Source organism: Loxodonta africana, chromosome 5 (genome assembly GCF_030014295.1).
Source record: "Loxodonta africana isolate mLoxAfr1 chromosome 5, mLoxAfr1.hap2, whole genome shotgun sequence".
Taxonomy (NCBI): Eukaryota; Metazoa; Chordata; class Mammalia; order Proboscidea; family Elephantidae; genus Loxodonta; species Loxodonta africana.
Window position 1 is genome coordinate 147,775,261 of NC_087346.1, and position 72,089 is coordinate 147,847,349.

The following is a 72,089-nucleotide window of genomic DNA, read 5'->3' on the forward strand; positions in this document are numbered from 1 at the left end:
TCTTGTACACAGGATTGCTCTGAGTCAGAACCAACTGATGTCACCTAACAAGAACAAATATCTTTCTGGTATTCTCTGCTTTCAGCCAGGATTCATCTGATATCAATGATATCCCTCTTTCCACTTCCTTTTCTGAATCTGGCTTGAATTTCTGGCAGTTCCATGTTGGTGTACTGCTGCAACCATTTTTGAAATATGGTTTTATTTCCATGTGACGTTAATGAAATTGTTCAGTAATTTTCACATTCCATTGGATCACCTTTCTTTGAAATGTGCACAAATACAGATCTAATCTAGACAGATGGCCAGGTAGCTTTCTTCCAAATTTCTTGGCATAGACAGGTGTGTGCTTCCAGCATTGCATCCCTTTGATAAAACATATCAATTGTCATTTCATCAATTCCTGGAACCTTGTTTATTTCCAATGCTTTCAGTGCAGCTTGAACTTCTTCCTTCATTATCATCGTTCCTTGATCAGATGCTACTTCCAGAAAGCATTGATCATCTTCCAATTATTTTTGGTACAGTGACTGTATATTCCTTCCATCTTCTTTTTATGCTTCCTGCTTTGTTCAATATTTTGCCCCTAGAATCATTCAATATTGCAACTCAAGGAATGAATTTCTTTTGGTGGTTCTTTCAGATTGAGAAATGCCGAGCTTGTTCTTCTCTTTTGGTTTTCTAACTCCAGGTGTTTGCATATTTCATTATAATACTTTATTCTGTCTTCTTGAGCTACCTTTGAAATCTGTTCAGTTCTTTCACTTCATTGTTTCTTTCACTGACTTTAGCTACTTGACTTTCAAGAGCAAGTTTCAGAGTTTCTTCTGACATCCATTTTGATCTTTTTTTCCTTTCTTGTCTTTTTAATGGTCTTTTCCTTTCTTCATGTGTGATGTCCTTGCACAACTTTTCTGGTTTTTGTTCATTAGTGTTTAATGTTTCAAATTGTTCTTGAGATGGTCACTAAATTCAGGTGGGATATACTCAAGGTTGTACTTTGGCTCTCTTGGACTTAATTTAATTTTCTTCATCTCCAACTTGAACTGGCATATGAGCAATTGATTGTCAGTTCCACAGTCTGCTCCTGGCCTTGTTCTGACTGTTGATATTGAGCTTCTCCTTCATCTCTTTGACAGATTTAGTCGATTTCATTCCTGTGTATTTCATCTGGAGAGGTCCGTGTGTGGTCACCATTTTTTTTGTTGAAAGACAGTATTTGCAGTGAAGAAGTCGTTTCTTGCAAAATTCTATCATGTGATCTCTGGCATCATTTCTGTCTCTAAGCCTTATTTTCCAACTACAGATCCTTCTTCTATGTTTCCAAATTTTGCATTCCAATTATCAGTAATTATTAATGCATTTCGATTGCATGTTTGATCAATTTCAGGCTGCAGAGATTAGTAAAAATCTTCAATTTCTTTATCTTTGGCATTGGTGGTTGGTGCATAAATTTGAATAATAGCTATATTACCTCATCTTCCTTGTAGGCCTATGGGTATTATCCTATTATTGACTGTATTGTACTTCAGTACAGATTTTGAAATGTTCTTTTTGATGATGAGCGTGATGCCATTCTTCTTCAATCTGTCATTCCCAATATAGTAGGCCATATGATTATCCGATTCAATTGGCCAGTACCAGTCCATTTCAGCTCATTAATGCCTAGAATATCCATCTTCATGTTTTTCCATTTCATTTTTAACTTCTAATTTTCCTAGATTCATACTTAGTACATTCTCCTTTCTGATTATTAATGGATGTTTGCAGCTGTCTCATGTTGCGTCATGCCACAACAGCAAATGAAATTCCTGAAAGCTTAACTACAACCAAGTCATTAAGGTTGACCCTACTTTGAGGAGGAATTGTGTTTTGAGTGCCTTCTGACATGAGGGACTCATCTTCCAGTAGTATATCAAACAATGTTCCGCTGTTATTCATAAGGTTTTCTCTGCCCTTTTTTTTTTTGGAAGTAGGTTACCAGGCCCTTCTTCCTAGTTGGTCTTAGTCTGGAAACTCTGCTGAAGCCTGTGAATCATGGGTAACACTGTTGCTATTTGAAATATTGGTAACATAGCTTCCAGCATCAGAGCATGACAAGGAGCCATAGTGTGATAAACTGGCAATTTAATTTGTGGAACCCAGTGTGGACAACATTTAAACCATTAATAATTTGAAGACAACAACAGCAGAGCCTTAAACCACACTCAAACCTCTTCTTAGTTTGGGCCATGTGTGAGACTGTACAGGTCACACATCCATGAAGTTGATCCCAGTGCCATACAGATTTCCCTTGAAGGAAGGACTTGTTCCCCGCTATGCAGAGTGATGTCAGTGTACAGCCTGCAGCTTTCAGTCCCTACAAATATCACCTCATCTCTACAGAGTCTCTGTTCTCAAGGTCACACCCCTTCCCAGGGTGGTCTATCTTCCTCTTATTGGTTGGAGTAAAAAGACTGACTATTTTAGCTGTGGAAACCCTGGTGGTGGAGTGGCTAAGAGCTATGGCTACTAACCAAAATGTCTTCAGTTTGAATCCCCCAAGTGCTACTTGGAAACCCTATGGGGCAGTTATACTATGTATTATAGGGTTGTTATGTGTTGGAATCAACTTGACAACAATGTTTTTTTTTTTTTTTTTTGGATTTTAACTGCTTGTGGGACAACTTTGATGGGCCATTTCAGCTCCAAACATTCTTGTAGGGTTTTCTCAGGTTCACAGTTCTGCATCATACTTCCTGCTCACTCCACCTTGTTCTAAGTTCCTGACCCCCTCTAGAGATGTCAGTTACAAATAAATACCCTGCACACGAAAATCCCACCACCCATCTGTCATTTCGTAGTGCTGTGGTGGCTTGTGTGTTGTTGCTGTGCTGAAAGCTATGCCACTGGTATTTCAAATACCAGCAGGGTCACCCATGGGAGACAGGTTTCAGAGGAACTTTAGACTAAGACAGATTGGAAGAAGGATATGGTAGTCTTCTTATGAAAAAATTAGCCACAGAATACCTTACGAATAGCAGCGGAACATTGTCTTACCTAGTGTGGGAAGATGAGCCCCTCAAGTGGGGAAGGCACTCAAAATGTGGCTGGGGAAGAACTACCTTCTCAAAGTACCAAACCAAAAAAACATCCATTGCTGTCGAGTTGATTCCAAATCATAGTGACCCTATAGGATGGAGTAGAACTGCACCATAGGGTTTCCAAGGAGTGCCTGGTGGATTCCAACTGCTGACCTTTTGGTTAGCAGTTGAACTCTCAACTGCTATGCCCCCAGGATTTTCCCTCAAAGTACAGTCAATCTTAATGACATGGATGGAGTCAAGCTTTTGGGATCTTTGTTGGCTGCTATGGCATGACTCAAAATGACAAGAAACATCTGTAAACAACCATTAATAATCAGAATGTGGAATATATGAAATATGAATCTATAAAAATTAGAAGTCATCAAAAATGAAATAGAATAAATAAAGATGGCTGTCTTAGGCATTAGTGAGCTGAAATGACAGGTATTGGCCATTTTGAATCAAACAATCATATGGTCTACTATGCTGGCAGTGACAAACTGAAGAGGAATGGCGTCACACTCAGCATCAAAAAGAACATTCCAAGATCTTTCCTGCAGTGCAATGCTGCCAGTAACAGGATAATATCCATATACCTATAAAAAAGAAGACCAGTTAATACAACTATTATTCAAATTTAAACACCAACCACTAAGGCCAAAGATGAAGAAATTGAAGATTTTTACCAACTTTTGCAGTTTTAAATTGATCAGACATGCAATCAAGATACCTTGATAATTACTAGTGATTGGAATGTGAACTTAGAAGCAAAGAAGAAGGATTGTGTCATGGATTGAATTATGTCCCTCAAAAAATGTGTGTATCAACTTCGTTAGGTCATGATTCCCAGTATTCTGTGGTGGTCCTCCGTTTTGTTATTGTAATTTTATTTTGAAAGGATTAGGGTAGGATCGTAACACCGCTCTTACTCAGGTGACCTCCCTGATCCAAGGTAAAGAAAGTTTCCCTGGGGTGTAGCCTGCACCACCTTATATCTCTCTAGAAATAAAAGGAAAGGGAAGCAAGCAGAGAGTTGGGGACCTCATACCATGAAGAAAGCAGTGCCAGGAGCAGAGCATGTCCTTGGGACATGGGGTCCCTGAGCCTGAAAAGCTCCTCCACCACGGAAAATGGAGAACAAGGACCTTCTTTCAGAGCCAACAGAGAGAGAAAGACTTCCCTGGAGCCGATCCCCTGAATTTGGAGTTGTAACCTACTAAAAAAAAAAAAAAAATTCTCTTTGTTAAAGCCATCCACTTGTGGTATTTCTGCTATAGCAACACTGGATGACTAAGACAGATTGGTAGCTGGAAAATATGGCTTTGGCGATAGAAATGATGCTGGTGATTGATAGAACTTTGCAAGACCAACAACTTACTCATTGAAACAACAAAAATTGTGACTATACACAAGGACCTCGTTGGATCGAAACCACAGGAACAGATCTGTGCAAAGAGACAATGGAGAATGTCAATATCATCAGCCAGAACAAGGCCAGGAGCCAACTACACAACAGACTATCAATTATTCATATTCAAGTTCATATTGAAGTTGAATAAAATTAAAACAATTCCAAGAGAACCAAAATACTACCTTGAGTACATCCCACCTGAATTTGGAGACTGTCTCAAAAATAGATTAAGATTTTATACATTGAATACTGTTGACTGAAGACCAGATGAATTATGGATGACATCAAGGACATCATATATGAAGGAAGAAAAGGTCGTTAAAAAGATAGAAAGAAAGACCAAAATGGATGACAGAAGAGACTCTGAAACTTTCTGTTGAATGTCAAGTAGCTAAAGCGAACCAAAGAAATGATGAAGTGAAAGCTGAACAGAAGATTTCAGAAGGCAGTTTGAGAAGAAAAAGTTTATAAGGAAATGTGCAAAGACTTGAAGTTGGAAAATCAAAAGGGAAGAACAAGCTCAGCATTTCTTAAGCTGACAGAACAGAAGAAAAATTTAAGCCTCGAAAAAGGCTTGAACGATTCTCTGGGCAAAAAACTGAATGACTCAGGAAGCATCAAAATAAGATGGAATAAGTACAGAGTCACTGTAACAAAAATAATTGGTCAATGTTCAACCATTTCAGGAGGTAGCATATGATCAAGAACCAAAGGTACTGAAGGAAGGAGTCCAAGCTGCAGTGAAGGCATTGGTGAAAACCAAGGCTCCAGGAATTGAGGATTACCAATTGAGATGTTTCAACAAAAGGATTCAGTGCTGGAGATGCACACTTGTTTATGCCAAGAAATTTGGAAGACAGCTGACTGGAAGAGATCCACATCTGTGCCCATTCCAAAGAAAGGTGATCCAACAGATTGGGGACATAATCGAACAATATCATTAAGATCATACACAAGTAAAGTTTTGCTTAAGATTATTAAAAAACAGTTGCAGCTGTGCATCGACAAGAAAATGCCAGAAATTCAAGCCAGATTCAGAAGGGATGTGGAATGAGGTATATCACTGCTAACGTCAGGTAGACCTTGACTGAAAGCAGAGAACATCAGAAAGATGTTTACCTGTGTTTCACAGGCTATACAAAGACATTTAACAGTTTAGATCATAGCAAATTATGTATAATATTGAGAAGAATGGGAATTTCTCACCACTTAATTGTGCTCTCGTGAAACTTGTACATAAACCAAGAGGCTGTGGTTCAAACAGAAGAACAAGGGGATAATGTGTGGTTTAAAGTCAGGAAAGGTTGTGTCAGGGTTGTATCCTTTCCCCATTCTTATTCAATCTGTATGCTATGCAAGTAATGTGAGAAGCTGGGCTACCTGAAGAAGAATGAGACGTCAGAATTGGAGAAAGACTCATTAATGACCTGCAATATGCAGATGACACAATCTTGCTTAAGGACAGTGAAAAGCCTTGAAGCACTTACTGATGAAGGTCATAACTACAACCTTCAGTTTGTACTACACCTCAACATAAAGGAAACATAAATCCTCAAAACTGGACCAATAAGCATCATAATGGTAAATGGAGCAAAGTTTGAAGTTGTCAAGGATTTATTTTTACTTGGATCCACAATCAATGAATGCCTATGGGAACAGCAGTCAAGAAATCAAATGATGTAGTGCTGCAAAAAACCTCTTTAAAGTGTTGGAAATCAGAGATATCATGCTGAGGACTAAGGCGCACCTGACCCTAGCCACAATATTTTCAATCACTTCGTATGCATGGGAAAGCTGGAAAATGTATAAGGAAGATCGAAGAAGAATTGATGCCTTTGAATTATGGTGTTGGCAAAGAATATTGAGTATGTCACGGACTACCAGAAGTACAAACAAACCTGCCTTGGAAGAAGTACAGCCAGAGTGCTCCTTGGAAGCAAGGATGGCAAGGCTTTGTCTTGTGCACTTTGGACAGGTTATCAGGAGAAACCAGTTTCTGGAGAAGGACATTGTCTTAGCGATCTAGTGCTGCTATCACAGAAATACCACAAGTGGTTGGCTTTAACAAAGAGAAGTTTATTTTCTCACCGTCCAGTAGGATAGAAGTCCAAATTGGGCACCACCTCCAGGGGATGGCTTTCTCTTTCTCAGCTCTTGAGGAAGGTCCTTGTCATCAGTCTTCCCTTGGTCTGGGAGCACCTCAGTGCAGGAACCTCAGGTCCAGAGGGCACTCTCTGTTCCCGGCACTACTTTCTTGGTGGTATGATTTTCCTACTCTCTGCCAGCTTCCCTTTCGCTTTATCTCTTAAGAGATAAAAGATGGTGCAGGCTATACCCCAGGGAAACTCTCTTTACATTGCATCAAGGATGCAACCTGGTAAGGGTATTACAATCCCACCTGAATCCCCTTTAACATAAAATTACAATCACAAAATGGAGGAAAATCACAGAATACTAGGAATCATAGCTTAAGTTGATACACACATTTTTGGAAGGACAGAATTCAATGCATGACAGATATCATGCTTGATGAGGTAGAGGGTCAGAGAAAAATGGGAAGACCCTGAATGAGATGGATTGACACATTGGGTGCAACAATGGCCTTAAACATAGCAATGATTATGAGGATGGGGCAAGTGTGGGAAGTGTTTCCTTCTGTTGTTCATTGGGTCACTATGAGTCATAATTGGCTCAGCGGCATCTAACAACAACTACACACTAAAGATTGTCTCAGAGTCTCCTCCTGTAGAGCCAACGTTGTGACAGAAATCTTCAGATTAAGAAATTTTTTAAAGAATAAGAATTTTAAAAGCAATGCATTTTTAATGGAAAAAATTCATGCAACAAGAAAATGTACAAAGTGAAAAGAATAAAATCACCCAGCTGTTCACACCCAGTGATGGTCAACATTTGTACTAATTGAACCTTATCTCAGACTTCTCTCTGGCCTTGGGTATGAATAGAATGAGTGCCTGACGGCTTGATAGGGAGTTAGACACTGTTAGAGATACACAGAAATCAGGTTAAAAGATGTTACATATAAAAAATAGGTTAATACAATGCCAGGTACACAGTAAGTGATAACTTCTTAATGTCCCTTCTTGTCCCACTTTTCATATACTTACATTTCAATTTCAATTCTACCGTGCCCCTCTTCCCCCATTTTGAATGTTATTTGATAGTCACACATAAATGGAATACCTGAGAGGTAGCCACAACAGTGAAACAGTCAAAGAGCAAGGGGAATAATAGGTGCTAAATTCTCAGGGTGGATACAGTTTTAATGGTAACTCCATTATTATAAGATACAACATTAACTGCTCATATGTGTAATTTGTAAATTAAAAAAAAAAATGTTGAGGAAGAATTCCAAAATGTCTATCAGTGAAATCAAAATGAGAGTCACTGCAAATGGCCACAATACTCCCTTTTAGTAAACTGAAAAACCTGAATCACCAGCAAAACCATAACAGAAATATATAATTCAGAATTGTTTTCCTCCTAGAAGTTCATTTCATTGAGCTGAATCATAAGAGCATGGTGAAAATTTTTATCAGGTCATATATTTTGTTTAAGCAATTGAGGCCATTCCAACAACCAGGTTTCTCTGAGAACCTAAAAACTATAAGAAATATTGGGAATCTTGGTCCCTATTGAAGTGAATCATCCTCTAAATTTGAGAGCTTCACTGGAATGAGCATTGCAGATCAAGATTCATATAGTTTTGGAAGTCTTTGCTGACATTTTGTGATCATCACAAAACCCCAGGCATGCCAAACAATACCAAACGTCAAGTGTGAATTAGAAAACAGATTAAACTAGTCAAAGGGAATGTGTGTTCATCTGGAATAAGGACACCACTTTTAAACAAGGCAAACATCTCCTTCTGCCCAGATGATGTCTTGGGAGAATGACTTGCCAGATTTATGTCTAAAGTTGGGAGTGGTACTCCTGGAGTCCCAAACTAAGAATGTTCTTTGTAAAAGGACAAAGGTAGGGTAGCAACCATCTGCAAACAAATGTGACAGCTCCTAAGAAAGCACTTGCAAAGTCCAAGATCACCAGGATTTCCAGTCATAGTGAGTCATAAGCAGTCAGTCTATTTTGCTGATTGGAGCCATGGGAAACTGGGTATGAATCCTGGCTCTGCCACACGTTCCATTTGTGAAAAAATGGTGAAGTCACTTAACCTCTCTACACCTGAATTCCTTATCTCTACTTGCTGATGAAAACAACCACACTCAGTATTATAGTGAAGATTGTTTGAGATATAGTAGAGATTGTTGAGGTTGTTTGAGATAATATATAAAAGGCAGTGGTGCAGACCTAGCATACAACATGTGGCTGCTATTAGCCTTCATGATTTCATATTCCAGATTTCTGTCATGCATGGGAAATAGGGAGAAAAAAAAGGAAATAGGGAGCTTAAGAAACTTGTCATAAATGTTATAAGGATCCAAAGATCAATAGGAAATACAAAGTGACTCAGGGAAAAAGGAGACACATAGATCTGGATGCTTGAAGGCAGAAGATGCCCTGCAACGTAGCATGTCAGCAAAGTCAGTAATGTCAACAATGTCAACAGCAACAACAACAGCTTAGACATTAATGAGACCTTACGACGCATCAGATGTTGTGCTAAGTACTTGCCATGGAGATCTCACTTTATAAGAACATTTTGATCAAGATCTTATTATTAATATGGTTATTATTATTCTTATTTTACGGGTTTAGAAACCAAGGGACAGAAAGGTTCAGCAACATGTGCAAAGTCTCACACCTCGAAAATTGTGGAGCCAAGATTCCAATTCAAGCAGCATTACTCAGAGCCCCAACTGTCCAACTCTTAGATATCACAGCCTGCCACAGATTGCAGAAATGCCTGAACTTTGCAGTTATCAGACATCTGCCTTCAGAACCTGGCACTGATACGTGTTAGCTCTGTTCCTGTTGGCAAATTACTCAATCTCTCTGAGCTGTTGTTTATTTACTAAATAGGGAAAATAATGGTTTGATACATTATGGTTTGACACAGTGGCTGTAACAATGGGCTCAAGCATAACAACAATTGTGAGGATGGCCAAAGACCGGGAAGTGTTTCGTTCTGTTACACGTAGGGTGGCTATGAGTTGGAAGTGACTCAACGGCACCTAACACCTAATAACACAGTGCTGTAAACCATAGCTATTATTACTAGTGTTTTTATTAATGTAGGAAAAAAAGGTTGATTTTCTCATTAAAAAAAAAATTATAACTTTTTTTTTCAGGCTAAAAGAGTCCTTCTGGTCAAGTGTTTCTCATCTTCTTCCAAGAACTTAAGATTTCTATATTATCATTTACTTTTTATTTTCCTTTAACTTGACTAACTTCAATGATTTAAATACCTGCTCTGGTACCATCACAAGCAATATCTGTAAAATCTCAAAGCAGGTAAAATGCTTTATTTTTAATCTGGCCCATATTAAATTAAATAAATATCTGTCAATATTTAAAACTTTCGTCTCTATACCACATAAGATCAGCCTTTGTGCCATCAGTGGTATGGGCTTCAGCCTTTGGAAAATACTGTTCAATCCAACCTTCAGATAAAAAAAGCACTGAAACCCAGAGGTGTGATATACTCCTGATCACATGGGTAACTCGTGGCAGAGCTTGGGACTCACACCTCCTGATGATTCCCCAGATAACTGAGATGGAAACCACAGTCTCTAAATACCACATGGCAAACCTACTGGGGGAGACTTCAGTTCATACGAGATGAGAGGTGAGTCCTCTGTGTTGTGAAATGTGTCCTGAAACCTCTACGCACAAGTCCTACATTTTCCTCCCTGTTAAAAACCATGGCAGAGTTTCCTTAAACCAGGCTTTGAATAGTTGGCAGTTTCTGATTTGGCCAAGTTCAGTTTGTGTAATCTTTGGCACTGTCCAGAAGAAAGTGTCCTGGATAATGTTTTTTCCTAATAGAGGGAGATTTTCAATACTATCACTGGAATGGTACTGAATTGGAATTATTTTCTGTTCATTGTTTACAGCAAGAAAGATGGCGCTTTTTGATGTAGAAATAGTAGAAGAAATAGTAATGGTAAAAAAAAAAAATATGTGTTAAGAATTATGCTCATTCTTGTAAAATGCTTGAGTGTGATGCTAGTTTTCAGATTTGGTTAACATTCACAGAACTGTCTCTTTTCTCCACACAGACCAGTATCAAGTGTTGAGAAAAGAGCTTTGAGCTTGGAACAGGAAAACCAACTCTGACATTTACTAACCCCATGACCATGAGCAGTGTATTTAGGTCATCTGATCTTCGCTTGCTTCTTTTGGAAAACAAAGATAATACTAATCCCTGTTCAGTGTAAGTCACCCAGATGTGATGAAGAAGAAATAAATAAACACGTAGAAAAATCATTCCTAAAAGGCACAACACCACACAAGTATTAGTAAGGACTTTGAGTTTTATTATGCAGTTAGTATGCTTTTAAATATGCATTTGAAGTGTGGTAAATGTTAATTAAAAAAAGGTATGTGTATTTATGATCTAAGTCATTTTTCTTCTAGAAACCATGGTGTTGGCTCCCCTAACAATTTTCTTTTCTTTTTTTCTTTTTTTAAAGGATTTACTGAGCTTGTCATGAGTCAGAGATAAAGAGGGAGTCCTGGAGAATTCTTTTATTTCAAATTTCAGAAAAATAGCAAAGTATCAAAATTATTAAACTGCATTTTAGGGTAGTGAGTAAAATTAGCACCAGAGTTTAACTGTTGTAGTTGCTGTTATTAGGTGTCATCAAGCTAATGCATAGTGAACTATGTACAAGAAAATGAAACACTGTCCAGTCCTGCACTATTCTCATAATTATTGCCATGTTTGAGCCCATTGTTGCACGCACTGTGTCAATCCATCTTGTTGAATGTCTTCCTCATTGTAGCTCATTCTCTACTTTACTAAGCATAATGTCCTTCTCCAGGAATTAGCCCCACCAGGAACATGTGCAAAGTCCTTGACAGTAAGTCTCACCATCCTCACGCCCTAGGAGCATTGTGGCTGTACTCCTTCCAAAACAGATCTGTTCATTCTTCTGGCAGTCCACAGTACATTCAATATTGATCATCAACATCAGAATTCAAATGCATCAGTTCTTCAGTCTTCTTTATTAATTGTCCAGCTTTCACATGCATAGGAGGCAATTGTAATACCATAGCTTGGGTCAAAGGCATCATAGTCCTCAAAGCGACATCTTTGCTTTTTAACACTTCAAAACAGATTTGCCCAATGCAATGCATTTTTTTTTTTTTTTTATTTCTTGACTGCTGCTTCCATGGCTGTTGATTGTGGATCCAAGTAAAATGAAATCCTTGAAATCTTCAATCTTTTCTCCGTTTATCATGATGTTACTTATTGGTCCAGTTGTAAAGATTTTGGTTTTCTTTATGTTGAGGTGTAATCCATACTGAAGGCTGTGATCTTTGATCTTCATTAGTAAGTGCTTCAGGTCCTCTTCACTTTCAGCAGGCAAGGTTATTTCATCTGCCTATTGCCGGTTGTTTATGAGTCTTCCTCCAATCATGATACACCATTCTTCTTCATATAGTCCAGCTTCTCTGATTATTTGCTCAGCATATAGATTGAATAAATATGCCTCTTGATCTATGTACAGGTTCCACTTCAGGACAATTAAGAGTTCTGGAATTCCCATTCTTCTCAATGTTATCCATAATTTGTTATGATCCACACAGCTGAATGCCTTTGCGTAGTCAATAAAACACAGGTGAACATCTTTCTGGTATTCTCTGCTCTCAGCCAAGATACATCTGACACCAACAATGATATCCCTGGTTCCATGTCCTTTCCTGAATCTGGTTTGAATTTCTGGTGATTCCTTGTCAGGTACTGCTGCAATCATTTTTGAATTATATTTAACAAAATTCTACTTACCTGTGATATTAATATTAGTCAATAATTTCTGCATTTTTTTGGATCTCATTTCTTTGGGATGCACACAAATATGGATCTCTTCCAGTTGGTTGGGCAGGTAACTGTCTTCCAAATTTCTTGGCATTGAAGATTGAGCGCCTCCAGCACTGTATCTGTTTACTGAAATATCTCAATTGGTATTTCGTCAATTCCTGAAGCCTTATTGTTTGCCAATGCCTTCAGTGCAGCTTGGACTTCTTTCTTCAATACCATAGGTTGTTGATCATACGCTGCCTCCTGAAATGTTTGCAAGTCCTCCAATTCTTTTTGGTACAGTGACTCTGTGCATTCCTTCCATCTTCTTTGGGTGTTCCCTGCATTGTTCAATATTTTGCCAATAGAATCCTTCGGTATTGCAACTTAGGGCTTGAATTTTTTTTCTTCAGTTCTTTCAGCGTGAGAAATGCCAAGCGTATTCTTCCTTTTGGTTTTCTAACTCCAGGTGTTTGCACATTTCATTATAATACTTTGTCTTTTCAAGCTTCCCATTGAAATCTCATGTTTAGCTCTTTTACCTCATTTCTTCTATTTGCTTTAGGTAGTCTATGTTCGAGAGCAAGTTTCAGAGTCTCTTCTGACATCCATTTTGGTCTTTTCTTTCTTATCTGTCTTTTTGATGACTTTTTGCTTTCTTCATGTATGATGTCTTTAATGTCATCCATGTTTGATGTCTTTGATGTCATCCATAGTTTCGTCTAGTCTTTGGTCATTGGTGTTCAGTTTGTCAAATCTGTTCTTGATATGGTCTGTAAATTCAGATGGGATACACTCAAGATTGTACTTTGGCTCTCAGGGACTTGTTTTAATTTTCTTCAGCTTCACCTTGAACTTGCATATGAGCAGTTGATGGTCTGTTCTGCAGTCAGCCCCTGGCCTTGTTCTGACTGATGATAATGAGTTTCTCCACAGACTCTTTTCACAGATGTAGTCAATTTGATTCCAATGTATTCAGTCTGGCGAGACCCACATGTATAGTCACTGTTTATGTCGTTGAAAAGAGGTATTTGCAATGAATTAGTGATTGATCTTGCAAAATTCTATCATGTGATGTCCGGTGTCATTTCAATCACTGATGCCATATTTTCTCTTTGTTTCCAACTTTTGCATTCCAATCTTCAGTTATTATTTATGCACCTTGATTGCATGTTTAGTTAACTTTAGACTGCAGAAGTTGGTAAAAATCTTCAATTTCTTCATCTTTGACATTGGTGGTTGGTGCATAAATTTGAATAATAGTCATATTAACTGGTCTTCCTTGTAGACAAATGAATATTATCCTGTCACTGACAGCTTCAGGATAGATCTTGAAATGTTCTTTTGGACCATGAATAGGACACCATTCTTGTTCAATTTGTCATTCTCGGCATAGTAGACCATATGATTGTACAATTTTAAATCTCTAATACCAGTCTATTTCAGCTCACTAATGCCTAGAATTATTCTTATATTGACTAGCAAAGGCATTTGACTGTGTGGATCATAACAAATCACAGATAACATTACAAAGAGTGGAATTCCAGAATACTTAATTGTGGTCATGAGGAACCTGTACATAGATCAAGAGGGAGTTGTTTGAAGAGAACAAAGGGACCCTGCCTTGTTTAAAGTCAGGTAAGGTGTGTGTCAGGGTAGTATCCTTTCACTATACTTATTCAGTCTGTATACTGAGCAAATAATCTGAGAAGCTGTACTTATATGAAGAAGAACATGGCATCCAGATTGGAGGAAGACTCATTAACAAACTGCTATATGCTAATGATACAACCTTGCTTGCTAAAAGAGGACTTGAAGCACTTACTGGTGAAGATCAAAGACTACAGCCTTCAGTATGAATTACACCTCAACATAAAGAAACAAAAATACTCTCAACTGGAAAAATAAACAACATCTTGATAAACAGAGAGAAGATTGAAGTTGTCAAGGACTTCATTTTACTTGCATCCACAATCAACACCCATGGAAGCAGCAGTCAAGAAATCAAAAGACACATTGCATTGGGCAAATCTGCTGCAGAAGACCTCTTTAAAGGGTTGAAAAGCAAAGATGTCACCTTTGCTAAGGCTAAGGTGCACCTGACTCAAGCCATGATGTTTTCAATCACATCATATGCATGTGAAAGCTGGACAGTGAATAAGGAAGACCAAAAAAGAATTGATGTCTTGAACTATGGTGTTGGTGAAGAATATTGAATATAGCATAGACTACCAGAAAAATGGACAAATCTATATTGGAAGAAGTATGGGCCAGAATGCTCCTTAGAAGCAAGTATGGTGAGACTTTGTCTCATATACTTTGCACATGTTATCAGGAAGGATCAGTTCCTGGAGAAGGACGTGGTCAGTGAAAAAGAGGAAGATCCTCAACTTGATGAATTGACAAAGTGGCTGCAACAATGGGCTCAAGCACAACAATTATGAGTATAATGCAGAGCCCAGCAGTGTTTTGTTCTGAATTGGAACCAACTCGAGGGCACTGACAACAATAATGCCTAGGATATCAATCCGTGTTCCATTTCTTTTTTTTACTACTTTTGATTTTCCTAGATTCATACATTCAGTGGTCTGATTATTAATGGGTATGCGCAGCTGTGTCTTCTCATCTTTAGTCATGCCACATCAGCAAATGGAGGTCCCAAAAGCTTGATTCTATCCATGTCATTAAAGTTGACTCTGCTTTGACGAGGCAGCTCTTCCCTGGTCATATTTTGAGTGCCTTCCAACCAGAGGAGCTCCTTTTCCAGCGCTATATCACACAATGTTCTGCTGTTATTTGTAAGATTTTCAGTGATCAATTTTTTCAGAAGTAGACTGCCAGGTTCTTCTTCTATTCTGTCTTATTCTGCAAGCTCCACTGAAACCAGTGTACTATGGGTGACCCTGCTGGTATTTGAAATTCCTGTGGTATAGCTTCCAGCATGACAGCAACATGCAAGTCACTGCAGTATGACAAACTGACAGACGAGTGGTGAAATTTTGAAATAAATGGAAGTAAATTACTCTTTTAAAATTTATTTTTATTAATTCACACACATAGTGAAAAATTAAATACTGTTAAAAAAGCATTAGTTAAATACAGAAGGAGCTTTGTTCATCTCTCCCTGCCCATGAGCTCTTACCCCAGAAGTAACCACTTTCGTCTCTTAAAACCATAATTTCTGGTATTTATCTTCAAAACTCTAAATGTAAAGTTTGCACTTCTCTTTATTTATCAACTGTAAATATTATTTATTGACTGTATTATGATAGTTGGGTATTTTACTCTCTTACTTCCAGACCCTTATTCTCTCCCCATATTCTTTTAAATAATTGTGGGGAGTTAAAAGGCAGCCACAAACTCGATGACACACCTTCCATTGCGAGGTGGAATCTGTGTCTCCTCCCTGAGTCTGGGCTGGCCTGAGACTGCGTTTGTCATTGGAATGTGGCAAAAATGATGCTATTTCAGTTCTGGACCTAGCCTTTAAGAGGACTGTTAGTGTCTGTTTTAGTCCTGACCCACCATTTAAGAAGTCCAGCTCCTCTTTAGTGAGTCTTTATTGCAATAACTCAAGATTACATGGAGAGAGAGGAAAAGAGGGCCTCAGCTATTTTCAGCCTTCCAGTTACATGAGTGACGCCATCTAGAACCCTCTAGATCTGCCCTGCCACTAGCTGAATACCACCAAGCAACACTGCAGCAGAAGAATCTCCCAGCCTGTTCCTTCTAGAATCCCTAACCCACAAAATCATGAGATATTACAAAACATTTGTTTTAAGGTACTAAACTTTGGAGAAGTATATTACATAGCAGTAGATAACTGAATCATTAATTGTATCAAAAACCTAAATTATTGAGACCTTTCTAGCCAGCCCAAGGTATTCCTAGTAAGAAATAGCCTCAGAGTAAAGATCAAATCCATGGCAGTAATACATAGATACAAGATGAAGATGTAGGATGTGGGTGTAAGATCCTTTGTTCATATATCTGAAAGATTTGAGTGCATGCCTTGGAGACTCCTTCTGCTTGGCAAGAGGAATTGGAAGAATTTTAAAGGTGTTACCCCACAGCCACCTCATAACCAAACCAAAATAGAGGACTTTTATCAAAAATATATATTGGTGTGAATTTTGTATTATATAGCAAACACCAATAAAGATTCAACGGGAACTCTTGAAGTTTTGAAAAAATAATTGCATTGGAGTATATGCCACCAACATTGACTGAAAGGGACAGAGAGGGATCAGAATAAGAAGAGCTCTCAGGGTCTCCAAGAAATTGAGCCAGAGATATATGCTTGATAGGCTATTTCTTAAGGGAAAAGAAAGATGACTCATGGCAGAACCAAAATCAATCCCAGAGGGCAGAGTCAACAGCTATGGAGAATTATTACTATAAAATAGGACTGAGCCCAAATAAAGGAACTGGCAACATGTGTCTGGTTGAATTTCAAAATTACACTAGACTAGAGTGATGGCACATTGGTTAAGAGCTCTGGCTGTTAACCAAAAGTCGGCAGTTCAAATTCACCAGCTGTTCCTTGGAAACCCTATGGGGCAGTTCTATCCTGTCCTATAGGATCACTATGAGTCAAAATTGACTCTAAGGCAACGGGTAGCAACTTCAATGTGCCGCTTCTTTCCCCCTTTTTGAACAAGAGGGTCTAAGACAGTTACCCTGAAGAGATAGATTGGGTGTGCAGGAGACATATAACTTGTGTCTTTAGTTCTCAGGCCTTTATACAAAGATGAACTCTACTATTTTTCTAGAGAGAGTAACTTTGATAAAGGAACCATACCTGAAGTGCCACACCCACTCCTGATTAGGATTTATATGACAAGATCTTGGACTTTGAGGCAATGCTGTAATGGGATGCTAGTCAGCTGAGTCCTGGGAGGGAAGTGAGTGTATTTTGGATGTGGGAAGAATATAAGTAACTTGTGGCCAGATTGGAGACTATGGATGATTAAATATGGTAATAGAGTCTGTGACACTCCTCCCTTTGAGAGGTGGAGTCTATTTCCCTCCCCTTGCAGCAGGGCTGGCGTGTGGCTGCTTTACCAATGGAACAAGGAGGAAGTGATGCCGTGCCAGTTCTGGGACTAGCCTTAAAGAGAACTGTAAGGTTTTGTCTTAGTCTCCTGCAGTACTGAATCTACCTTGTTAGCTAGACCACATGGAAAGGCTTTAAGACTTCATGGAGAGAGAGATAAGGCTCTAGCTAAGTTCAGCCTTCAAGCTAATCTTGGGAAGATACCAGGCATGTGGGTGAAGCCATCTCAGACCCACTGCTGTCATCAGGACATAAAGCAGTGTACTTGGGGTTGCCTTATTTACTATGAAGACTTTCGTTTAATCTGTATTTTAAGTGTCTCTTGCAAGTTCCAATAGGAATAGTGACACTGCTTCTACAACCTCTCTGGTTTTTATTTGTTCTAAGAATAAATTCTGATCTCCTTCAGGAACAAGGGAAAAGTAGCTGCCTTTTTATGGGGTTGGGGAAGAAATATAGGAGTTAAATCCACTAAGATTTCAGGCCCAAATCTTATCCAAGTTTTCCGAAGTACATAGTACTACCAATTTTGAAGTTTTCTGGAGTTCTTTGAGTTTAACTGACTTGCTTCCCAAAATAACCCCTCTTCCAGGTATTCAAATTTCATCTCCCTCTGCCATGATCCCATCTTCCAAAAATTTGTCAAAATCTCTCATTTACTGCCATTTGTTTTCCTCTTCTCTTTTATGCTTTTGTGTTTCTATGCTTTGATTTTAGTAGTGATTGAGGAAAGGCATATTTAAATGCACTTATTGGCTTCCATGTTTAATTGGTGGGTACTACCATTTTTTTTTTAAAGTAATTGCTCCTGTATGTCAGGGCCTTTGCATACATCACTTTATTTGGTTTTCCCTGTGATGTTGCATTGAAATTTTTTCTATTCAATTTTATAGTTGAGAAAACTGAATGATGAAAAGGTTAAGTAACTTGCATAAGATCAGAGAACAAGTGGTGGTACTAAATTCGAACCCAGGTATCTTGTATTGCTCACGCCCATCTATCAGATTGTTTTACTATTATGGGTCGTGTGTTGCTATGTTACTGGAAGCTATTCCACTGGTATTTTAAATACTGTCAGGGTCACCATGATAGGCAAGTTTGAATCTTGGATCTGCCTCTTACTATCTGTATAGTCTTGGACTAGTAATTAATTTTTCTAAACCTCCCTTTCTTTGCCAGTAAAATTGGGACTATAAGTTTAGATTATGCTGTTATTATGAGTATTAAACAACATACTGAATGTATGGTATTTGTTGAGACAAAGACTCATATTAAGAATTCAGTAAATTGGCTCTGCTTGCACTTTTCTACTCATCTCTGTGATAAATGGCTTAGCTACAGTGTAGAGCACAGATTTTGAAACTGCACTGTCTAGGTTCAAATCCTTGTTTTCCTATTTTATAGTCATGAGACCTTGAGCAAGTTGTCTCTCCTCTCTTTGCCTCAGTGTCCTCATCTATAAAAATGAGACCAATTAAACTACCTCATAGGGTTTTTGAGAGGACTGTACATAGTAACTTAAGTAAGTTAAGTTGCCAAGCCTCTTAGAGTTTCCAAGGAGCAGCTGGTGGATTTGAACTGCTGACCTCTTGGTTAGCAGCCATAGCATGTGACCACTATGCCACCAGGGTTTCCAAATAAATATTAGCTACTCTTATGAATAACATCTCTAAGGTCCTCTCCAATGATTCTCAAATAAAGTATCTCAATTAATGCCATTTATTTGATCAAAATGAAGCATTGAACATAATGGTAGAGCTACTGTTTATTCATCTCCTTGACAACACATTTATTATCTCTGTGGGTTGTCTGGATGGCTGGTTTGTGAGGCTTTAGCTTCTAGAAGTACACTTCTCTCTCTCTGAGAGTCTACTGTGTATAGAAGAACTATGGGCTAGATGCATTCTCAGTATTATTTTTATTTCACCTGGATATATAGTTTCCTCCCAGAGATTTGATAAGACATTTTCACATTGTTCGGGTACCATGGGATTTATAAATCACGTGCTATTTGTAATGGAATTAAACCTGATCGTGGCCTCCTTTAGGTGGAACAAAGTACACTACAAAACACAGAAAGAATGTTGACTTTTAAAAGTCCTTGCATCTCGACTACCTTAAAAACAAAAAATCACTTATCCAAACTTAAAAAGAGGACTATGGATTGGCCTCACTTGGTGAAATGGATGTCCTACTGAAAAATTTAAAAAGACAGTAATATTGTCAAATTGACTGTGTTATTACTTTGGTAATCTTCAGTGGGCAATGGGTACTCACTGAAGATTGAGGAAACACAAATTCAGTATTTATCAACTCCAATGTCAAGCATGTTTCTGGTTACTGTGTAAATGAGATCAGTAATATGTGGCCTCTGCCACCAAGGGGCCCACAGTCAAGGAAAAGGGAAGAAAAATAAATAATATTCAACATACTTAAAGAATTAAAACAAGTCTAGGAGAGACAAAGTACAAACTTGAGTATATCCCACCTGAATTTAGAGACCATCTCAAGAATAGATTTGAGCACTGAACATAGATGACCATAGACCAGACAAGTTATGGATGACATCAAGGACGTCATGCATGAAGAAAGCAAAACGTCATTAAAAAGACAGGAAAGAAAAAAAAAAAAAAGACAAAATGGAAATCAGAAGAGGTGAAACAAGCACTTGAACACAGAGTATCTAAAGCTAATAGAAGAAATGATGAACCAAAAGAGTTGGACAGAAGGTTGGATAGAGAAGACAAAGTAAATTATTATAATGAAACATGCAAAGACCTGGAGTTAGAAAACCAAAAAGAAAGAACAAACTCAGCATTGCTCATGCCGAAAGAGCTGGAAAAAAAAAATTGAAGCCTTCACTTGCAGTATTGAAGGATTCTGTGGGCAAACTCAGAGATTCAAGCTGGATTCAGAAGAAGATGTGGAGCCAGGGATATCATAGCTGACGTCAGATGGGTCTTGGCTGAAAGCAGAGATACCAGGAAGATGTTTATTTGTGTTTTATTGACAATGCAAAGGCATTCAACTGTGTGGGTCATAACAAATTATGGATAACATTCTGAAGAATGGGAATTCCAGAACACTTAATAAGAACAATGAATAAGGAAGACCTTGAAAGGTGTCATGTTCAAGTCTATGCTTTGACCAAACTATACAGACAACATTGTAAAGAGTGGATTGGTGAGGGTGAGTCTGGACACAGTCAGACCAGTAAGAAACTATGAGTACAGCAGGAGGGAGATGGTGAATGATGTTTTTTCCTGTTAAATTTAAATCACAGGTACAGCAGAAAGAAGGCTTCTATTGTCGGGCAGATGGCTTTTTCATAGCCCTAAAGAAAAACAAATTAAGAAATTTATATGTTATATTTTAGGCTGGGGTCTCTAGAGGAGCAAAACCAGCAAAACCTTGCTCCTTAGATGCAAGGAAGGCAAGGCTATGTCTTACATACTTTGGACAGGTTACTAGGAGGGATCGGTCCATGGAGAAGGACATCATTCTTGGTAAAGTACAGGGTCAGCAAAAAAGAGAAAGGCTGTCAATGAGATGGATTGACACAGTAGCTGCAACAAGGGGCTTAAGCATAACAATTGTGAGCATGGTGCAGAACCGGGCAGTGTCTTGTTCTGTAGCACACAGGTTTGCTGTGAGTCAGAACTGAATCAATGGCACCTAACAACAACAACAACAACAACAACAACAACAACAACAAAACAACAACAACAACAACAACAACAAACATCCCAGAGGAAATTCCCCATACAACTGATTGGCTGATTACATCAGATGACATCATGGAGGTGATTGCATTATGTTACTTATGGAAGATCACAAAATGGAGGACAATTACATCAGATCACAAAATAGAGAATAATTACATTATTACATAACTTCCAAACTATATCACAGCTGTCAAACCACTGAGAATCATGGTCCAGCTAAGTTGACACTTATATATTGAATTATATATTGAAAAGCACTTTATTTAAGCAAGCGCATTTACAGAATTATGTAACTGAATAATTTCTTTGGGCGTCTGGTGATGCAGTGGTTAAAGGCTATGGACAATTTCTTTATTTGTTCTGTGCCTCAGTTTTCTCGTCGGCAAAATGAAGATAATAACGGTCAACATTTTATTCTGTTATATATAAGGGTGCCATGAGCTGGAGCTGACTTGAAGGCAGCTAACAACAACAATATTCCTTCGTTACAGAGTTGTTATGAAGAGTAAATGAGGCAATGTTTACAAAACACTTAGAACAACCCTTTGCACATAGCAGTAGCTCAATATCTATTATTTATCATTGCCATTGTCATCAACATCGTTATCATGAAAATTTCTCCTTTGATATTCATAAAAACAAGTGGAAGAAAACTGATGCTCAGAAGGTAGCAACTTTCTCAACATCTGAGAGTGAGTGCAAGAGTCAGGGTACATGATCCCTTGAAGCTTTTTTAGCCGGTGTTTAGAGAGGTGGGTGGTGATGATGATCATAATCAGAGGTTCACCTGGAAGAGACTTATCCACCTTCATTACGAAAAATGGATTGGTGAGGATGGTGTGACTTGAGAAAGAAAGTCAGGAAGGAAGATGATAACACATAGATGAGCTACAACAGCACACACCACAGGAAACTGAACTAAGGCAGTGGCAGTGGGTGATGGTGGGGTTGAGTAGAATTAGAAATACATCAAAGGTTAGGGGAGATAGAAAAAACTGAAGAAATGGGTGTTCAATGAGAGGGGAGGGTTGAAGGTGGCTGAGGTTTCCGGCTTAGGGAAAACTAATGATGTGATGGCGTCCACAGCCAGTAAGAGCAGGCATTTACTGAGTGCTGACCTGAGCTTGGCACTGTGCCTAGTGCATTATAATGCACTAGGATGAGAGAATTCATTACTGATTGCTATGATGCCTGGCAGCAAACTTTTTCATAGGGTGATGTCTTAGTTACCGAGTGGTGCCATAACGAAATATACCTTAAGTGGATGGCTTTAAAGAATAGAAATGTATTTCTTCACAATTCTGGAGGCTAGAAGCCAGGATTCAGGGAATTCACTTCACTGGAAGGTTTGTCTAAGTCTCTTCCAGCATATAACAGCTGCTGGTAGTCACTGGGGTTTCTGGGCTTGTAGATTCATCTGCCTCTGTCTTTACAGGGCATCTCTTTCTGTGTGTGGGTCTATCTCTGAGTCTGCTTTCTCTTTTTATAAGGTATCACTCAGAACAGTTTAGGTTTAGGACCCACTTTACTCCCATATAAGCTCAGTAACACAACAAAAGAAAAAAACCTTTGTTTCCAAACAAGGGCACATTCACAGGTACAGAGGTTAGGATTTCAACATATATTTCAAGATACATCAACATGTAATTGAACACACACACAGCTTGTCTGATAGTAGTTGTCTTAGTTTCCTAGTGCTGCTGTAACAGAAATACCACGAGTGTTGTTCAAGGTGTGCCTCTAAAGGAAGATCCAGCTTTGTCTATTTCAGCTTCTTGCGGTGGTTGTGTGTCATTAATTCCAACTTGTAGAGACACTATTTGGCAGAACAGAACTATTCCGTAGGGTTTCCCAGGCCCCTTAACCTCTTTAAGTGTAGAAGAATTTCCTGATATGCCACTCAGGTGCAGAAAGAGAGCCCCTAAGGGATATGTTGGAGAAGACACTTACAACTTAGAAAACAACCCCATCTAAGAAATGAGCAGGGGGTTCAGGGAAGAGAGTAGAGTGAAACTGAATCCAAAAATACCCTGTTTCCAACACTGAACATGATAAACAGAAAACAGTTAAATACACTCATACACACACACACAAAGCTTGTCTTAAAAAAAAGAAAAAAAAAAAAAACCCATTACCATCAAGTTGACTCCGACTCATGGCAACCTTATAGGACAGAGTAGAGCTGCCCCATAGCATTTCCAAGGAGCGCCTGGCAGATTTGAACTGCCAACCCTGTGGTTAGCAGCCGTAGCACTTAGCCACTACGCCACCAGAGTTTCCAAAGCTTGTTTAATAGTAATCAATGAAAGAGGGTACAACTTATATAATAAATTCTAAAAAGTTGTGGCCAAAGAAGATGACAATACAGTTCAGCCCTAAGATTTCCTTATACCCTAATATATTTCCTGAAAAAATACAAATGATTTCGCCATGTAACAAATCACTCCACAACTTAATAATTTATTATATCTCACAATTCCGTGTGTTAGCTGGGTGGATCTCCTGCAAGTTTTGCTTGGGCTGAGCTCATCAGAAAAGGCTTACTCTTGCTCTATGTGGTGCTGTCTGTCCTCATTCCTATGTCTGTGGTCTCAGCTAGAATGCATGGGACAGTTAGGAAATCTCTGAGTGTTCTCCCATTTTACAGCAGCCAGGCACAGCCTGTTCCACACGGCAGCAGTGATTCAAAAGCATGACAGCAGAAGCTGCAAGGTTTTTGAGCTCTAAGCTCAGAAGTTTCAAATACCACTTTGATTATACTCTAGTGGCCAAAACAAGTCATAGGGCCAATCTAGACTTAAAAAAAAAAAAAAAAAAGACTTAAGGGGTGGGAATATAGGCTGCCCTTCTTGATGGAAGAAGTTGCAAGGAATTTTTGACTGTTGGCAATCCACCACAATCATTTATTGAAATTAATTAAGTTTTGGGTTTGTTTCAGTAGGAGAGGGGAATATAGATGTCTCTACAGACCCAGGAAATCCAAGGATTGCTGACTACTAGAAATAAACAAAGAATGACCTCTCTCTAGAGGCACACCCTGAATTTAAATTTCTAGTCTCCAGGGCAGTAAGAAAATAAATTTCTGTTCTTTTTTTTTTTTTTTAAAGCCAGCCACTTGTGTTATTTCTGTTACAGCAGCACTTGGAAACTAAGACAATTACTATCAGACCAGCTGTATCTTTCTAAAAATAACCTTTCTAACAATATCCCATTTTCCCACCCTCTCCTGCTCAGGTGCATTCCATGGAATCTTGAGCAGTGGATAGAGAAGGCAAAAAGTGTTGGAGTTTCACCTTGTCTGGGTGATGGTGGCTTTCTAGAATTAATTTTGGACTTCAGCAGCAGAAGGCATGATTAGCATTGGGACTTAACCATTTTCAGGGTACCATGCTGAGTTTGGAAACCCTGGTATCATAATAGCTATGGCTGCTAACCAAAAGGTCAGCAGTTCCAATCCACCAGGCACTCCTTGGACACCCTGTGAGGCAGTTCTACTCTGTTCTACAGGGTCGCTATGAGTCAGAATTGAATTGACAGCTACAGGTTTGGTTTTTGGTTTTTTGGTGCTGAGTTTGGAGAGTGAGACTAAGTCCATGAAAGTGGGATATAGCTCTGGCTGAGTGAGCAAGCCTGTCACGAGGACATTTAATAGAATCTCAGAAAAGAGAACTGATCTTGGCCCAACAGCATTTTCAGCCAAACTCTGCCTTTATACATGTCCTCCAAGGCTGCAGAAACCTAGATGGAAAACAATTCTAGCCTTTAATGTGTAGGTCAGAGAGGAAGAGAAACATGCCCTAGATGAGATGAAAGGCTGTTCAAGAGTGTTTTTCAACTCACAGCAGAGCAAATTGAAGGTCCAGACAAAATAGATCTCATTAAGCCTCAGCAAAATAAAAATAAACAGCATGTATAACTATGTACACATATTACAGGAAAAAAAAAATTTTAAAAGAGGAAGGAAGGAAGCCAGGCAACCTAGTCAAAAGATGGCATGTAGCAGACAGTTGAATAGCCTGTATGGGAATAAAATAAAGACTAAAAAGAGCAGAAAACTCTAACAAGTATTTTGCACTGTAAGAAAACTTGATACAAATATAAATTCATTAAAACAGAAGCTCACAACAACAGATTTAGATTAAAAGGGACATTGCATATCTAGAGAAACAAATTGAGGATCCAAACACATCATTATAGAGCTAATAAGTAAATTATAAATAACAAAGGATAAAATAGAATGATTAAAAATTGAGTTTCTGCCATACAGGAAAGTCTTGAGATAATCACAGTGAACACAGAGGAAAATAAAAGATGAAGATATCAAAGCAAATAGATGTGGAGGCAGAAAGCATAAAGATAAATGGTATCCCTGACTTAGTAAATTCAACAAATGGAACAAAATCTATTTAAAGATATAATTAATGTAAGCAAATTGTCCTGAGAACAAGAAGGAAGTGAACTTGTAGATAGAAAATAAATCCTGATTGATCAACACTGGAGCCCAACCTATTGAAGTTACTGGTTGCTTGTCAGAAATAAAGAAAGGATAGTTTAAGTATCTTGGCTGACAAAATAAGCCACCCATGAGGGAATAAGTGATCTGTGCTTTTTCTTCTTGACAGTAATGTTAGTGCTAAAATATAGTGGAGATATTCCTAACATTTCCATGTCATGAATATAGATTATAATGTTGTCCAATACAGAATGCTCAAGAATTATAATGAGCATGAGTGTTTCTTAAAACAAAACAAACAATATAGCCAATTAAGAGAGAACGCAAAAAAATAAAGACTGGAAAAACAGTGTTAAAAGGCCTGAATGACCATTGAGTTACTTAATATTTAACTATGACTTAGGTGTTACATATGCAAAACAGGATGGAGCTATCATAAACTTTGATCATACAAAAATAATAACATAGCTTACACAAGTTAGAAGTGGGGAAAGGAGAGGGTGGGGGGTAATAGGAGGACTGGTTTTACCATCTGATCTCACATATTTCACAGTCATTAAACTGGACTGTGAAGCATGTGGTTTAGAGAGTTAATGAGTCTAACCTCATAATGCTTTTTCACCTTCTTTTCTTTATTATAGTTTTTTTTTTTTAAGTAGCTAACATTTCTTTTTGTAAAGGTATTCTATTCTAACCTTATCAATTTCTTCAGTTTCTTAAAGGTAAATAAATATTTAACAAATTAATAAGTAGCATTTATTGGAATGATTTTTTCCTTAAGAAATTATTTTTTGTTCTTTTGTCTTTTTCCTCATCGGTGTGTATATGCATAAACTGGGTTACGCCTCAACAAAAAGAAAATAAAAATCCTCACGACTGGACCAATAAGCAACATCGTGATAAATGGAGAAAAGATTGAAGTTGTTAAAGATTTCATTTTATTTGAATCCAAAAATCAACGTCCATGGAAACAGCAGTCAAGAAGTCAAACGATGTATTGCATTGAGCATACCTGCTGCAAAAGACCTCTTTAAAGTGTTGAAAAACAAAGGTGTCACTTTGAGGATTAAGGTGTGCCTGACCCAAACCATGATATTTTCAATTGCCTCATATGCTTGTGGAAGCTGGACAATGAATAAGGAAGACCAAAGAAGAATCCATGCCTTTGACTTGTGGTGTTGACAAAGAATATTGAATATACCATGGCCTGACAGAAAAACGAACAAGTCTGTCTTAGAAGAAGTATAGCCAGAGTGATACTTGGAAGCGAGAATGACAAGACTTTGTCTCACTTCGGACATGTTATTAGGAGGGACCAGTCCCTGGAGAAAGACATCATGCTTGGAAAAGTAGATGGTCAGCAAAAAAAGAGGAAGACCTTTAACGAGATAGATTGACACATTGCCTGCAACAATGGGCTCAAACATAGCAATGATTTTGAGGATGGTGCAGAGATGGGCAGTGTTTCACTTTGTTGTACATAGGGTCACTATGAGTTGGAACCAACTCCATGGTACCCAACAACAACGACAGTAAAAATAACACCTGTCTTGGGTATCTAGTTCTGCTATAACAGAAATATCAAAAGCGCACAGCTTTAACAAAGAGAAATTTATTTTCTCACAGTCCAGTAGGCTAGAAGTTGGAGTTCAGGGCACTGGCTCCAGGGAAAGGCTTTCTTTCTCTGTCAGCTCTGGAGGAAGGTCCTTGTGATGCATCAGTCTTCCTTTGGTCTGGGAGCATCTCAGGGTAGGAACCTCAGCTCTAAAGGATCCACTCTGCTCCCAGCCCTGCTTTCTTGGTGGTAAGAGGTTCCCCGCCACCACCCCCATCTGCTCACTTCCTTTTCCTTTTTATCTCTTGAGAGACAAAATGTGGTGCAGGCCACACCCCAGGGAAACTCTTTACATTGGATCAGGGATGTAACCTGGGTAAGGGTGCTACAATCTCACCCGAATCCTCTTTAACATAAAATTACAATCACAAAATGGAGGACAACCACACAATACTGGGAATCATGGCCCAGCCAAATTAATACACACATTTCTGGGGGGACATAATTCAATCCATGACAACAGTCAACACTTCTTACTGAGTGCTTACTCTACATGGGAATTTTCCTAAGCCCTGTACATGTACTACTTCATTTAACCTCATGACACCTCTAAGAAATAAGTGCAGTCATTATCACTGTGGAGATAGGAGAATTTAGGCATAGTGAGTTTAAGATAATTACCCAAACTAATACCGCTATCAAGTGGTAAAGCCAGGATTCTAACCCAGATAATTCTGGTACTTTGGCGTGGAATCTGGATTACTAACCTTAAAGTCTCTGGGTAATGAGATTTTAGAATGACTTATTATTTTTTTTCTTTTTTGTAGTGTTTTTTTTTTTCTCAATTTCTTAAATTGTACGTGTGTGTGCATAGCCAAAGGGTGGAAATGTCTATATGCCCGTCAACAGATGAATGGGTAAATGAAATGTGGTATATACATACAATGGAATGTTACTCTGCCATTAAAAAAGCAGGAGTTCCTGGGTGGCGCAAATGGTTAAGCGCTCACATACTAGTTGAAAGTTTGGTGGTTCAAACCCACTCAGAGGTGCCTCAAACCTGAGATCTGCTCCTGAAAGGTCATAGCCTTGAACAGGCTATGGAACAGTTCTACTCTGCACACATGAGTTCTCTGTGAGTCAGAATTGACTCAATGGCTACTAATGGCAACAACAGAAAGAGAAATGAAGTCCTGATTTATGCTACAACATGGATGAATCTAGAAAATATTATGCTGAGTTAAATAAGCCTGTAACAAAAGGACAAATATTACATGACCCCACTTATATGAAATATCTAGAATAGGGAAGTGTACAGATATCGAAGTTTACTAGTGGTTACCTGGGGCAGGCAGGAGGGTGGGCTAAAGGGGAACTCAATGCTTAGGGGACACTGAGCTCCTGTTAAGGATGATGGTAGAATCTGGAAAGGAATAAGAGTGATGGTCAAACATCATAATAAAAGTAACTAATGCTATTGAATTATATGCATGAAGAATATTAAAATGGCAAATGTTTTGTTATGTATATATTTACCAAAATTTTAAAAAAGTTAAAAAAAAGTACAGCAAATGTGTTAGGTGAGAGCTCAGAGGAAGAAGGAGGAGGAGAAAAGGGACAGAGGTGAGAAACATGGACTTGCGATTCAATCTGAGTTGCTAAAAGTGTCTTTTAAAATATCAGGAAAATTTCATATCAATATAAATGAATTTCCTATATCTTACTGGAATGAGAAGCCCCCAAAGCACTATTAGAGGGAGCTGAGGAATCAAAGAGAATGGTCCGTGTCCTAAATTTGGATTTACACTGGATCAGAAATAAGTAACAGGTCATAAGACACAGAGGAAAGGTTGAGAATTTAATAAAAGATAGAAATTAAAGAAGGTGAGTGGGAGAGATGTAAAATCTCGGTAATTCAAGAACTGTTGTTAAGGGTTTCCCACAGGATGTGGGCTGAGAGGTTTAATTATACAAAGGACTCCATAGACACTGGCATCTGAGTCACACACCCATCCTCACAGGAGTGTCACGTGGTACTTTTATTATTTCCATTCTGACATAGATGAAAGTCATAATTGATAATAGTCCTAGAGAAGGGAAGAAGCTTGCTCAAGTGTACCCAGCCAGTTTAATGGCACAGAATGACCTTACACCCACAGTTTCCTGTCTGCAAAGGCTAGAGTCTTTTACTGACACTTCCTATCTTCTGGGTTGTTGTTGTTGTGTGCCATAGAGTCAATTCCAACTTATAGCAACCCTTTATAACAGATTAGAACTGCCCCAGAGGATTTCCTAGGCAGTGAATATGGAAGACCGAAAAATAATTGATGCCTTTGAATTATGGTGTTGGTGAAGAATATTAAATATACCACAGACTGCCAGAAGAAGGAGCAAATCCATCTTGGAAGAAGTACAGCCAGAACGTTTCTTAAAGAAAGGATGGTGAGACTTTGTCTCATGTACTTTGGACATCTTATCAGGAGAGACTAGTCCCTGGGAAGGGACATCATGCTTGGTAGAGGGTTAGTGCAAAAGAGGAAGACTCTTAATGAGATGGATGGACACAGTGCCTGCAACAATGGGCTCAAGCATAACAATTGTTATGAGGATGGCACAGGATTGGGCAGTGTTTCATTCTGTTATACATAGGGTTGCTATGAGCCAGAACTGATTGACAACTCCTAATAACATGACAACCATCTTTATGCTAGCAAATCAGCAGGTCTTTTCTCCTACGGAGCTGCTGGTGGGTTCCAAAAGCTGACTTTTCAGTTAGCAACCAAGCTCTTAACCATTGCACCACCAATGAGATATTGTGTTATCTTAGTTTAGTAGACTTGGATAACATTAAAAGAGATATAAACTGTGGTTGCTGTTCTGTTGACAGCCAATCTAACCTCACCCATTCTGGTGTTTCTGTCAGACTAATCCAGTTATTTTTCAAGTCAATTTAAACTTATAATTCAACTACTTTCCCCTTTAAAACTTAGTTTCTACACAAATTCCCCAGGAGGTACCATAATACAGTGCCTACTGTGTGATTAATAGACTTTGAGTTACAGCAGCAGAGGTTATCAACCGTAAGTGTCCATCTAAGAGAATAAAACTTCTCCTTGACATCTTGATGTTACATGATGTCCCTTGATGCCTCCTAGGAAATGTGGCTACTTCCTTTGGTGACTCAGTCCCCACCTATTATACACTTGGGGCTGCTGCTACTCTGAGATTTAGCTGCCTGTAGCATTTTAAGCTTGGCTCGCGCAGTCTGTGCCTCTGTTTCCTTCCTAATTCTTTATGGTACCTCTCTAGCTCGAATGCATAGCCACCTTCATCCATGGAATATGGCCCATGGAAACTATTCAGGTCTCCTCCATGCTCCATGAGAGCCTCAGGAAAAGATGGCAAGGAATGCCTCAAGAAATTCTTGTGATCAGTCAGGTTATGATCCCATGTCCACCATCAAGCTCCTGATATATGAGTGGAACCCTTAGTGGTACTGCCACTCTCTGTGGCCCCAAGGAGGAAAAGTGGATGCTTATCTCTTTTGCTTTTGAATTTCCAACCTTCAAAGCAGGTTTTCCTTGTATCCTTGTGCATTCAAACCAGTTTACTCCATTCTCCTTCTCTGCCTGTTACATGATTATTTGTCTGAAGATCAAAGGGTACAAAATATTACTTGCCAGGTGCTGTTGTTACTTATTAAGCTCTTAAGGTAAGGTTGGAAAAAATTCTCTAGAAATCACACCTTGGAACTGTATGAGAGGTCGCTAAGCCTTTGTGATTTATGAGTTTGCTCATTTAAAAAAGCCCACTGGTCCACACCAAATATCAAAATGGTGGGAAAAGCCTACAAAAAATGTTAAGTGTTAAAGAAATTTAGTAGCTATGAGACCAAATTAAGAAAAATTATTACTGTGTGAATTCAGCAACTTAATTGTGCCTGGATTATTTAATTAGGCAATGAACATAAGAATATGTTTTTCAGAGTAATTCTTGTATTCAGTATTTGTAATAGAACTGCTCACAAGATGAGCAGACCAGAAATCAGCATGTGTTAATTTTAAAAATGGAAATTTTCAATTGTTAAAGTACTTTCTCATTGCCTCCTTCAGACAGGTTGCATAGCATGCCATTCACTAGGTGATTCTTCTCCCGGAAAATTGCATTTTTTTCACTTTTCTCATTCTTTTAAAAGCAACGTAGTCAAATTAATTTTCACGCACTTGTCTTGAAGTAATTTACACAACTGCTCCATTGACTTTCCACCAGGAATTCTGTGAATTTTTAAATGCCTGTTAAGTTATAATTCTCACTGAAAAATTGTTGTGTCAAGCTGAAGCATCTGACATACAAAGGTCCAAAAGTCCAGTGGTTTACATAAGTAGAAAACTATTTTTAATATGTAACAGCTCATGTGGCTTATCTTCTACTTTCTTCCTCTCTGGGTGCATGGTCAGGAGCCTGGTGAACTAGCCTCCTCCAACCTGGAGGCCTTACAGGTATAATTGTCTTAAGACAGAACGCTACCTACAGTTCTTCCTTTGTTCATTTTATGGTTTAAGCAGGCATTGAGTATTCAAAAAGACTCAATAAGTAACATCTTTTTTTCTGTATGCATGTTTTGAACCTATTAAAAATGAAAACAAAAAAAATTAAGGGAGAAGTATAATAAAATAGTACTTTTATTACTGATAAAGCTGATATTGGAGGTCATGACATACCTATGCGATAATGGGAATCGTTATAAGAAACTTAAGAAATATACAGACTTACCTATTCAATTATGCAATAGGGAAGAAATATCAGAAATGGACAGAATGGTTCACCTCCAGTATAGAGAAGACAAGGGGGTGAGTAGGACTCATAATCCTTGAGTATGAAAGACAAAAAGTGATTGAATGTTTCTGTGATTAATCCTCAAAAGTGAAAGAGACACTGTCATAGATTGAATTTTGTCCCCCCCCTCAAAATGTGTCTATTAATTTGGCTGGGCCATGATTCTCAGTATTGAGTGGTTGTCCTCCATTTTGTGATTGTAATTTTATGTTAAAGAGGATTAGGGTGGGATTGTAACACCCTTACTACGGTCATGTCCCTGATCCAATGTAAAGAGAGTTTCCCTGGGATGTGTCCTGCACCACCTTTTATGTTACAAGAGATAAAAGGAAAGGAAAGCAAGCAGAGAGTTGGGGACCTCATACCACCAAGAAAGAAGCACCAGGAGCAGAGTGTGTCCTTTAGACCCAAGGTTCCTGTGTGGAGAAGGTCCTAGTCCAGGGGAAGATTGATGAGAAGGACCTTCCTCCAGAGCTAACAGAAAAAGAAAGCCTTCCTCTGGAGTTGATGCCCTGAATTTGGACTTCTAGCCTACTAGATGTGAGAAAATAAATTTCTCCTTGTTAAAGCTATCCATTTGTAGTATTTCTGTTATAATAGCACTAGAAGACTAAGACAGACCCTTGGAAGCATGTAATGGAGCTCTCTTTTTATTGTTTCATAAGCATGCAAAATTCCATAGATCTGGGACTGTTACAAGAAGGATGAAATTGATCAATCATGCAATCAAGATGCATTAATAATTATTGGCAACTGGAATGCAAAAGTTGGTATTAGGAATGACAAAAGAGATCACATGATAGGATGTCATTTTGAGGACTAAGGTGTTCCTGACCCCAGCCACAATATTTTCAATCACCTTGTATACATACAAAACTGGACAATGAATAAGGAAGACAAGTAAAATCGAAGCTTTTGAGTTATGGTGTTGGTGAAGAATATTGAATATACCATGGACTGCCAAAAGAATGAACAAGTCTGTCTTGGAGGAAGTAGAGCCAGAGTGCTCCTTTGAAGTGAGAATGGTGAGACTTCATCTCACGTACATTGGACATGTTATCAGAAGGGACCAGTCCCTGTAGAAGGACATCATGCTTGGTAAAGCAGAGGCTCAGCAAAAGAGAGGAACAAGATGGATTGACACAGGATGAAATTCTTGACAACTTCAGTCTTTTCTCCATTTATCATGTTGTTGCTTATTGGTACAGTTGTGAGGATTCCAGCTCTACCTCTTCCAAGACAGATTTGTTTGTTCTTCTGTCAGTCCATGATATAGTTAGTATTCTTTGCCAGCACCAGAATACAGACATATCAATTCTTCGATCTTCCTTATTCATTGTCCAACTTTCACAGAATATGAGGCAATTTTAAAATGAAGTTCCTGGGTGACAAAAATTGTCCACTCAGAGGTACCTGGGAAAAGATACCTGATGTTCTACTTCTGAAAAATCAGCATTGAAAACCCTATGGGGTAGAGTTCTAATCTGACACATAGGTTGGCCATGAATCAGAATCAACTTGACAGCAACTATTTTTTTTTTTTAAACTAACTTGTTGATGTTAATTGCCATCCAGTCAGCTCTACTCATGGTGACCTTATGTATAATAGAACAAAACCTTGCCGAGTCCTGTGCCATCGTCATGATCATTGTTAGGTTTGAAGTTCGTTTGTTTGGCTACTACGTCAATCTAGTTCATTGAGTTTTTCCCTGACTCTCTACCAACCACGATGCCCTTTTCTAGCAATTGGTCTTTTCTTTATTAACATACATCTTTGAAAAGAGCTTCATTGCCTAGGTAGAAGACACTGAGAGAGACGCTTGTTCAGAAACCATTTTATTAATAGACAGTACCACTTCTTAAGTACACGGTTTGTGTTATTGCATGCTATCCTCTTAACTATCCCGGAAAGTGGGTGTTATTTCACCCAGTTTTCAGATAAGGAAAAGAAGGTTCAGAGAGGTGAATTAATTTGTCTAAGGTTGCACAATGACTCCGACTTGGAGCTGGAATTGAATCTCAGTCTGGTAAAGCTTATATTCTGCTTTGAAAATGCCTGCGACACCTCCTGTCTCACTGCCAGCTTTAATTCCTGAGCATTTAAAGGAACCAGAGTGCTGGGAGCAAGTGGAAGGGGCAATTCCTTGCCTGATCTGCACCCACTCATTTCCTGAGCCCTGAAATAGCAAAGCAGCTCAGGAGCAGCCACCTATTTCTGATGAAAGAATAGGCACAAATCATCTTGTTAGCCCTCATTCGTTATTCTGCAATGATGCAAGCCGTTACTGCAAGAGGGAAGATGTTTTGAGAGGGGTCACTCAGAAAATGTTCCAGTGGAATTTCATAAATGATGGAAGAATATGTTCTCGTTTACTCAGTACCTGGAAATCAGAAGAAGCAGGGTTTATTTGGGGGCATAGAGAGTTATCAACACCAGCAGGAGCATCAACAGGTACAAATGCATCCTGGCCAATGAGACTCCAGGCATTGAAAGTCAGTAAATTCAAACACTTCACCAAAGGAAGGCATTTTTATCCCCATTTTAAAGATTAGGAAACTGAGGCCCTGAGAAAAATTCATTGTCCCTCTTTGCAATACAAGTGGCATAGTCAGGGTTAGAACTTAGATCTTCTCTCATTGTCCAGTGTTTTTTCACTGTGCTGCCTTGTGCTGGCAACAATCTTATGATTAGAGAGCAGTAATGGAGGGGTCACAGTCGAAGATGGCAGATCGTTCCTACTCAGAGACAGCTGATGAACAAATCCCAAGGCAGCCCTCTGCTGGAATGCCACAGGACTCTCCTGATCCCACCCTGGACAACATTTTTATAAAGGATGTGCATAGAAACAGAGGCAGGTTGTTTATAAAATTTGCCAAAGAGGGAGGGATTGGTAGCTTAGATGATTAACAAAAGAGTTCCAATTAAAATAATCTCCAGAGGCGTGAATGATGGACCAAAACATAAAAACAGTCAAGGAGAAATTATTTATGATAAAAAGGTAAAAACTCATTTCACAAGCGCAGGAGAGAAGAGGCCTGAAGATACGGTTGTTCACCAAGAAATAAGTGCGGGATGTAGTTGGTTACCAGCCTTACATGCTCCGACAGAGGGCTGGTGGGTTGAAGGAGCAGTGTGGCAGGGTCTGGGCGGTTATAGCCCTGTTTCTGCACAGTGGACACATCACAGGTGAAGTAAAGTACTTCATTCTTGTGGATCCCTTTAGAGGAATACAGACAAACCAGACTTGAGAGATTTTGTGCTAAGGTTTTTACTCACACTGCTCCCTCTGCAAAGAGTCCCTGGGTGGCACAAACAGTTAAGTGCCGGGCTACTAATCAAAAGGTTGGCAGATCAAACCTACCCAGAGGTGCTGCAGAAGAAAAGCCTGGCAATCAGTTTCCAAGAGGTCACAGCAGTGAAAATCCCTACTCTGACACGTATGGGGTTGCCAGGAGTTGGAATCTACTGGATAGCAACTGGTTTTGTGTTTTTTTTTTTTTTTTTTTGGGGGGGGGAGGTTAGTCCCTCTGCTTAGAAAATCTTTTCCCTGGTGCCACTAAGTGGACTCAACACACCCTTCAAAAACCAAAAAAGGCAAATCACTGACATTGAGTCAATTCCAACTCATAGTAACCCTATAGGACAGAGTAGAACTGCCCCGTGGGGTTTCCAAGGAGTGGCTGGAGGATTTGAACTGCCAACCTTTTGATTAGCAGCTGTAGTGCTTAACCACTTTGCCACCAAGGCTCCCACCCTTCAAGGCTTCCCTCAAATGCTACCTCCCCTGTGAAGCCTTCTTTTTCATCTCCAGGCATAAAATGCCTCTGTGAAAGGAATGACCACAAGGCTGAGTTTGTGGGTCTATCTTTCCCCCGACGAGGCAAGGAGTCCTGTCCGATAGAGCCGGCAACACATGCCTTTACACTGCATATGCCCCTATAAAGTGCTCCACAAGTGGGATCGGTCATTGTCATTGTGTAACTCCAGTTCACACGTCACACAAAACATTTTCTGAAGATTTTATTAATACTCAGTATGTCAATGAGCCAGAGATGATGGCTCAACATTTTGTTTATGCCTCAGGCCTTTAAGGTTCTCTCCCTCCATGTAATATAATAAAAGGGGAATGTTATCTCCATGTCCTACAATGCTTCAATTCAGATCGATGAAATCCAAGCTATGTCAAATCGTATATCGTGAAATGTTGCATTTCACAGGAAGACAGGGCTGCAATTTCTTGTCTTTTTTTTCTTTTTTGCTGGCCTGCCCATCTAATCAGAAGAATAAGTCCTCTGCGGATTCTTCTTTAGACATGATACCTAAGGAAGATGAAAGTACAATTACATTTTGCGGTCGTGCAGCGGTTTGAAGGGAGTTAAAGCAGGGGTTTGAGAGCGAGAGCTCGGATACAATGAAAGCCCCGCAAACGATGAGTTGTGGAACATCAAGCTGGCGAGAGGGATGGGTATTTTTAAAATGATGACAAGCAACAATAGGCTTGGGAGTCATTTCGAGTGTCTGTCAGGCATCAGTCAAACAATAATTCTCTATTTGTTTGCTGGGAACCGGTGAACTTGCCGAGAGAACACTTTCAACTCGGCTGAACATAATTGCTTCCTGAAAATAGATTCCGGTGAGTGAATCAAGACTACTCCCTTCTAGCTGAGGCCCTTTAGAGGTCAGTGGAATTTGTGAAGCTCTTCCTCACACAGTGGCTTTCACACCGTCCTGACCACTGGGCTAGGCGCTGGCAATATCGTATAAATCAGATGTGAGTTATGTCCTAATGAAAGAATGGAGGAGACAGACACCAGCAAATAGTCACACAGAAAGAATATCATTGACCTTCCTTAAAATAAAAGAATAATAATAAGAATTGGTCTTCCCCTTATTAACTTACATCTTAGAAAAGAGCTTCACTGATTAGGCACAAGACACTGAGAGAATTTTTTTTTTCAGAATCCATTTTGTTAATGGAAATTTCCAGTTCTTAAGTGTACTGTTTGTATTATCCCACGCTGTCCTAGTAACCATCCTGCAAAGTGGAGGCTACTGCATTTTTATTATACCCATAAGTTTAAAAATTAAGTCTGTTAGAGGTGATTCTACAGCAATTTTGGAGATCAGGAGGCTTTAAGGAAAGGTTAAAAAGTACCTGGGTGGCACAAGTGATTTTTCTCAAATGCTAATCTAAAGGTTGTAGGTTCAAACCCAAATAGTAGTGCCACGAAAGAAAGGCCTGGCAGTCTGCTTCTGTAAAGGTTACAGTCAAGAAAATCCTATGGACTGGTTCTGCTCTGTAATATATGAGGTCTCCAGGAGTAGGAACTGACTCAACAACAGCAGATTTAAGGAAAGGTTCTGGTCTCTACCCCTGTTTCAATTAATGGTGCTTAGATTTTGTGGGAGAGATTGGTGTTTGTAATAAGCTTTTCCTTCAAAAGCAAACTCCATTACATACAAATGCCAAAGACCCCTGTATTTGATCTTTAGGAGAACTGAGGAATGTGTTATGTGATAGAATAATTATACTTTCAAAGGGGTGGTACTGTTTCTAAGCACAGCATTTTTATGTTTGTATTCTTGAATCTGTGTGTATTTACCTAGGGGAACTTTCTGAATTCCTTAGAGAGGTAAGTCTGTATTCTCTTAGACTCTCATATGTGGCTCTAGAAGGGTGTCAGTGTGGGCCAGCCACTTGGTGTCAGTGCGGGTCAACCACCCACCTGGTTGGCCAATGCCAAATGGACCCATCAGTCAGGGCACCTACAGATTTCATTAGGTTTTAGACGCCTAGTGCTCGTTTTTTGCTCAGGAGAGGCGGCTGACCTTTTGAGAGAGATCCGCCCTCTTTACAAATCACCGTACAGATATGACTTCCTTTTCAAAGGTCGATCTTACTGTCTTGTTCTTTCCTGTATCTGAGCTTTTCCTTCTCTGGGATCTTTTCTTCTGGGTCATTTGCAGGGTTTAACTAGCAAAGGGAGAGACTAACAGTGTTCACTAGGCTCTTGACTTCAGCGTGCTTCCCAGGATTAACAAGGACATTCTGAAGAGAAAGGGCAATAGGTGAAACTGGTAACCCCCTAAGCCCTTTCCTAAGGAACCCTGGTGGCACAGTGGTTAAAGTGATCAATTGCTAACTGAAAGGTTGGCGGTTCAAATCCACCAGTGGCTCTGCAGGAAAAGGATGTGGCAGTTGGCTTCCCTAGAGATTTACAGCCTTGGAAACCCTATGGGGTCATGATGAGTCAGAACTGACTCGATGGCAGTGGGTTTGGTTGTTGGTTTTGGTTAAGTTCTTCCCAGTCTTTCTCTGATTATTCTCTGCTATCTAGACCTCCAATCTTTCCAAGGCCTCTGATGGAGAAAATTGAGGATACCCTACCTTTTATGCCAATGATTTGAGGAGATATTCACAATATTAAATGGCCATTTGGGCAAAATTGGACACCTCATGAGATCTCTCTGAACATTATTTTTCTCATCTGTTAAATGGGTGGGTGGTCTGGGTAGTCCTGAGCTATCTGTACTAGCAATAAGATTCAGTGACTCTTTGTCCACACTTTAACAATCATAGCTCTCATATCTTCAAATTAATACAGTGACTATATCTAACTTGGACCTTTGACTATTAGTCTCTTCATCTACAAAATGAGTATAACTCCAGTTTCACAGGTTTGGGAAAAAGGAAAATCAAATGAGAGGATATGAGTAAGATCACCCTTTTCATCATTGTCAACAGCCTTTTCCTGGTTCTCCTTGTCCTTGATCTCTTTTTACCTGTCCTTTTTACTTCTTCCTTCATCATTCACTGTATACCTAAATTACCTACCTACCTACCTATCTGTCTATATCTATCAATCAATCTACCTATCATCTATCTATCATCTATCTATCCATCCATCATCTATCTATCTATCTATCATCTATCTATCATCTATCTATCTATCATCTATCTATCATCTATCATCTCTCTATCATCTCTCTATCATCTCTCTATCTCTCTATCTCTCTATCTCTCTATCTCTCTATCTATCTATCTATCTATCTATCTATCTATCTATCTATCTATCATCTATCTATCATCTATCATCACCATCTTCATCATATCCCTTCTCTTTACTTTTGTTAGTCCTATAATTCTTCCTTCCTGTTGAAGTCACCTAATAACATTGCATTTAGAGCCTGAATCACATTATTCAACTTGTGACTCATAGGTCATTCGTTCATATCATCAATCATTCATTATTTAAGTACTGATCATCCTAAATACAGGGCATTGTGTCAAGCCTTGGATCCAGCAAGCAGTAATACTGCTCTCAAACAGTTCACAGTCTTCCAGGAAGGCTGGCTTCAAAGGCATAATTTCAATAATGAGTGAAAAATGTTTGATAGGATTATCAACAGAATCCATTATACCTAATAAGTCAAGAAAAGTCTCTCTGAAGAAATGATCTTTAAACTAAGACGTGAATGAGTTATCCCACATTCATTCCACACATATTTGCTATATTTCAGCTCTGTACTGGGCTCTATTTAGGCACTGGAACTTCAACGGTGAATAAAACAGACAAAATGCCCTGCCCTCTTGAAAGTTACATTCTATTGCCTACACGTACCTGGGATGTGGAGAGTGAGAGAATGAGGTAAGAGTTTGGCTGGAGTTCAGAGCATATTAATTTCCATGTTCAGTCATAGACAGTTACATAGTTGGGGTATATGAGTCCTTACACAATTTCTCTCACTTAGTGCTGCTTTAAGACAACACATCATTTCAAGACCATTTCTAAATTTGCTCTAGAACTATCATGGAAGATGGTGTCTGCTCTATTACTAAATAGCTCCTATAGAATAACTCATGTAGAAATTCATTTTGAAGTTTGAGATAGGAAAACTTTTGTCTCCTCTGGGCAACTGTTTTTGTTAGGTGCCGACGAGTCAGTTCCAACTCACAGCAACCCTATGTACAACAAAATGAAATGCTGCCCTGTCCTGTGCCATCCTCAGAATCGTTGCTATGTTTGAATCCATTGTTGAAGCCACAGTGTCAATCCACCTGGTTGAAGGTCTTCCTCTTTTTTGCCGACCCTCTACTTTACCAAGCATGATGTCATCCTCCCTCCTGATCACACGTCCAAAGTAAGTGAGACACAGTCTTGCCATCTTTACTTCTTAAAGCATTCTTCCAACATAGATTTGTTCATTCTTCTGGCAGGCCACGGTATATTCAATATTCTTTGCCAAGACCATAACTCAAACGCATCAATTTTTTGGTCTTCCTTACTCATTGTCCAGCTTTCTCATGCATATGAGGTGATTGAAAATACCATGGCTTGGATCAGGTGCAACTTAGTCCTCAAGGTGACGTCTTTGCTTTATAACACTTTAAAGAGATCTTTTGCAGCAGATTTGCCCAATGCAATACAAAGTTTTATTTCTTGACTGCTACTTGCATGGATGTTGACTGGGGATCCAAGTAAAAAGAAATCCTTGACAGCTTCAATCTTTTCTCCGTTTATCATGATGTTGCTTATTGGTCCAGTTGTAAGGGCAACTAGAATAATGAAATTTAGTAATGTAACATGTTTCTCTTTTTTCTCTGTCAACCAGAATGATCAAAGACAAATTAGTCATCAAGTGTTATGCTTCAAATATTTGCTTCTCATTCATTTATTGTTTTAAATTTATATTTTATTGCATTGCTACATGAGTGCCATTTCTTACTGTGATAAATATACAGGTAAAAAAAAACATTTGTCACTTCAGCAATCTCACATGTACAGTTCAGTAACATAGATTACGTTCATCATATTGTTCAATCATCACTTTGTCTGTTTCCAGAGTTCTCCATTATCCTCAACAGAAGCTCAGTGTTCCCTAAGCATTGAACTTAGGACTCAATGAGCGCTCTTTTGAGATGAATTAGTCTAGTTCCCAGATAAGAGTGGTAGTTAGACACCTGCCAAGAATGATTACTCAGAATTTTCTGAAGTTATTTTCACTCTGTTTGACTGTATATTTAACAGCATGCAGTATGAAGATAATGCACGGGGCCAAGAGGACATGGATCTCTATTCTCTCTCATATGAAATTTTGGCATCTCACTTGATTTATATGGTCACTGTTATCTCTGTATTAGTTAGTTTTCTTTGATTGCCAATCTCTCTCTGCTAACTTAATCTTGCCTAGAGCTTTGGTTACCCACCCCGCATCCGCATCTTTGACTAGATGCATTCTTTTGGCTTCTGTTTATATTACTTATTTCCTTGGTCCCTCTATTGTCCTATTTTAAATGAATGAGTGAGGCATTTGATTGGATCATCTTTTTATTCTAGTCCGTAGACCACAATTCAGATGCCGCTGATTAGTTTATCCACGAGTCAGATGTCTATCCTGGTCTAGTTGACTGTGGCTAGCTGAGGTCAGGGCATGTGGTACAAAATGCAGCAGCTGTTTCTCACCAAGAATGGAAAACCTATCTTTAGAAGGAGGAGAGAGTGGACCAGAAACAATATCTCTGCGTAAGTGACTTTCCTGATGCAGCTCAAGGACAGAGATGGAGAACCTTGATAAACCCACCCTAACACGTCAATGCTCTTGCACATGCTGCTCATTCTGCCTGGAACTTAGAGCACTCTTCCTTCCCACATCTCCTTTATTTCAGTCTCTCCACCATCCCGGTTGAAATTGTGTTCATCCTTTGGGGTTCATCATCTCCCCTAGGAAGGTTTCCTTGGTCCCTCTCCCTGTGCAGACTTTTCTACTCTGCTCTCAGAAAACTCTGTGCTTTTCTTTATTATAGTCTTTTACCATTTTATCTTTGTTGCTGTTAGTTGTCATTGAGTCCACTTTGACTCACAATAACCTTATGTACAACAAATCAAAACTTTGCCTGGTCCTGCGTCATCCTCACAATAGTCGGCATGTTACTGTCCATCATTGCAGCTATTGTGCCAATCCATCTCACTGACTGGCCCTCACCCTCTTTGATCCTCTACTTCACCAAACATGATGTCCGCCTCCAGCAATTTGTCTGTCCCAATGTGTCCAAAGCAAGCAAGTCAGGTAATAATCTGTTGTCATCCATAAGGTTCCATTGGCTAAGTTTTAGAAGTAGATCACAGGCCTTTCTTTCTAGTCTGTCTTAGTCTGGAAGCTCCACGGAAACCTGTCCACCATGAGTGACCTTGCTGGTATTTGAAATACTAGTGACATAGCTTCCAGCATCATAGCAACACACAAGCCAACCCAGTATGACAAAATGAAAGGTGGGCAATGGACCATTTTAATAGAGTTGCTTTTTTTTTTTTTTTTTAATTTGACTCCACTGATAGGTCCTGACTACTCTATGGCAGCTTTTGTCTTTCATTTACTTACCTCCAGCTTCTGAAAAATGTATGTCTCATACTAGGATATACTATGAGATAGAGGCAGAAAATTTGGACTCTCCTATATACCAAGTCAAGATAAGAAAATTTTTCCTGGGTAGGTACTGAGCAGGTGTCCACATCTATTTACCCATGCTCCAGAATGAGAATTAGAAGTCCCAGTTAACACGCTGAAACCAAAATCAAGCATTTTTTCCTACGGACTAGAACTTCCTTGAAACTTCTTCCTTCGCCATTCTCTTCTTGTCTCTCATCTAGACCCATAGATTGTGTCAACTTGCCCCCACACTTACCACTTTCTGTATTCCCATCATCCCTTGTCTTGTAGGTCTTCCATGTAACCCCTCCTGGCATCATATTGAAATCAAATCCTTGATTTTTATTTGAAAGCTTCCTGACACAGACTTTGAAAGTGTTTGCTTTGGAAGAGATTTGGAGGATTAGAACACATGGGTTTGAGAAACCAAACTCACTTCTCAGTATAAGTAGGTGGCTATAAACAAGTCACTTAATTTCCTCATCTATGATATTGAAATCTTAATCCCTTCACTGCCACTTCAACAATTTCCAAGACTATGCAATGAGATAATGCACAGAAGAGAATTTTGTGAACATTTTGCAAATATTAGTGATAATTACTTTCCTTTTTCCGTTCTATTTCCAGTCTTCTTTGCTTATTTATAATTGCTGACATCCAGAAAAGATTTAAGGTAACTGTTTGGCAGTATATCTTTCTAAACCTGTACGAATTCAGTTTAGCAAATTTCGATCTCCTGTTGTATTAACCTAACTGAGCACTTGCTATGCCCTGGGAGCTGCACAAATTGTATCACTGAAGCCACACACAAAGCACTTGATATAAGTTTTTTCATGTGTCATTATCTGAAGATGATTGCATTGAGGTTTATAGATGTTAAACAATTTGTTTCTGGTTCCACATAGAAGTTTTACAGTCTGTATTTAAACTCAGATCCCTTGGACTCCGAAGTCTTTGCACTTAACTGTTATTCTGCACCATCCTCATGCCCTGTGGCCCTAAATGAATCACTTTCGATAACCAACTAACCTTTCTTTCACAAACTGTCCAAATACTACTCTGAAGACTCTTCTGAAACTTTTGTCAAATTAGTGGATGGAGTTTGTGTTCATAGCCATACAGCACTCAGTGAACCAACCTGTGCTTTGTGGTCCTTCAGAAGATGACTCATTTTTCTCCCTGTAATTTTGGTCTCATTTGTCTGTCTCTCTAATTGGAGTCTGAGATTCCTAGCAAAGGTTGGGAGTGACATCTACATACTCTGTTACATGTCAGGTTCATTTCTGTGGCACTAGTTAATGTAAAAAGGTAATTATGTTATAATATGAGGGTTAGAAGCTTATTATGTCACAAAGCACAGTGTTCAATTTCAAAATTCAGAATCTGTTCTTCTTTTCCCTCAGGCAGCAGAAATCATTGACTTAGAAAATGGAAATGTGAACTTCTGAGTTTTGAGGGAATTGAGAAAGTCACTTCATGCAGACTTCATTTTGGAGGTGCAATAATGGAGGGTGAGATCAGGGAAGTACGTGATCCTGCAGGGCAAGACTACAACCTATGGGTTTTGAGTGGCTCAGCTTCTGATCTTTCATATAATCCATCATTACACATCTAAGAGCAGCAACATGTAAGAGTGGAAACAAGAGTTGACTACAAGTGGGAGAATGGAATTGTGTGTCTTGCTCTGCCCACCTGCTGTGAGACATTGGGTGGGGCATCTCATGCCTTTGACATTCAGTTATTTCTAGAGAATGAAGAACAATGTCTAGCGTTCAGATCATCTAAAAGGCCCTTTAAGCTTGGCTATTCTGTTCATTAACATTGGCACTGTGTTCTGCAAAGAGGAGAACATGACATAGACGACATGGTCTTTACCCTTAAGGAGCTTCATAAGGAGTTCTATGCTGCACACACAACATGCACAAAACACACATGCAAACACTCCACGACATTGAGGACACTACACTAATTTTATGCTGAAATGCATGAAATTGAAACTCATGTTTTATAATTTCAGAATTAAAGAGATCATTATGAGGCGGCACTATTTAGTAAGTTCTCATGATGAAAGCGAAGTGTGTATTTTATTGTTGCAAAAATACAGATTACACAGAACTTGCCAAGTCAACATTTTTTCATGTGTACAATTCAGTAATACCACTTACATACACTATGTTGTATAACCATCACCCATACACACTGCCAAATTTCCCATTACTATGAAAAAACTCAATTCTTCCTAAACAATTTCCCCTTTGAACTAGGTCTTGAACGACCACATGGTGGAACCGAAGGTCCAAACACAAAGACTAGAACTGGCAGATGTGGGAATTGGGAATGAGTATGACAGGAAAGGGCTACATAGGGAGACCACATGGCTGCTGTGGAAACCAATTCAGAGGATGGTGATTACATTTTTGGAAAGGAGCACTCAGTTTTGGTTCAAATATTTTTGGAGTTCTTACTATGCACGGGGTCCTGTGCTAAGCTTCAAGTTACAACATTGAACAGGGTAGATATAGTTCTTATCTGTATGGGTCTTCAGCTGAGGAGGAAGACCATTAATTAAAAATGATTAAAAATTGGATGAAATGAATATTGTGAAAGGGAAGACACAAGGACTGGGAGTGAAATCAGACACCTCAGTAATGTTGTTCTCTGGAATACCTGCCACATCACCCGCCCACTCCTTTCCTTACACATCCTTTAAGGCTCAGGGATGGCATTGCTCTTGATATACAGCTGTTTAATCACATCTTTCTCCTCCATTATATTGTGAATTAAGAGACCAGCGGTTGTACTACTTATGCTTGTACCCTCAATGCCTAACCCAGGGCTTAGCACATGGTAGGTTGTTGTTGATCTTAGCTGATGTCAAGTTGGCCTCCAACTCATGGTGACCCCATGCAAAATGGAAAGAAGTGTTACCAGCTACTACACCACCCCCATTATTGGTTTGCTGATGGGACTGTTGTGATCCATACAGTTTTCACTGGCTGATTTTCAGAAGTAGATCACTAGGCCTTTCTTTGTAGCCCATCTTAGTCTGAAAGCACCATTGAAACCTGATCGGCATCACAGTAACACATACCTCCACTGACAGACGGGTGGTGGCTGCTCATAAGGTGCCTTGGTTGGAAATCAAACCCAGATCTCTCTCCTAGAAGACAAAAATTCAACCACTGAACCACCACAGCCCCCATATTTAGTAGGTAGAGCGAAGGGATAGAGTATCGTCTTTCCTCATCTGTGAAGAGCATATCACCATTCACAGCTTTTCTCTAAATGGACTCTGCCATGATAGTTCTGATGCTTTTGTAAACCATCAAGCTAGAATGAGTTCATATTGGGGCCAGCCTTCTCTGTCCTGATACTGTATGTGCATTGTTCCTTAGCAAATCTATTTAGAAAATATTACTTGATCAGCAGGCGAACACAATCTCAGCCTGAAAGAAGAGCAATTTAATGCATGCGTGAATGTTTGGGGCTGCATCATGCAGAATGTCATTAACTGCAAAGAGGTGTGGAGAAGCAAGGGGTACCTGGGAGTCTACGATTACTGCTTTGGAATGTTGTTTTACCATTCCTCCTTTTCCTAACTTGAATCGTATGTTTGCAATGAGGAGAGGATTGGATTTCAGAAGAGGATTAAATAAGTAAGTCATATTAAAATAAAAAAAAGAGAGGGTAAATAGAATATAATGTGGAATAAAATGCAAATCGGATTTAGGCAAACAATTTTATACAGCCTTACCATCCAACCTTATCCGGCTGCTTCAGATTCCTATGGTGGCTTCCACGCACGGTTCTATTACATGTTGCCACTCAAGGGCATTTGATGTTTTCTCTCTCTGGAAATTCATTTGCATTTAAATGATTTGAAATAATCATAAAAGCCAAGTGCTATGAAGTTTGAAATTAGTTACTGTCTATAAATTGCAATGCCATTAAAAGAGATGATTGTGGAGAGTTTGCTGTCTCAAATGTAGGCAGATTAAAATCTAACAAAGTACACCTTGTTACAAACCTGTAAAGAATGATGAGATACAGAGTTAAATTGATTTATTCTCCTACTAGTGCCTATAAACTCCATGTATTTGAGTTTATTTGCAAAGTAACAAACTTTTTCATCTGGACTGTATCTGTCCTCTTTAAATCTATAGATACTTTGTAGCACTTCCTAGATTTAATTCTTATCCTTTATGGAGAAATAAAAAAAGGGAAACTGGGTTACATTTCCTTTTTAAAGCAACAGATCTGGTGGCGTGTTTTAGAAGAGAAGCTTGATAACCTGTAGGTGCATGTTTGAAGACTTCATATCAGAGTTACCTCCAGCATAGAAATTCCGACTCTGTCTATCCTAGCAGACCCTTAAAGTCAGATACTCTGGTTTCAAGTGACAGTCTGGCAATTACTGAGCTGCGTGATCCTGGACAACTTGCTTAATCTTTCTGTTTCTAAACTGGGAGTAATAGTAACAGCATCTTTCTTATAGTATTATCATGGTAATCAAGGAGCCCTGGTGGTGCTGTGGTTAAATGCTTGACTGCTAACCGAATGGTCGGCAGTGTGAATCCACAAACAGCTCCATGGGAAAAAGATGTGGCAGTCTACTTCTCTAAAGATTTACCACCTTGGAAACCCTACAAGGCAGGTCTACTCTATTCTATAGGGTCATCATGAGTCGGAATTGACTCTAACTCAATGAGTTTGGTTTTGTCATAAAAGCCAAAAGAAATATTGCACTTAAACTTTTAGTACAGAGCCTACGGCATGCTAAGTACTCGACAAAGGTTAAAAAAAAAAAAAAAGTTGTTGTTAAGTGGATTTGACTCATGGCTACCCCATGTATGTCAGAGTAGAACTTTGCTCCACAGGGTTTTGAATGGTTAATTTTTCAGAAGTAGATCACTAGACCATTCTTCCAGGACACCTCTGGGTGGATTCAAACCATCAACATTTCTGTTGGCAGCTGAGCACATTTGGACCACCCAATGAATATTAGCTATCATTTTTTTTCAAGGCATATCCAAAATGCTGCATCCTTGACTCTGTCTCTCAGCTTCAGTGTTTGTGATGGTTTTCACACATGGCCTCAAAATTCTTTGATGCTCCTCTCCTCAAGAAGTGGAGTTTATGTTCCCTCGCTTTGAATCTGGGCATTTTATTTCTGACTGATAGAATACAGAGGAAATGATGTCATATCAATTTCTGTGCCTAAGCCAGAAGAACTGTCAGTTTCTACTTTTTGTCTTTTGGTACGTTCACTATTAGAGCTTAGCCACCATGCTATGAGGCTCAAGTTTTCCCAGGGAGAGGTCAATTTGTGTTAAAAAAAAAAAAAAAAAGAAAAACTAATAGCCATCACTAACTTCTCAGCCACATTCATATACTACTTGGAAGTAGAACCTCTAGCTCCTGTCATACCACGTGAGCCTTCCAAAATTGTTGACCCAGGAGGTAAATAAGTGATTATTGTGGTTTAAGCCACTAAGTTTGGTGCAGTTTGTTATGCAGCAATAGATAAAACCCAAACAATGCTGTTATTTGAACTTGATACTGGTCATTAATTTTTGTTACATAGTCTAAGGACTTTGCCTTCAACTGATCCTTTCTTTCATTTTATTCTTGGTTGCCTTAGGTAGGATTTATAATCTAGCCCTGGCCCCCCAAATAGGAAAAACTACACCGCTTGTTCTCCATGCCCCTTCATTCCAAATGGTGAAGTATGAGCACCCAACCACAAACCAACAGTACCCCTAAGGTCTCTAAGAGATACAGCTTGGCTTGTAACAAGGAGGTGGCAATGAGAAAAGTCTTGAAGAAAGGCTAGGGGAGCAGGCAAAGAGGATTAAGACTAATTTTGCAAAATGAGTAACTACTTTTTCTGACCTTTTCTATTCTGATATCTACTACCGCCTATTCACATAAGTGGCCTGACCAAAGCAGACTGACCAATCTACTCCCGTGGAGATGATATCCAATAATAGGAGCACGAAGACAATTCGCCTCTACTCTAGGTAATTTCCCATTATCCTTCTTTTTTCCTTTTTTACCAATTCTCTTTCCATTTTAATTTTCCCTTTGGGGGGACTTGTTGCTACGTGCCATCAAGTTGGCTCCGGCTTGTAGAGACCTTAGGTATAACAGAACAAAACATTGCCCTCTCCTGCACTATCCTCACAATTGTTGCTATGTTTGAGCTCATTGTTCCAGACTTTGTGTCAATCCATCTCACTGAAGGTCTCCTTCTTTTTCACTGACTCTTTACTTTATCAAACGTGATGGTGATGTCCTTCTCCAGCAATTTATCCCTCATCCTAAGGCAAGAGTAAAGGTAGTCTCTCATACCTGAAGGAAACAGGAGTAGGAGCATCAAACGGCAAACCTTGCCAGAGTCTTTAGAGAGTACCAGGGTGAAAGCTGGGGAGACCAAGCTCATATATCAAGTTCAAAGGACAGCATCAGAATTTACACTAGGAGAAAAAAAGGCTTGGGTCTGAGTGATCCTTCGCTCTCTTTTGGTTTCCAGTGTCATCCAATCAATTTTTCTTGCTAGCCCAGACACTGAGGGAAGTTGGGAAAATCCAATTAGCTTGAAGGTCCTGGACTTAGGTCTCCATGCAGAGGAAATTCTGGCCCCTCCAGATGCAGGGACTTTGATGGTTGATTCCCTGGGGCCTCTGAATGCTAGCTCGGCAGCAGGGGATGTCAAAAAGACTCTGTAAGATTGAAGGCTGGGGGATAGGTTTAACACACTTTGCAGAGTGTCTCAAACTACAGTTACTGATTAGAAGATATACCTTTGATGCTAGTAGAAATATTTTGCAAAAATACATGTTCTTACGCTCAAAGGGTGAAGTCATTGCAAAAGAAAAATAATAAAGTGTCTCACAGGGTTAGGGTTATGTGGGATTACTTGCACAGCAAATTAAGAGAAAGTGAGGTGATTTTCTGATTATGTTGATCAACTTTGGGCAGCCAAACAGCTCGTCCACATTAAAAACTGTCCTGTTTGTAATGAATATGATGACTGCATAATGCAAAAGTCTTCAATTCAGTCTCTTGGCTTAGAAGATATTCTCGTAGTTCAGATCATCATTTGCCATGTAGGATATTTACATAGGTTTGCTGATAAACTTTTTGTTTTATTTAGCTGCTCTGCCCATTATTTAAGATGCAGCAAGTGTTCCTACACCTGAGGAGCCAAGTTCTCCATTTTCATTTGATAGATTTGGGCTGCAAAGTTAATTATGAGAGCCAAACTCAAGGGTTTTGCGTGCCAACAGATGGTAACAGTAAATGTGTTACACTCTTATAGCGTTTCCTGAAACTCAGACATGTCAACCAGCGTGTGATGGAGTAAGCCAGGAGATAAAACAGAAGGCAACTAGTGATTCTGTACCCTTTCTTTAAGAATGTGTCTTAGTTTCCTAGAGTTGTTGTAACAGAAATACCACAAGTGATGGCTCTAAAGAACAGAAATATATTCTCTCATAGTTTAGGAGGCCAGAAGTCCAAATTCAGGGCACCAGATGTAGGCGGAGGCTTCCTATCTGTTGGCTCTGGAAGAAGATCCTTATTGTTTCCACTTTTATAACCCTGGCTCCCTCAGTTCCTTGGAGGTCTTTACATGGCTTCTATTTTCTTATTTCTGTGTGCTTATTTCTTTGGGAAATCTGTTGTTTTCATAGCTCAGAAGTGATTATGCTTAGGGCATATTTCACACAGATTTGACCTAATTAATGTAACAAAGAAAACTTTATTACCAAATAGGATTACATCCATAGATAAGTTGTTAGGTGCCATGGACTCAGTTCTGACTCATAGTGGCCCTATGTACAACAGAACAAAACTCAGACCAGTCCTGTACCATCCTCATAATAGTTGTTATGTTTGATCCAATTGTTACAGCCACTGTGTCAATATATCTCCTTGAGTGTTGTCTTAGTCATTTAGTGTCGATATAACAGAAACACAAGTGGATGGCTTTAACAAAGAGAAATTTATTTCTTTACAGTAAAGAAGGCTAAAAGTCCAAATTCAGGGTGTCAGCTCCAGGGGAAGTCTTTCTCTCTTTGTCAGCTCTGGAAGAAGGTCCTCGTCCTTAATCTTCCTCTGGTCGAAGAGCTTCTCAGGTGCAGGGGCCCAGGGTCCAAAGGACATGCTCTGCTCTTGGTGCTGTTTTCTTGGTATGAGGTCTTCAACTCTCTGCTTGCTTCCATTTCCTTTTATCTCTTAAGAGATAAAAGGTGGTGCAGGCCACACCCCAGGGAAATTCCTTTTTACATTGGATCAGGGAGGTGACCTGAGTAAGGATGGTGTTACAGTCTCATCCTAATCCTCTCAACATAAAATTACAACCACAAAATGGAGGACAACCACACAATGCTGGGAATCATGGCCTAACCAAGTTGATATACACATTTTTGGGTGGACATAATTAAATCCATGACAAGTGTCTTCCTCTTTTTCTTTTTTTCAGTCATTATATATATATACATATAATGAAGGTTTACAGAGCAAACTAGTTTCTCATTAAACAGTTAGTACACATGTTGTTTTATGACACTGGTTAACAACCCCACAACATGTCAACACTCTGCCTTCTCAAACTTGGGTTCCCTATTACCGGTTTTCCTGTCCCGCCTTCTAGTCCTTGCCCCTGGGTTGGTGTGCCCCTTTAGTCTCATTTTGTTTTATGGGCCTTTTCGATCTTTGGCTGAAGGGTGAACCACAGGAGTGACTTTATTACTGAGCTGAAAGGGTGTCTGGTGGCCATACTCTCAAGGTTTCCTTAGTCTCTGTCAGGCCAGCAAGTCTGGTCTTTCTTTTTGAATTAGAATTTTGTTCTACATTTTTCTCCTGCTCTGTCCGGGACCCTCTATAGTGATCCCTGTCAGAGCAGTCAGTGGTGGTAGCCAGGCACCGTCTAGCTGTACTGGACCTCAGTCTGGTAGAGGCCGTGGTAGATGTGGTCCATTAGTCCTTTAGACTAATCTTTCCCTTGTATCTTTAGTTTTCTTCATTCTCCCTTGCTCCCAAAGGGATGAGACCAGTGGAACATCTTAGGTGGCTGCTCACAAGCTTTTAAGGGTCTTCCTCTTTTTTGTGGACCCTCTACGTTACCAAGCATGATGTTCTTCTCCAGGGACTGGTCTCTCCTAATAACATGCCCAAAGTACGTGAGATGGAGCCTTACCATCCTCCCTTCTAAGAAGCATTCTAGCTACACTTCTTCCAAGACAGATTTGTTTGTTCTCCCGGCAGTCCATGTTCTATTCCATATTCTTCACCAACACCATAATTCAAGGACATCAATTCTTTTTCAGTCTTCCTTATTCATTGCCCAGCTTTCACATGCGTAGGAGGTGATTGAACATACCACGCCTTGGGTCAGGCACACCTCAGTCCTCAAAGTTTGACATCTTCACTTTTGAACACTTTAAAGGGGTCTTCTGCAGCAGATTTGTCTCTTCATTTTTCGACTGCTGCTTGCATGGACGTTGACTGTGGATCCAAGTAAAAGGAAATCCTTGACAACTTCAATCTTTTCTCCATTTATCATGATGTTGCTTACTGGTCCAGTTGTGAGGATTTTTGTTTTCTTTATGTTGAGGTGTAATCGTACTGAAGGCTACAGTCTGTGATCTTTATCAGTGAAGTTTTTCAAGTCCTCTTCACTCTCAGCAAGCAAGGTTGTGTCATCTGCAATTGTTAACGTGTATTCCTCCAATCCTGATGCCCCATTGTTCTTCACATAGTCCAGCTTCTTGGATTATTTGCATATTGAATAAATAAGGTGAAAGTATACACCTCTGATTCACACCTTTTCTAATTTTAAACCATGCAGTATTCCCTTGTTCTGTTCGGATGACTGCCTCTAAGTCTATGTACATGTTCCACATGAGCACGATTAAGTGTTCTGGAATTCCCATTCTTCTTAACGTTACCCATAATTTGTTATGCCCCACACAGTCAAATGCCTTTGCATAGTCAGTAAAACACACGTAAACATCTTTCTGGTATTTTCTGCTTTCAGCCAAGATCCATCTTATAACAGCAATGATATTCCTCATTCCATGTCCTCTTCTCAATTTGGCTTGGGTTTCTGATTTTCCTGTAGACGTACTGCTGCAACCATTTTTGAGTTATCTTCAGCAAAATTTTACTTGCATAATAATGACATTGGACTATAATTCCCACATTCTGTTGGATCACCTTTCTTTGGAATGGGTACAAATATTAATCTCTTTTAGTTGGTTGGATAGGCAGCTGTCTTCCAAATTTCTTGACATAGACAAGTGAGAGCTTCCAATGTTGCATCCATTTGTTGAAGTATCTCAGTTGGTATTCCGTCAATTTCTGGAGCCCTGTCTGTTGCCAATGCCTTCACCACTCATCTATTAGTTTGTTGTAATGTGGTGGCTTGCATGCTGCTGTGATGCTGGAAGCCATGCCACCAGTATTTCAAATACCAGCAAGGTCACCCACGGTGGTCAGGTTTCAGTGGACTTTCTAGAATAAGACAGATTAGAAAGAAGGACCTGGAAATATACTTCTAAAAAAATTGTCCTGTGAGAACCTTATGAATAGCAATAGAACATTCACAGTTGTACAGGTTAGGATTCCAACACAATTAAACCCATAACAGAATATAACAGAGTGAAGTGTATATTCCTCGTAATGAACTACACAATGCCCAATCCCATTCATCAAAGAGCTGGTGCCTTATAAATGTCGTTAGGTGCTGTCGAGTTGATACCTAACCCTGGCAAACTCATGGGATTTTCTAGTCTGTAGTCTTTACAGAAGCAGATCACCAGCTCTTTCTCCCACAGAGCTGCTGAGTGAGTTTGAAAAACCAAACTTTTGGTGAGCAGCCTGGTGTTTAGCCATTTGCACCAGCAGGGCTCCCTCTTGCAAACATAAAGAGGAATAAAAGAAGTGGTTCAAAGATGACCTTGTGGCACTGACCTTGGAGGGAAATAAAGCAAGAGCTGAAATGTCAATTATTTACCACGTAGTTAGCCTTTCCCCTATTAAATATTTATATGTGATATTTGTAGACCTAATTTTTTTTTTTTTTTAATGATCAAAGCCAGAGGATTAAATCATCTGATCAGAGTTACTATCAGGGCTGCGATTATATAAAAAGCCTTGGTTACACAATGGTTAAGTTCTCGGCTGCTAACACAAGGGCGATTATGTAAAAAGCCCTGGTTGTACAATGGTTAAACTCTCTGCTGCTAACACAAAGGTCAGTGGTTTGAACCTACCAACTACTGAGGAGAAAAGACCTGGCAATCTGCTCCCTTAAAGACTTACAGTCTAGGAAGCCCTATGTAGGAGTTCTACTCTGTCCTATAGGGTCAGTATAAGTCAGAAATGATTTGATGCGGCACAAAAAAATATATGTGATTAAGTAATTGAATTTCTAGCCTCACAATCAAATCAAATAAAAGCAACATACTGCTCTCAGATAGCTCAATTCCACTCCTCTAGTGGAAGGAATTGCTTATTCACTATCAGAACAAGACAGACTATAGTAAGAGCTGTAATGCCAAGCCAAACAGTTGCCATCAAGTTGATTCCAACTCATGGTGACCCCAGGTGTTTCAAAGTAGAACTGTACTTCATAGGGTTTTCAATGGGTGTGACCTTTCAGAACCAGGATGCCAGGCATTTCTTCTGAGGCATCTCTGGATAGATTCAAGCTACCAACCTTTCAGTTAGTAGCCAAGCACTTAACTGTTTGTGACACTTAGGGACTCAATGACTATAATAAAAAAAAATAGAGGTAATAAAAGTCCATAAAAAATACAATAGATTTAGTTAGGCCACAGCCTGGAAGGATGGAATTGATTTTAACACTTACTACCCAAATGGTGGACTCCTCCAAAGAATCCAGTCTCCTAGAGGGCAGGACCTATGTCCACTTTACTTTGGATTCTAACCTATGATAGTTGTTTATATCAGTTATGGTGCTTTTGACTGCAACTAATGGAAGGCTCAATTTAACTGGCATAAACAACAAGGGATATATATTTTAGCTTATGTCTATGAGTATGTCTATGCATGTGGAAGCTGGACAATGAAAAAAGAAGGTTGAAGAAGAATTTACGCATTTTAATTATGCTGTTGGCAAAGAAGATTGAATGTACCATGGATTGACAGAAGAATGAACAAATCTGTCTTGGAAGAAGTACAGCCAGAATGCTCCATAGAAATGAAGATGGCAAGATTTCGCCTCATTTACTTTAGATGTGTTATCAGGAGGGACCAGTCCCTGGAGGAGGACAACATGATTGGTAAAGTAGAAGATCAGCAAAAAAGAGGAAGATCGTAAATAGGATAGATTACACAGTGGCTGCAACAATGGGCTAAAACATACCTACTGTTGTGAGGATGGAGCAGGATTGGGCAATACTTCATTCTGTTGTAAGTGGGGTCACTGAGTCAAAACTGACATGACGGCACCTAACAACAACATGTTTATGGGTCATGCGGCCCCGAAGATGATTATTCAGTGTCTCATCAATGTCATATCATACCCAGTTTCTTTCCATCTTTCAATTTTACTATCTTCATTAATTTGATATTTTCCTTGCCTGGGGGCCCTCTTAATTGCTTTCAGTAGAAGAAGAAGGACTATTTCTTCCTACTGTTCATGCCTAAGAGTTATAGAACCTTCATGGAAGACACTCCAGCAAACCCATCCCCCAAACAGATTGATCAAAACTGGTTCATAAAGAGGTGGAGCCAAGACGGTGGAACAGACACTTCCGTCGAGCCCTCTTTACAACAAAGACCCAAAAAAACAAGTGAAATGAGTATATTTGTGACAAGCTGGGAGCCCTGAGCATCAAAGGCAAGCTTAGACAACGAACTGAGGGGCAGGGGCAGGAAGAGGCCGTTCAGAAGCGGAGAGGAGTTACCTGACCTGAATCGCAGGGAGCCCTTAGGCACCATTCCTGGAGTGGCAGCGGCAGCGGCAGTGGTGGGCTGGTACTAGCTTTCAGCTGCAGTTTCCTCAGGGAGAAGCAGCTAGCCACACAGCCCACTCACACCTCCAGAACCTGAGGAGAACGACGCTCTCCACAAAAGCTAAGTACTTGCGTATATTTTACCACGCTCCCCCCACCCCAACCCAGCTTCAGAGGCTGAATCCCTGGGCTTGAGATAGACCCTGGCGAGCACCTAGAGCCATCCTCGCGGCCTTGGGGAAGGAAAAAATTTGCAACTGCAGGGAAAAGATAAATTGCTAGCTCCATTAACCCGGGGAGCTCAGGACAGAAGCTGTTCCTGTCCAGGCACAAACCGTCCATGGACCTTGAGTACCTTTCCCTTCTGCATGGACCTCTGTGGGCCTATTTCGGGAGAATAGGCCTTTGTTGACAAACTCCAGCCATTTCAGCTGTGCAATGGAGAGGTGGGTGTTTGAGGTTTCACATTACTTTGCCCACTAAACAATGTCCTCACCTACCCACATTAGGGACCTAAGGACTGGTAGCTCCATGCAGGTCACCCAGCTCCCTGCCAGAGGGATCCTAAGATAACTGGTACCTTCCAGTCCTTACAGCCAAAAACTTTGGGTGCCCATGGTCCATCTGCAGAACCCACCCACCAGCATGCTCTAGGCAACAGAGATGCATTTTCCTCAGAGACACTTGGGGGTTGGTTCTCAGCCCCCTGCCTTGTTCAGAGCATGACCCCCTGCTGCAATGAGAAACCGGTATATACACCAATCACCCCTGCACCTCTAAGACTGTAGGACAGAGCCCGTGCCACACACTTGATATCAGCTACTTGGAAACCTGAGCTGAATTCATACAAGAAAACTGAATGGACTCAGACTGATATACATGATAATAGCTCTAGCCAGCTGGGGACAGGACACCAGAGCTCCAAAGGTGAAAATAATCAAGTTAGCTCACCCAAGCAACCCAGAGGGGCATACCAAAACAAAACAAAACAAGCAGCTATGACACAGTAAGCAAGCATAAACTAATACAATAACTTCGAGATGGCTCAGAGACAACAGTCAATATCAAGTCACATAAAGAAACAGACCATGATCACCTCAACAGGCTCTCAAAACAAAGAATCCAGGGATCTTCTAGATGAAAGTGCATTCCTGGAATTACCAGATGCAGAATACAAAAGTTTAATATATGGAACCCTTCGAGACATCAGGAAGGAAATGAGGCAATGCGCAGAACAAGCCAAGGAACACACAGATAAAGCAACTGAAGAAATTAGAAAGATTATTCAGGAACATAATGAAAAGTTTAATAAGCTGGAAAAATCCATAGACAGGCAGCAATCAGAAATTTAGAAGATTAACAATAAAATTACAGAATTAGTTAACTCAATAGAAAGTCAGAGGAGCAGAATTGAGCAAGTAGAAGCTAGAATTTCTGAACTTGAAGATAAATCACTTGACTCTAATATATTTGAAGAAAAATAAGAATCACGTAGGACTATATCAAGAGAAATAACCTATGAGTGATTAGAGTACCAGAACAGGGAGGGATAACAGAAAATACAGGGAAAATTGTTGATGATTTGTTGGTAGAAAATCTCCCTGATATTGTGAAAGATGAGAAGATATCTATCCAAGATGCTCATCGACCTCCACTTAAGGTAGATCTTAAAAGAAAGTCACCAAGACATATTATAATCAAGCTTGCCAAAACCAAAGGTAAAGAGACAATTATAAGTCCAGCAAGGGATAAAAGAAAAGTCACCTACAAAAGAGAGCCAATAAGAATAAGCTCAGACTACTCAGCAGAAACCATGCAGGCAAGAAGGCAATGGGATGACATATTTGAAAAATCGAAGGAAAAAAATTGCCTACCAAGAATCATATATCCATCAAAACTGTCTCTTAAATATGAAGGTGAGATTAAGACATTTCCAGATAAACACAAGTTGAGGGAATTCATAAAAACCAAACCAAAACTACAAGAAATACTAAAGGGAGTTCTTTGGTTAGAAAATCAATAATATCAGGTAGCAACACAAGACTAGAACACTGGGCAGAGTAACCAGAAGTCAACCCAGACAAGGAAAAAAAAAAAAAAGCAAGATTTAAAAAAAAAAAGCCCAACGCAGGGTAATGGCGATGTTATTATATAAAAGAAGATAACCAACATTAAAATAATGAAGAGGGATTAAGAAATGTAATCATACACCTTCAATATGGAGAGGAAGATATGGCGATACAAAGAAGTAACAGTTAGTTTTAAATTTAGAAAAATAGGGGTAAATCATAAGGAAACCACAAAGGAGACAAACTATCCTACTCATCAAAATAAAATATGAGGGAAAAATAGAGACTCAGCAGAAACAAAATCAACAACAAATATGAGGAAAGGACAATATATAAAGAAAATCTACTCAGCACATAAAATCGAGTGGGAAAAAGAAACTGTCAACACACAAAAAAAGACATCAGAATGATAGCACTAAATTCATAAAAATTCATACCTACCCATAATTACCCTGAATGTAAATGGACTAAATGCACCAATAAAGAGACAGAGAGTGTCAGAATGGATTAAAAAGCAAGACCCATCTATATGCTGCCTACAAGAGACACACCTTAGACTTAGAGACACAAACAACCTAAAAGTCAAAGGATGTAAAAAAAAATATATCAAGCAAACAACAATCAAAAAAGAGCAGGAGTGGCAATATTAATTTCTGACAAAATAGACTTTAAAGTTAAATCCATCATAAAAGATAAGGAAGGACACTATATAATGATTAAAGAGACAATACTCCAAGGAGATATAACCATATTAAATATTTATGCACCCAATGAGAGGGTTGCAAGATACATAAAACAAACTCTATCAGCATTGAAAAGTGAGATAGACAGCTCCACAATACTAGTAGGAGACTTCAACACACCACTTTCAGTGAAGGACAGGACATCCAGAAAGAAGCTTGATAAAGACACGGAAGATCTAAATGCCACAATCAACCAACTTGACCTCGTAGACATATACAGAACACTCCACCCAACAGCAACCAACTATATTTTCTTTTCTAGTGCACATGGAACATTCTCTAGAATAGACCACATATTAGGTCATAAACAAGCCTTAGTAGGATCCAAAACATTGAAATATTACAAAGCATCTTCCCTGACCATAAGGCCATAAAAGTGGAAATCAATAACAGGAAAAGCAGGGAAAAGAAATCAAACACTTGGAAACTGAACAATACCCTGCTCAAAAAAGACTGGATTATAGAAGACATTAAGAATGGAATAAAGAAATTCATAGAATCCAATAAGAATGAAAACACTTCCCATCAGAACCTTTGGGACACAGCAAAAGCGGTGCTCAGAGGCCAATTTATATCAATAAATGCACACATCCAAAAAGCAGAAAGGGCCAAAATCAAAGAATTATCCCTACAACTTGAACCAATAGAGAGAGCAACAAAAGAAACCCACAGGCACCAGAAGAAAACAAATAATAAAAATTAGAGCTGAACTAAATGAAATAGAAAGCAGAAAAACAATTGAAAGAATTAACAAGTACAAAAGCTGGTTTCTTGAAAAACTCAAGAAAATTGATAAGCTACTGGCCAAACTGACAAAAGAAAAATAGGAGAGGAAGCAAATAACCCGAATAAGAAATGAGATGGGCGATATTACCACAGACCCAACTGAAATTAAAAGAATCATATCAAATTACTATGAAAAACTATACTCAAACAAATTTGAAAACCTAGAAGAAATGGATGAATTCCTAGAAACACACTACCTACCTAAACTAACACAAACAGAGGTAGAACAACTAAATAGACCCATAACAAAAGAAGAGATTGAAAAGGTAATCAAAAAACTCCCAAGAAAAAAAACCCTGGCCCGGATGGCTTCACTGCAGAGTTCTACCAAACTTTCAGAGAAGAGTTAACACCACTACTACTAAAGGTATTTCAGAGCATAGAAAAGGACGGAATACTACCCAACTCATTCTATGAAGCCACCATATCCCTGATACCAAAACCTGCTAAAGACACCACAAGAAAAGAAAATTATAGACCTATATCCCTCATGAATGTAGATGGCAAAAATCCTCAACAAAATTCTAGCCAATAGAATTCAACAACATATCAAAAAATTAATTCACCATGACCGAGTGGGATTTATACCAGGTATGTTTTTTTTTTTTTATGCAGGGGTGGTTCGACATTAGAAAAACAATGAATGTAATCCACATAAATAAAACAAAGACAAGAATCACATGATTTTATCAATTGATGCAGAAAAGACATTTGACAAAGTTCAACACTCATTCATGATAAAAACTCTCAGCAAAATAGGAATAGAAGGAAAATTGCTCAACATAATAAAGGGCATCTATTTTTTTTATACAAAGACAACAGCCAACATCATCCTAAATGGAGAGAGCCTGAAAACATTCTCACTTTGATCGGGAACCAGACAAGGATGGCCTTTATCACCACTCTTATTCAACATTGTGCTGGAAGTCCTAGCCAGAGCAATTAGGCTAGATAAAGAAATAAAGGGCATCCAGATTGGCAAGGAAGAAGTCAAAGAATCTCTATTTGCAGATGACATGATCTTATACACGAAAACCCTACGGAATTCTCCAGAAAACTACTGAAACTAATAGAAGAGTTCAGCAGAGTATCGGGATACAAGATAAACATACAAAAATCAGCTGGATTCCTCTACACCAACAAAAAGAACATGGAAGAGGAGATCACCAAATCAATGCCTTTTACAGTAGGCCCCAAGAAGATAAAATACTTAGGAATAAATCTTACCAGAGAGGTAAAAGACTTATACAAAGAAAACTACAGTACACTTCTGCAAGAAACCAAAAGAGACTTAAATAAGTGGAAGAACATACCTTGCTCATGAATAGGAAGACTTTACATTGTAAAAATGTCTATTCTACCAAAAGTGATCCATACATTTAATGCAATTCCGATCCAAATCCCAATGACATTCTTTAATGAGTTGGAGAAACAAATCACCAATGTCACATGGAAGGGACATCCTCACTTCTAAGGAGCATTCTGGCTGCACTTCGTCCAAGACAGATTTGTTCATTTTTCTAGCAGTCCATGGTATATTCAATATTCTTTGCCAACACCATAATTCATCTTCAAAAACATATATAAGTGGCAAATAATAGAAGCAGAGACATTTAACATTACAAGAAAAAAAAAGAGATAAAAAAATGAGATTATTATTTGAGTATTATTTTGGCAAAGGTTGAAATATTGATGATTCCTAATATTGGCAAAAACAAGAAAAAACAGGCATTCCCAGACACAGTTGGTGATTTTTCTATGTATGACATGATAATATATGTTGAAGTATACTAAGTGCACACTGCCTTGGTTTTCTAGGACGCTGTAACGAAATACCACAAAGTGGCTGACTTTAAAGAATCAGGGTCTCAGCTGTGTCAATTCCTCCCGGGGGGCTTTCTGAGAGAAACTGTTTCATTTCTCTTTCCTAGTTTTTGGCAATTTGTGGCACTCCTTTGTTGCTTATGGATTCAGCTGCTTCCATCATCACATAGTGTTTGTCTTCCTCCTGTGTGTCTCTGTTTTTATAAGATACCACTCAGAAGGGATAAGGACCCATCCTACTCCATTATGATATTGTTAACTGATGACATCTGCAAAGAAAAACCACATTTCCCAAACAATATTACATTCACCAATACAGGATTTAGGACTGCAACATATTTTTGGGGGGGACACAACTCAACTCATAACACAAACCATCAAACCCAACAATTCCACTTCAAATAATTTTATTTAATCAATAAACATATATTGAGAATATAATATATGCCAGATAATATAATTTGGAACTGAGGATAAAAAGATGAACAAGATATTTGAGGCTCCTTTTCACATCAAGTTTCCATTTTGGTGGGAATTTATCCTGAGTACATGTCTGGACAGATATACAAATATATAGGTACATGGGTATTTATTTCACAGAGTTGATAATAACTAAAAATTGGAACCCAAATGCCATCAATACGGAGTAGATAAATTAATTATTGCACATTCTAGAAAAGCAGGCCATGCAGACATTTAAAAGGTGAAGATACGGTATATGAACCGGTGTAGAAAATGTTCACGATATATTGCTAAGGGAAAATGCAGATTATAGAACCGTACAGAGTGATCTATCTACCATCTGAATTAAATTTATACTTAAATATTATACTAATCATCTCTGTATGGTAGAATTTTCTTCTTTTTAATTGTATGCATTTTCTATAGTAAAAATAATTACATGTGTTAAATATCAAAAGTGAAAGGTTAATTTAACTAAAATTATTCTCGTGTAATAAATCACCCACCTGTTTCCTGTAACATAATGTCCTCCTTTCAGAAATATGCCAGGTACTTGGCTGGCAGTGTCCAATGTGGTTGTAACAGAGAGAAGAAGTAGATGTTCATAGCAGACCTGAGATATGCTAAAGGAGGTATGAGCAGTATCCGGGTTAGGACAATGCTTGAGTTAGATGTAGTAGCTGGCATCAGAGGGTACAAATTCCAGTAGGGCAAAATTTAAAGACAGAAAAATCTATCTCCCAAGATGATAGAGACCTCTGGATCTTTGAATGGCAATGCCACAAAATTGTTGTTACATGCCGTCGAGTTGGCTCTGACTTATAGAGATTTTTTGTATAACAGAATGAAATGTTGCCTGGCACTGTGCCATCTTCATGACCATTGCTATGTTTGAGTTTGTTGTTTTGGTCACTATGTGCACCCACTTCGTGAAGGATCTCCCTCATCTTTGCCAATCTTCATCTTTACTAGCCACGATGTCCTTTTCTAGTGACTGGTCTTTCCTGATGATTTGCCCAAAGTAAGTGAGTCCGAGTCTCACCATCCTTGCTTCATTCCGAAAATTAGCAGTTCAAAAACCTGGAAAATTCAAGGAGAGACCCATGACGTACTAGATTTTTAGGCTGGAAAAGACTTTTGGAAAGGAATTAACTCAATGTCTTGACTTTATTATTAGAGAAACTGAGGCTCAATGGGGAAGGGGTGGAATGTGAAAAAGACACAGAAATAATAAGGAACTTTATGTGAATTGGAGACTTGGAGGTGTAGTGGTTAAGAGCTACGGCTACTAACCAAAAGGCTAGCAGTTCGAATCCACCAGCTGCTCCTTGGAAAACCTGTGGGGCAGTTCTACTCTGCCTATAGGATTATTATGAGCCCGAATCAACTCAATGGCAGCAGGTGTTTTTTTTTTTTTTTTTAGTGAATTACTATACTTCATGTTCCCTTGAACACTGCCATGCCATCATTTTCTACTTACACAGGAAAGAAGGCTCAGAGTGGGTAGGAGAGTTGTTTGAGACCACAAAGATAGCAAGAGATGGAGCCAGAATTTCATCCCCAGCAAATCTGACCTCTTACTACCTAGGTCATTAGGAACAGGGTTAGAAGGAGATGACACATCTGACTCTAGACCAGCACTTCCCTGACAGCTGAGTGCTTTTATCATAGGAGCCCAAGGCCTGTTCTGTTGGCTCTGCTTTCTCTTAGAACGTCTCCATCCATGCAAATTACTCTTCCTCATCCCCAGTTCCTGGATTGATGAGTCCTACTCTTTCAAATGCACTGATTCCTTAGGAATACTCATCTTCAGGGAATGCTCTGGTCAAGTTGCTAGGAAAAGAACATTGACCCAACGTCATCTCCTCTTCTCTCCTCTGAGAACCTTACTTGGAAGGTCAGGGGCACGGGTTCAGCCAGAATCAGGGCTCAGATAAAGCCCCCCAGCTGTTGATGCTGGGTTTATTATTTCAGGGCAGAGTTTTTCAAACTTGGTACTATTGACATTCTGGGCTGGATAATCCTTTGTTGTACTGTGCATTGTAGGGTGTTCAGCAGTATCCCTGGCCTCTACCCACTAGATGCCGGTATTACTCGCTCCCCATCCCCTGCAAGTCATGACAACCAAAAATGTACCCTACATTTGTCCTGGGGGGAAAATATCCCTCATTTGAAACCAGTGGCTTAAGGAAATATTCTCACTCTTTCTTGTCTCTAATGCTCCCTGAGAAAGCAGAATTAAAACCTAGGAAAGAAAATCACATATATCATTTTCATATGGGGTCATTGCTGGATGTGTATCAGGCCCATAAAAAAACCAAACCAAACAAACAAAAAAAAAGTTGTTGAATCGACTCTTACTCGTGGTGTCCCCATGTGTGTCAGAGTAGAACTGTGTTTTACAAGGTTTTCATGGCTGATTTTCAGAAGTAGATACCCAGGCCTTACTTTTGAGGTGCCTCTGGGTAGACCTTTTGGTTAGTAGCAGAATGAATTAGCTGTTTGTACCACCAAGGCATGCTATCAGGCCCATACTTGTCTCTTATGTGCTGTGGAGAAACACAAAAACAGAGGGAGATAACCATCCCTTCTTTCCATTTCTTTAGGCTTTATATTCGTTCACACAGCTATCAGTTTGTCCTACTGTGGAGGCTTGCATATTGCTGTAATACTGTAAGCTATGCCGCGGGTATTCCAATACCAGCAGGATCATCCATGGTGGACAGATTTCAGCTGAGCTTCCAGACTTTTTTTTTTTTTTTTCCAGACTTAGACAGAAAGGAAAAAGGACCTTCTTCTGAAAAGAATTAGCCAGTGTAAAACTTGTGAATAGCAGTGGAACACTGTCTGATATAGTACCAGAAGATGAGCCCCTCAGGTTAGAAGGCACTCAAAAGACCCTGGGAGAAGAGCTGCTTCCTCAAAGTAGAGTCAACCATAATGATGTGTATGGAGTCAAGCATTCAGGACTTTCATTTGCTGACGTGGCATGACTCAAAATGAGAAGAAATAGCTGAAAACATCTGTTAATAATTGAAATGTGGAATATACAAAGTATGAATCTAGGAAAATTGGAAATTGGAAATCTTCGAAAATGAAATGGAACACATGAACGTCAATATCCTAGGCATTAGTGAACTGAAATGGACTGGTATTGGCCATTTTGAATTGGAGAATCATATGGTCTACTATGCTGGGAATAACAACTTGAAGGGGAATGGCATTGCATTCATCATCAAAAAAAACATTTCAAGATCTATCCTGAGGTACACTGCTGCCAGTGATAGGATAAAATCCATATGTATACAAGGGAGACAAGTTAACAAAACTATTATTCAAATTTACACACCAACCCCTAAGGCCACAGATGAAGAAACTGAAGATTTTTATCAACTTCTACAGTCTGAAAATGATCAAACATGGAAATCAGGTGCATTGATAATTACTGGTAATTAGAATGCAACGGTGAGAAACAAAGAAGAAGGATCAGTAGTTGGAAAATATGGTCTTGGTGATAGAAATGGTGGTGAAGATCACATTATAGAATTTTGCAAGACCAATTGTTCCGCATTGCAAATACTGTTTTTCAACAACATAAACAGTGACTATACTTGTGGACCTCACTGGAGACAATACACAGGAATCAAATTGACTGCATCTGTGGAAAGACATGATGAAAAAGCTCAATATCATCACTCAGAAAAAGGCCAGGGTCCACCTGTGGAATAGACTATCAATCGCTTGTATGCAAGTTCAAGCTGAAGCTGAAGAAAATCAGAACAAGTCCATGAGAGCCAAGGTACCACTTTGAGTATATCCCACCGGAATTCAGAGACCATCTCAAGAATACATTTGATACATTGAACACTAATGACCAAAGACCAGGCAAGTTGTGGAATGACATCAAGGACATCATTCATGAAGAAAGCAAGAGGTCATTAAAAAGACAGGAAAGAAAGAAAAGACCAAAATGGATGTCAGAAGAGACTCTGAAAGTTGCTCTCGAAAGTTGAGTAGCTAAAGCAAAAGGAAGAAATGATGAAGTCAAATTGCTGAACAGAAAATTTCAAAGATCAGCTTGAGAAGACAAAGTAAAGTATAACAATGACATGTGAAAAGATCTGGAATTAGAAAACTAAAGGGGAAGAAAATGCTCTGCATTTCTCAAGCTGAAAGAGCTGAAGAAAAAATTCAAGCCTTGAGTTGCAATGTTGAAGAATTCTATGGGGAAAATATTAAAGAACTCAGGAAGCATCAAAAGAAAAAATAAATAAATAAACAGGGTCACTATGCCAAAAATAATTGGTCACTGTTCAACCATTTCACGAGGTAGCATATGACCAGGAACTGAAGGAAGAAGTCCAAGCTGCACTGAAGGGACTGGCAAAAAACAAGGCTCCAGAAATTGACGGAATACCAACTGAGATGTTTCAACAAACAGATGCAGTGCTGGAAGTGCTCTCTTGTCTATGCCAAGAAATTTGGAAGATAGCTACCTGGCCAACTGACTGGAAGAGATCCATATTTATGCCTATTCCCAAGAAAGGTGATCAAACCGAATGTGGAAATTATGGAACAATATCATTAATATCACATGCAAGTAAAACTTTGCTGAAGATTATTCAAAAAAGGCTGCTGCAGTACATTGACAGGGAACTGCCAGAAATTCAGGCTGGAGTCAGAAGAGGATATGGAGCCAGGAATATCATTGCTGATGTCAGATGGATCCTAGCTGAAAGCAGAGAATACCAGAAAGATGTTTACCTGTATTTTATTGAGTATGCAAAGGCATTCAACTTGTGGGTCATAACAAATTACAGATAACATTGAGAAGAATGGGAATTCTAGAACACTTAATTGTGCTCACAAGGAACCTGTACATAGACCAAGAGGCAGTCATTTGAACAGAGAAACGGACACTGTGTGGTTTAACGGAAACCCTGGTGGCGTAGTTGTTAAGTGCTACAGCTGCTAACCAAGATGTTGGCAGTTAAAATCCGCCAGACACTCCTTGGAAACTCTATGGGACAGTTCTGCTCTGTCCTATGGGGTCGCTGTGAGTCGGAATTGACTCGACAGCAGTGGGTCTGGTTTTTTTTGTTTTGGTGTGGTTTAAAATCAGGAAAGGTGTGTGCCAGGGTTGTACCCTTTCACCATACCTATTCAAGCTGTATGCTGAGCAAGTGATCTGAAAAGCTGGACTATATGAAGAGGAAAGGGGCATCAGGATTGGAGGAAGATTCATCAACAATCTGCATTATGCAGATGACACAACCTTGCTTGCTGAAAGTGAAGAGGACTTGAAGCATTTACTGATGAAAATCAAAGACCACAGCCTTCAGTATGGATTACAACTTAACATAAAGGAAACAAAAATCCTTACAACTGGACCAATAAGCCACATCGTGATAAATGGAGAAAAGACTGAAGCTGTCAAGGATTTCATTTTACTTGCATCCACAATCAATACCCGTGGAAGCAGCAATTGAAAAATCAAAAAACGCATTGCATTGGGCAAATCAGCTGCAAATGATCTCTTTAAAGTGTTGAAAAGCAAAGATGTCACCTTGCGGACTAAGGTGCACCTGACTCAAGCCATGATGTTTTCAATTGCCTCATATGCATGCAAAACCTGGAAGATGAATATGGAAGACTGAAGAAGAATTGACTCCTTTGAATTGCGGTGTTGGTGAAGAATATTGAATATACCGCAGACTGCCCAAAGAACAAACAAATCGGTCTTGGAGGAAGTACAATCAGAATGTTCCTTAGAAGCAAGGATGGCAAGACTACGTCTCACATACTTTGGATATGTTATTAGGAGGGATCAGTCCCTGGAGAAGGACATTATGCTTGGTAAAGTAGAGGGTCAGCGAAATAGAGGAAAATCTTCTATAAGATGTATTCACACAGTAGCCGCAACAATGGGCTCAAGCATAACAGCAATTGTGAAGATTGCACAGGACTGGGTAGTGTTTAGTTCTGTTGTACATAAGGTGGCTGTGATTCACGACCGACTGGATGGCACCTGACAACAAATACATTCATTCTGGCCATCATCCGTCTCACAATTTTTGAATTTCTGAGCTTTCACAAGTGGAAGTCCTTTTTAAAGCCTTTTTAATTCTTCTAGGTTCTCTCTTCCTACATTTATTTAAACCATTCTGTCATCTCTTCCTGTTTCCTGTCTCTGTTATCCCAGTCATTATGTTTGTTTTTTAATTGTATTTATTTTGTTGTTGTTGAGAATAAATACAGCAAAATAGACACCAATTCAATAGTTTCTGCATGTACAATTCAGTGACATTGATTAACATTTTTTGAGTTGTATAACCACTCTTACCTTCCTTTTCTAAGTTGTTTCTGCCTCGTTAGCGTATACCTACTGCCCATGAGGTTCCTGTCTATTCTTTCGAGTTGCTGTTGCCAATTTTATCACATATTGAAAGTTCCTAAAGAGTATAATGCTTAAGGCAGACTTTTTTTTTACAAGGTAAGCTAAACTATTTTTGGGTTTTAAGAAGACTTCAGGGAATATTTTTGGTTGAAGGTTTAAATATTATCTCAGGGCAATTGTTTCAGGGGGTTCATCCAGCCTCCATGGCCCCAGAAATTCTGGAGTTCATGCGTATTTGAAATTCTGTTCTGCATTTTGTCCCTTTTGATCAGGATTCTTTTATGTTTAATTGGCCTAATAACATTTTTAGTGCTTCTGTTCTTCTATCTCCAAGTATGTTGCCTAGTGCCTGGGGTTCTAATAGCTTGCAAGCAGCCATCCAAGGCGCAACAATAAGTCTCTATCTGCCTGAAGCAACAGAGGAAGGAGAGTCAGAAATAGGGCAGGAAATGCAATGTGTGGTTAATTGCCCCCATAAACAACTCCCTATTTTGCCATGACGCCAGAAGAACTGGATGGTGCCTAGCTACCATTACTGAATATTTTGATCAACGATTCTATAGAAGAATCTCACAGTCATTCTTTCTTCTTCTCCTTTGTAAAGATAGAATACTGGCTTTGACTTCATGAGGAACAGAGTTCAGAGGGCTGCCTCAGTCTGTGCCCCTTCGTTCTTATCCTTTAATGGCTGAATGATCTTGACCAAGTCACATACCCTATCTAAGACTTAGTTTTCCATCTGTAAAGTTGGAGGAGCCTTACCTGACTCTCCTATCTCACTTGTTTGTATTAAGAATCAAATGACATAATGATGTAAAAGTGCTTTGCGTAGAATACAATGGCATATTTTATTACTCTTATACTTATTATGATCGATAGCTCAACATTGCAGAAGACCATGTATGAGCTGTTGCAATTATTATTAAATTATTATTATTATTATTATTTTTTGCTGGGGGGGTAAAAGTACATAGAGCCAAAGATCCACCACTTCTGATCTACCTTCTTTATCATCCAAATTACCAATGGGACCATGGGGATTTTTATCATGTGGCCCCAGTCTATCTCTTCAGCCTTTTGTTGGCATAAGGGAAGACACATATCTGGAAGTTTGAGGGCTGGATTTGTGACCTTTATCTGTCCTGCATGGGGCATTTCCATTTTCTGAGCTTCAGGTTCCCCATCTAGCTCAACTAGAGGATTTGGCTGGATGCCCTGATGTGCCTTCCTCCTTGCTCCAGACTGATCTCTAGGGCTGAGTATTAACATCAGGGCCCTCGGGGGCTTTTCTCCAAAGCAGACTATAGAGTAAGTGGCTTCTTCAAGCTTGCCTCAATTCTTCCTAGTGTATTTTATTTTTTAGAGCAGGTCTGGGTTTACAGAAAAAAACGTGCAGAAAATACAAAGAATTCCCAGGTACCTTCCGCCTCCCTTGCATATTGTTTCTCTTATTGTGAACATCTTGCATCCGCATGGTACATTTTTTATAATCAAAGAACCAATACTGATACACTATTATTAACTAAGTCCATAGTTGAAATTAGGGTTCACTCTTTGTGTTATATAGCTCTATGGGTTTGGACACACATAATGTTGCCTGTCCACCATTACAGTATTGTACAGAGTAGTTCTGTTGCCCTCAAAAGGCCCTGTGCTCCACTTTTGCTCTTATGCTGCAGAACAGGCACTCATAAAATATTTGTTGACCTAGTGTTTAAAATAACTTTATGATTTCTGCTCAGGTTATCTGTTGCTGCATACCAAACCTCTCTGAAATGTAATATCTTAAAGCAAAATGTGTTGTTTTGACTTACCAGTTTCTGTGGGTTGCCTGGCTCAGTTGGACAACTCTCACTTGGGGTCTCCTATGTAGTTGCTGTTAGATTGTAGCTGGGGCTAGTGTCATCTGAAGGTGTGACTCAGCCAAACACCAGGAGGTTTCTTTGCTCCCGTGTCCAGCACTCTGATGCTCCTTGGCTTCTCTGCAAAGCCCATGCTTCTTACAGCACGGTGGTCTCTAGGTAGTTGCACTTCCCACATGGTGGCTAGCTTCCCTAGGTCAATTAAATTATCCAGAACTGGCAGTATGTCCCTTCCACTACATTCTGTTGATCAAGCAGTCACAGGGCTGGCCTGGATTCAAGAGGACATAGAAACTGCCTGCTCTCTGGACAGGGGAGAGATAATCCACATTGTAGAACAGCATGTATGAGCTGCCACAATAGGTTGTAATCTACAAAAATTTTTTTTTTCTTGTAACAGTTGGATTCTGAATTCAAAGTAATAAATCCTTATTTGAAAGAGTACTATGCATTTTTCACTCTCAGCAAACCCAGATGAGGACATGTTCCCTGTTCAGTTTTAAGGATGGTAAAGACACAGGCACTCAGTTTACACTGGAAGCCCTTAGGGGCCAGGCAGGAGAGGTGGTCACACTGTGCAGAGAAGTCTAGGGGCCCCTGAAGGATCTGATACAACTGCCTTCCAAAAAATAAAACTAAAAAAATTGTACTCAGTTTTTGTTCTTTGTGTATCCTCTCCCCTATTGCCTGTGAGTGCTGTAAGGCTAGGCAAGGATGGTTGTTTTATCCTCTGAGGATACCCAGCTCAGTGCCTGGCCCATACTGAATACTTAAAGTAAGTTTGTTCCATTCACTGGTAGAATTCTCATCTTCCACTGGAGTAACCCAGGTTTGATTCCTAGCCAATTCACCTTATGAGCAATCACTACCTTGGGTTTTCAAGATTGTGATCTTTCTGTCACTGGAGGCTTGCAGGTTGCTATGATGTTGAACAGGTTTAAGTGAAGCTTTCAGACTAAGAGGGACTAGGAGGAAAGGCCTGGAAATCTACTTCCAAAAATAAGCCAAGAAAAACCTTATGAATCACAATAGTTCAATCCTCAACTGGTTATGCGGATGGTGCAGTACCAGGCTGCATCTTGTTCTGTTGTACATGATGAAATCATCATCAATCAGGGGCAACTTGATGGCAGCTAACAACATTCAATGGAAAAGCAGGATTAGGACAAGCATCTCTGAAAGACTCATCTATGAGAGGTGATACAGGCCATGCCAAGTCATGATACCAGGTTCTCTTTTCTAGCCATTGATAGGTGTGCCTGGTACGGGGGATGCCAGCAACAGGAGCAACAGAGCAGTAACCTGTGAGAGTCTTTAGTTGGAAAAGCAAAAACCATCAGGATTTTTCTTTTTCTCTATTCACCTGGAGCTAATTTTCCCTGATGGTCTGCAAGGCAGGAGAGGAGATCTGTGAAGGGATAGTAGTCCAGCCCAAACAAGACCAGCCATGAGGGTTCTCTGTCGGAGGTGTCTGAGAAGTTCTTCTAGTAGGGGGAGAAGGATGGTGGAAACAGCTTCATCTCCTCACTGTTAAAATTTCCTCTCTCAGATCACATGGGTTAATTCAATGCTGCACCAGGAAGCTGTTGCTCAGGCCGGAAGCCTTTGTTAAGTCTTCAGCTAGGCTTGTATTCTCACTTCTGTGAGTCAGCAAAGCCCTTTGTGTTTAAGGCAGCATGGTGCGACAGAAAGGGCATTGAGTCCAGACCTAGGTAACCCTGGCTTCTGTGTCCTGCTGTACCGTGAACTTGATCTGCAACCTTAGAAATTTACTTGAGTCTAGTTTCTTTTCTCATTAAATAGAAGATACTACCCACTGTAGATGGTCATGAGGACTAGAAGAAACAATGGAAATGTCTGCGTAATTATTACATTAGGCAATTCTCATTAGCATTGTTAGGAGTCAACCAGGTCTACATTCAAACCCTACTTGCACAACTTAATCTCTGGGTAAGAATCCAGGAAAGTTTCTTAGCTTTTGGATTCTTGGGTGTCTTCTTTCTGAGAAATGATACTTATTTTGTATGTTATTTGTGAAAATCAGTGAACAAGTAGATAACATATCTTGCACGGATTCTGACATCTGGTAGATGGTCAGATATGGTTGCTTCTTTTCTGTTTTCTTCATGGTACTGTTGCCTTGTCTCTCTCTGATTTACTAGACTGCCAGGTCCTTAAAAGTTGAGAGTATGCCTATTTCTTGGCATCTTCAATATATTTAGTTATTGAATAAACAAATAATAAAAATATGCGAACAACTGGCTCGGCAATATTGGGGAGTAAGAAGAAATTAAGGTTGTCAACTATTTCATTCTACTTGAATTAGCAATCAACATCTACGGAAACAGCAATCAGGAAATCAAGTGACTATTACATTGGGTAAATCTGCTGTAAAAGACCTCTTAAAAGTAAAACAAAAACGTCACTTTGATAACTAAAGTGTGCCTGACTCATGCCATGGTCTTTTCAATCATCCTATATGCATGTT